The 72,089-nt window shown below is 39.4% G+C and overlaps 1 long non-coding RNA gene across 1 annotated transcript; it reads left to right on the forward strand.

Annotated features, from left to right (window-relative positions):
- Window positions 1-11,830: 11,830 nt before the first annotated feature.
- LOC125615979 lies at window positions 11,831-18,196 on the forward strand. The gene is made up of 3 exons (XR_007346578.1): window positions 11,831-12,031; window positions 14,631-14,642; window positions 18,186-18,196. It is a non-coding gene; the product is annotated as an uncharacterized LOC125615979 (long non-coding RNA).
- Window positions 18,197-72,089: the final 53,893 nt, after the last annotated feature.

Genomic DNA, 72,089 nt, shown 5'->3' on the forward strand with positions numbered 1-72,089 from the left:
CAGCACATCATGGGAGAGAGAGCCAGTGGAGGAAACTGCTCAGCTCATGGTGGGATCAGGAAGAGGGGGAGGGGACACAGGGAAGATGCACCTTTTCAGGGAACACCCCAGTGACCCACCTCCTCCAGTCATGCCCACCTGCCTACAGTTACCATCCATCAGTCTATTCAAACTAGGATGAACTGATTAGGTTACAGTTCTCACCGTCCAATCATTTCATCTCTGAATATCCATGCATTAACAAGAGGTTTGGGGGACATCTCACATCCAAACCATAATAATAACCAGGTTCATACAATCAGTAAGTTACAGAACTAGAATTTGTGACTCTATATCTTATATCCCGCTTAAAGTTCTGGATGTTTTTAAATGGGATTAAATCATGTATATTTGAATCTCTTCCATGAGTTTCTAAGAACCAAATATTAAGTGCTTGTGAAGTTCAGCTGTATCTAATGTCTTATTTTTCCTCACATAAGACAAAAATTTTGCTTCAATGTTATTCATGCATTTTGGTAGAAATCATGGAAAAGAACTTGATGATAATGGTAATGATGACAGCCACAGTGGCAATAATGACAAGAATGACAGATGACCACAGAGGATAAGACAACAACAAATAGCTTGCATTGGAATCTGCAATGGTCAATCCAACAACTTCATCTTGCATTTCCACATGTTAGTACAATAAATCCAAAATCCTTGACAAAAATCAGTATCTGGTGATCAAATTCAGCAGAGACAGTGATGACTAAGATTGTCACCCACTCACAAGGAGAGATAGGGCCTGTGGTACTCTTATGTAAGATAAGTAATTCTCACCAGCTGATAGCCAACTGGAAAGGGCTTGTTTAACTAGGAATATACTCTTCATAGCATGAGTTTCCTGTTACTATTGCTCTCTAGGTCAAGAAATCACTCCAGAGAAGATGATCCTTGACCTTCTCTATAGAGTATCCTTGGACCCGAGGCTACGTATTCCTCTTACAGTTATTATTTCAGAGAGTTTCATGGTATATTAAAAAAGGAAGTGTTCTAAGTTCAGAAAATCTGAGGAATAGCCTGATATTAACATGGTCACCCCTGCTGTGTGTCTTTGAACAAATTATTGGGAGGATGAGGTAAATTAATGCATTTGAAAATAGCTTATTAACTGAAAAAGAGCTATATAATAGCTAATGTACATAAACAGGTTGGGATGTGCAGTAGTAAATCTCCCCTGGACTGCTTTTGTTTTTTGCTCTGTCCTTTTCCCACCAAAGCTTTAGCCATGCTTCTCCAAACACCGAGGAAAACACAGAATGAAGTTTCCTGGATAATTCGGATCTCCCTGTGGTAAATCATATCTGGATAATGGGAATAAAGTTAGTTAAATTTGCTTCAGTAGACACGTTTTTGGAGATGAAAAATGAGAAAGATGTTAGTTGGTTCGGCTGGAAATAAAATCATGACTATGCTGAATGGTGTCACCATTTGGGCTGCTCGGCTTTCTCCTCTTCCTAATGGATCCTCACAATTTCCATGAGATACCCTACAAATCCTCTCTTTTTCCCTCTAAGCTCCTTCCCTACCTCCTCAAATACATTCTCAGCAGATGCCTGGACCTCCTAGCTCTTATTGAAAATAGAAGCCATTGGATAAATGTCCCCTAACTTCCAAACAAACTGTCCTACATCCACCCATCACTTCCTTCTCAAAATAAAGATACAACAAAGAGTCCTTCTTCCTCCAAGTTTCTGGACTCCATCCTTTCACCTCCCCAAAGAACCTCCTTATAGCTGTTATTCTTCTCTCATCTCATCCTCAGCCCTTCACCCTTAACACGTCGTTTCCATCAGCATCTGGTTGTTGGGTGCTAAAAAATGTTATTGAATGGAAATGGGAAGAGTGTGCGTGTGCGTGTGCGTGTGTGTGTGTGTGTGTGTATTATATCTGAAAGGAAAGACAATACAATAAATCGCCCCATCGACAGCGTGATCCCCAGCAGCTGTTGCCTTAGCTCTCTCCCCTCCTTCCAGCCAAATTTCTTGGCAGGGTTGTTCTCTGCTCAGCTCTGCCACCCACACACCACTGTGCTCCGCTCTTTGGCTTCTGTTTCCAACACCCCACTAAAACTGCGCTTGCTTCGGTCACTGATGTTCTTTCTGATAAGTTTCTTAGAGTATGTAAAAATACTTACCTTACTTGAACCCCAGCTACTTTGGGTACCATCAGCTACTGGTGGAAACATATCTGTCCTTGTGTTTTGTGACACTGGACTCTGTGTTTGTCTTCTACTGCTCCAGCTACCCAAGCTCAGGATCCTTTGAGGACTCAGGTCCCTCCCTTAAGCTCTTCATTCCTCACCCCCATCTCACCCAAACCCTTGGCTGCTGTTGTCATTGTCACCTGAATGGCGGTAACTCCCAGATTCTTGTGTCAAGCCCAGCTCTCTTCTGTACACCCCCTGGACCCAGCTGCTGGTGGACACTACTCAACAGGCCTGAAACAAAACTCATTCTTCTTTCCCCCAAACTGCTTCTCTATTCCCGTGACAACCCGAGGTCACTGCAGGAATGCTTCCAGTGCTGTCCTGACACTTTCGAAGTGAAACCCAGGCTCTGGGTGATTTTCCAGGAAGCTGTAGGGCCTGTGGACCTGAAGAGTCAGGTCACCGACCCTGGTGCTCCTTAAGCTGTGGCACTTGGTACTCTAGCCATTTTGACTCATTACAGTGTCCCCAGTACCTCCTTTTCTTCTTCTGTGCCTTTGCACAGGCCAGTTCTGCTGCTGGAACTCTCTTCCCAAACCCAGACTTCTTCTGTCGCATTCTCCTACTCATCCCTGGGTTTCTTCCAAGACCTGCATAGAAACCTCTTCTTGACTCTCTGAACTCTCCCTCATAAACCATCATCAACGGGGGCACTACCCGCAGTTACAGACCAGGTGTTCCCTGGCATCTTCCTCATCCCCCTCCCATTCTCCCATGCTGGACTGGGGTCTCCCCAGGCTTCTGTGGCACTTACCACATTCTACTTCATACATCCTTTGCTACTTGTCTCCATCTAGACCACGAGTGTCTGAATCCATCTTATGTTATAGCAACTGAATAACAGACTGGGAAATTCAAACAGAAAATAAATCTGTTGGATCACGGCTCTGTAGGCCGGAGTCCAAGGGCACGGTGCTGGCGTCCGCTCAACACCTGGCGAGCACCCTCTTGCTGTGTGGTCACACCACGGTGGCCCATCATATGGTGAGCAGACAAGAGGCAGGGAAAGAGTCCACTTTAATAACACGGCTGCTCTGTGAGCACGAGCCCACCCCTGAGTGAGACACAAGGCTGAGGATGTCTCCCTGGGTGAGCTGGTGAAGGGCCTCTGGTGCCTTGGGCACACACACTCATCTGCAGGAAAATCAGGAGTGAGTGAAGGGTGAGCAGCAAGGGGCTCACACCTGGCAGAGACTGGGCTGCAGGGCCTGGCATCAGACCGTGGCGTTGGTGTTCTGGAACTGGTGGGTCCTAGCTCTGTGCTTAGGGTAAGTTCTTAATCTCTGAAAGCCCAAATTTTCAGTTTTATAAAACAATGTAATGAGCATCTGTTAGTCAGCTTTTTGTTAGCATGACAAAAAAACTGAGATAATCAACTGATAAAAGAGAAAAGGTTCATTTTGGCTCACGGTTCCTGTCCAGGATTGGTTAGCCCCAATGCTTTTTGGCCCTGTGATGAGGCGGCTTACCATGACAGGAGCACATGGCAGAGAAGATCCACATATCACACTGTCGGGAAGTGGAAGGAAGAATGGGCAGGGACTGAGTCCCACAGTCCCCCTGGAGGGCCTGCCCCCCATGACCTAAAGAGTTCCCGCTAGGCTCCACCTCTTAAAGGATCCACCGCCTCTTCATAGCCCCACTCTGGGGATCAAGCCTTTAATACATGGGTCTTGGAGACATTTAAGATCCAAACCATAGCCAAGTGTATCTGTTTCACCAATTTATTATAAGTGTTAAATGAGATGGTGACTGAAAACACTGAGTCAGCATTATTATCATCATTTCTTTACTTCCATTGTCATTTAAGGCAGAAGACAGTTTTAAAAGAGAGGTAGGAGAATAAACAACCAGTTAAGGATGTATTGTGATGTCTAGATGAGAGGTGGCCAAGACAATGGCAGGAGAAATGATGAAGAAAAAGCTAATATGAGAAACAGGAAGCAGAGTCAATTTTTCTTAATGACTCTAAAGAGAGAAGATCAGAGGACGACTTTCACTATCTGATTTAGAAGACGGGGAGAGGGGAACCGTGTTACCATGGTAAGTAAATAAGAATGAAGGGAAAATAAATGTTTTTAAAAGGCTTGTCAGAGAAGTAATCATAACAATAACAATAGCTAACATTTTCCGCAGCCCTCACCCCTAGTGGGAGCTCCTTAGGTCACTGGGGGCATGCCCTCCAGGGGGCCATGCACTGGTTTCAGTGCTTCCCGTATAGCAACCCATTTATTGTACCTAAAACCAACTGCAGCAGGAAAGATTTGACTATTCCAATTTCCCAGTTGAGGAAATGGAAGCCCAGAAAGGCTAAGTAACATATTCCACAGCCAGTTGAGGATAGAGTGGTGTTTTGAGCACAGGCAGCTCTTTATGTTTATAATACACTAAAAATGTGGAGGAAAAGTGTTGGGCAGAGGAACTTGAGGACCCAAGAATACAGGAGAGTGCCATCGCACAGCCCAGAGGCCCCAGCCTGGGAACTTTCTTACTACTGACATTGGTAAGGGGGAAGGCAGCCAGATCCTCCATCGCCTATCAATTCTCCATCCACAGAAAGGCCCCGGGCTAGATTTGTATCATTCTCACTGAAGAAATCCACACCCATTGACCTGAGTAGGAAAAGACAATAATAAATCAGGCCAATGAATGTACAAACTTGAACAACTAGATTAAATAGGTCTTGTCAATGTAGAACTAGTGAAAAAGGAATGTTAATAAAAATATAATGAAAAGTCTTAAGGAGATAAAATAAGAGAATATAAAAAGATTTCTGGAATTTTTTTTTTTGAAAGCCAGTCAATTTTGAAGTTTAAAGTTAAGGAAATCAACTTAAAAAGAGAGCTTTCAATTAAAATAAAATTGGTTATCTTAAATTCAAGTAGAGATGATAGCCCACAATGCAGACACAGATATGAAGTAATGGAAGCTATACATGAAAAGAAGATAAAGAAGACATGAAAGACACAGGTAATAAGAAATTCGGAAAAAAGTCAAGACCACATAGAAGACAAGGAGTGATTAAGTAAATCATGATGAAGGTAAAGGGATGCTTTCTTTATTAAAAGAGAACTTCTGAATGCTCACAGGTTCTAGCTATATGTTGCTTTAAAATTCAACTAAAATAAAATAATAAAGAACAATGGAAAGTAATGGAATGATACGAAGATATTTTAAGCAAAATAGAAAAAGAAAGAAAAGGAAGGGCAGCCAGTCAGTATTAAATCAGAATAACACCAGATGAAGGTGCATCTGGGGTGAGAGACAGGAAAGCAACAAAAGTGCACGCTGCAAGGAAGAGATAATAATAATAATAATATTTATATCTCCAAATAACATACAGTTAAATAAGGCACAACAAATAAAAACTGAAAATACAAAGAAAACTTATAAAAGCCCAAATCATAGCAGACTATATAATACTTTTTTCTTTCAAAAAAATCACTGAGCAAGAAGGAAGAATATAGATATTTCAAATAATAACAATCAACAAACCTGTTCTAAACGTAGGTGTGTAGATAATTTTGTGTGCCATGGACAAAAATATGTATTCTTTACTATAACCAGCAGCCACTTGTGGAAATAAATCATTTATCTGCCTACAAAGCAGGAAAAAAAAAAGACTTCAGAAATTCCCGAAGAACATTTTTGGCCATATTTTCTGATGTAAAGCGATAAACTAGAAGTCATTTACAAACAAATAATACTATTAATTGCTTGTAAATTAATGATCAGATTTCTAAATTGGTCCAACTGGGAATAGCACTCCAGGCACCTGGAAAGAGCAAATGCAAATCCTCCGTAGAGAAATGAATCCTTAATGGAGGACCCATGAGATTTTCACACATATGATCCCAGTAAAAATGAGTTCACAACAAAAATTCTTAAAGCACACAAGAAGTTCTGCTTCTGCCAGTGCTGACTCAACAGTTGCCTGATACTGTTATCAAAGCACATGAATTTTTGCATCTGTCTGGGTTCAGATCTTATCCTCCTTTTTAAAATATTTGAGTGGAAGTCTTATGGGGCATCAAGCTGATGCATCAAGAGTCTATAAATATCAGAAGCTAAAAATGTCAAAATGAAAAAGTAAAAGAAAAAAATACATTTCATCCCAAAAGTTAATAGTATTTAGATATGAATGCTGTTTTTGAAAATATTTTATGTCATACTTGGAGATAAAGGAAGATTCTTTTATGAACATACAAAGATCCCTCCTACTCTCTGCAACTCATTTGACAGTGTGACATGTCACAGACTTCAGTGTTTGTTCTGCTTTTCTCAATTTGGTCTCATAGACCTCCAGTCCTAAGGCAAGCTGTGTGTCCTCCACTGCAAAGATGCATTCATTTTAACAAAGATTATCATGCTCAAGTCACCAAAATTAACTTGATCCAAACTTTTATAGACTGTAGGGACACAGAGCTCACGTGAGGGAGTCCGGGATCCATCCTATTGAACATAATTATTGGTCCATGTTTTCAGGTGTCAAATACTGAGATTAGACTCTACTTAATGTCTGTTTCTAAAATTTCCCAAACCTACTCTTATACCAAAAATGAATTCTTTTCAATGAAAGAGTCGGGTTTTTTTCCCCTACCTGGGTTGACTTCAGTCCTATAGTCACAGAGAGCATAAACACATGACATGACAGATGTGACCATAAAAGAAGCTATCTCCCTGCTGGGGACTGAATGTTTGTGTCCTCCTCCCCAAGTCCATGTGTTGAAACCCTAACCCCAAATGTGATGGTATTCAGAGATGAGGCCTTTGGATTTGGTTAGGTGGGGTTCTTAGGATGGAGTCAGTGGCCCAGATCTTCCATGGGTCCAGGAGCCACAGGTTAATAATCCCAAAACACAGAATAGAAAGGCTCAACTAAGGCTCAACGAAGTTAAATGGTTTTCCCAAGGTTGCTTAACTGGCTCATGACAAAATCCAACCATCAACCAAGATTCTCTTTGACTCCCAAGCGTCATGTTGGCATTACCAGAGAAGACTTAATTAGCCTCAGTTTATAATGACGACAGCAAGCAAGCAGTCACCAGAGTGCATGACACTCTGTTGAGAAAACTGTACAACTATAGAACACATATAGTGCAAAAATCCAGACAGGGAAAACTGTTATGTGATCAAACAATCACATAAGCTTGGCCTCTGAGCAGTCAGTAAAACACAGCAAGAAGCTCAAATAGATTCTCCAAGTTGCAACAGAGAAATGTGAAATACACGGGTAAGCTCCGTGAGCTGAAAAGGACCAGATTTTGGGTGAACAGAGTGTACCAAGAAAAAAAAATTCAAACTTTAATTGAAGTCACGATTGTTACTTAAAATACCATGAAACCATTTGAAGCTCATCGAAAGTTCATTGATTTCACCTGAAAATGCATTGAAGCCTAGCAAGAGATTTGGACCCTGAGTGAACACCATGATCCAAACAAGAGGGATTTTACTTTGGGATAAACCCTTGGAACCTAAGTGAAATTTTTTAGAAACAGAAAGAAAGGCCTGAGTAGCACCAGCCAATAAATGCAGCACGTTTGCATGGAAACGGGACGAGGAGATGCGTCAGGGGACAGCGATGCTACAAGGCCAGGTGGTTACAGACTTAAGTCATACAGGCAGAGGCAGGATAACTTGTTGTTACTGTGAAGAACTTTTCTCCAGCTTAAAGGCTAACAAAAAAATTAGGAAGGAAAAGAAAAACAAGAACTTTACGTAATTTTTGAGACAGAGATGTTAGAATCTTCTCAAGGAACAATACTGCCGTGTGAACATGAATGTGAGAATGAAGAAGGAGGTATACAGCAGGCACCCCATGCGATGCCTCCTGCCACCTTTCACTGGGAGAAAGAGGAGGCTCACACTGTATGCTGACGCTCTAATCCATGCCTAGGCCTCACGTCTGTTTTGGCCATATTAAGAAAATTACACCAACTCTCTTTCAGTTTGTGTGTGTATGGCTTCTTTTCTTTTCTTTTTTTTGCGGGGGTGGGGCACCAGGGATTGAACTCGGGGGCACTCGTCCTGAGCCCTATTTTGTATTTTATTTAGAGGCAGGATCTCGCTGAGTTGCTTAGCACCTCACAGTTACTGAGGCTGGCTTTGAACTCGCTATCCTCCTGCCTCAGCCTCCTGAGCCGCTGGGATTACAGGCGTGTGCCACCACATCTGGCTATCTGGTTTATCTCCTTCCTTCCAACCTCAATCTCTGGTGTATTTCAGAGCAACTTTTTTTAAAAAATTTACTTTCTATTAGAACATTATAGTCAAACATGGCAATTTGATAAAATCATACATGCATGAGATTTGATTTCAATTCCTCCCCCTCCCTCCTACCCATTCTCCCTCCTCTACTCTTCTGATCTTCCTTTTGCTCCTTTGTTTTTTAATTTTTGCTTTGTGCTATCTTCATATACACAAAGGTGAAATTCCCATTGGTTCGCTTATATATACCTATAACATGATTTTGTTAAAGTCACTCCATGTTTCTTTCCCTTTCCTGCCCCCCATTCTCCCTCCTCGATCTCCTCCTTCTGCTCCACTGATCTTCCCCATATCTTTGTGCTGATTCTCCTTTCCTTATTTCCCTTATTGCTCCAGCTTCCTTCCACATAGGAGGGAAACATTCGATCATTGACTTTCTGGTCTGGCTTTTTTCACTTAGCATGATGCTCTCCAGTTCCATCCATTCCAGCAAAAGCCACAATGTCATTCTTCCCTGTGGCTAAGTAAACTCCACCGTGTACATAGACCACATTAACTTTGATCCAATCACCTTTTGATGGGCATCTGGGCTGGTTCTATAATTTGACTCTTGTGAATTGTGAGCAGCTCTGCTTTATAAACACATCCTGAGAGTCCTTTGCCTTGTAACTGAAGAATTAAGTCCATTTACATTTGGTCTAGCTCCTGGATTTACAAATTAGATTGATTTTTTTAAAACCAGGCTTTGTGGGTTTTTTTTCTCCCTATTCTATGCTTTATTTCTTCTATCTTCTCATCTTCTTTTAGACTAATTATTATTTTTTCTTCTGTTATGGAAATTATATAAATCAGTATTTTTATCCTTATCTCCTAAAGCACAGGAAACTCAGAATATTACTCACTTCCCACTTATACCCCATTGCCAACTATTTTAGTTCTAGTTTGCTCTTACAACTCCATTAAATATTTTAATTATGCTTCATTCCATCAATATTAACTTTGACTTTTTACCCACATTTGCCCATATCCTTTGTTCTTTATTCCATTGTTCACCTCAGATTTCTATCTTTTCCACTTTATTCTTCCTGAAAAATAGCCTTCCCAATTTTCCTTAATGAATAGCTAAATGTGACAAACTATCTGATTGGGGTTATTTGAAAATACCCTTTTCCTTTTCTCTCTCATTCCTGAGAGATGTTGTGTCTGGGTTTTGACTTCTACATCCAGAATTTCCCCTCAGTCCTTATCTGCTCTTTGCAGGTTTCCATGGTGGCCGTTAGGAGGTGAGCAAACCAGCCCACCATCTTAAGATGTAATGGGCCTTCCCTCCACGGGACCTGGGAATCTTCTCATGGCTCCTAGTTTTCATTTTGCTGTGTTCAACCAAGGGATTTATTTGTACTTTTTCTACAATATATTTATGGTTGGGTTTTCTGAACCTGTAAATGAATGCTCTAAAAACTCAGTTATTCTGTCTTTGAATATTGTCTCTGCCTGGTTCTTCCTCTTTCTGAGCATTTCCCATAGTTCTTTTTCCCCCAAACCTTTTTAAGTTGGTGAATTATAATTGTACATACTGATAGGGTTTGCCGTTACATATTCATACATGTACACAATATAACCACAGAGTTTGGCCAACCCTCCCCAGCACTTCTCCCCTCCCTCCCATCCCTTTCCTCTGCAGACCTCACTTTGATTTTCATTAGATATGCCCCCATCTTTATCTTTTCCTGTGTAACTTCCAGATATGAGAGAAAACATACAAACAACCTTGACCTTCTGAGTTTGACTCATTTTTCTTAACATAATGATCTCTAGCTCCATTCATTTTCCTACAAATGACATAATTTCATTTTTCTTTATGGCTGAATAAAACTCCATTGTGTTTATATGTCACTTTTTCTTTATCCATTCATCCATTGATGGATACCTAGGCTGCTTCCATGGTTTGGCTACTGTGAAGTGCTCTGCTATAAACATGGGTATGCAAGTATTACCCTAGTAAGGTAATTCTTCAGGATAGATACTGAGTGGTGGTAGAGCTGCGTCATCTAGTGGTTTCATGCCTCGGCTTTTGATGAAGTGCCATACTGATTTCCACAGTGATTGCACAAATTGACAACCCCACCAACAGTGTAAAAGTGTTCCTTTTTCTCTACCTCCTCTCCAGCATTTATTATTATTTGTATTCTTGATGACTGCCATTCTGCCTGGTGTGAGATGAAATCTCAGTATAGTTTTAATTTGCGTTTTCCTAATTGCTAATGATGTTGAATGTTTTGTCATGTATTCTTGGCCATTTGTGTCTCTTCTTTTGAGAACTGTCTGTGTAATTCATTTGCTCATTTATTAATTGAGTTATTTGACATTTTAGTGTGAAGTTTTTTGAGTGCGTTGTATATTACAGATATTAATCCTCTGTCAGAAGAATAGCTAGCAAAGATTTTCTCCCATTCTGTTGGTTCTGTCTTCACGTGTTCATTGTTTCCTTTGCTGTGCAGAAGCTCTTTAATTTCATGACAACCATTTATTAATGCTTGTTGTTATTTCCTGAGCTTTAAGGGTCCTGAACCTATTTGCTGGAGCGTTGAACCTATGTTTTATTCTAGGAGTTACATAGTTTCTGGTCTAATTCCAAGGTCTTTGCTTCACTTTCAGTTGATTTTTGTGCTACGTGAGAGATAAGGGTCTAGTTTAATTCTATATTTGGATAATCAGTTTTTCCTGCACCTTTTATTTAAAAAGCTGTATTTTCTCTGATGTATGTTTTTGGCACCTTTGTCAAGGAGTAGATGACTCTAGATGTGTAGGTTAGTCTCTGTATCTTTTATTCTGTTCATTGGTATGTGTGTCTGTTTTTATGAAAGTATCATGCAGGTTTTGGTACTGTAGCTCTGTGGTGTACTTTGAAGTCAGGTATTGTGATGCCTACAGGATTGCTTTCTTGGCTTACAATTGCTTTGGCTATTGTGGGTCTTGTATTATTTCAAATTAATTTTGGGACTGTTTGTTCTAGTTTTGTGAAGAATGTCATTGCTATTGTGATGGGGATTGCATTGAGTCTGCATATTACTTTGGGTAGTATGGCCTTTTAAACAATATTAATTCTGCCTGTCCCTGCACATGGGATGTCTTTTATTTCTTCCTTCAATGTTCTCATTTTTATTATACAGATCTTCCACCTCCTTGATTATATTTATTCCTAGGGGGTAAGTAATTTTCTGAAACTCTTGAATGGAATTGTTTTTCTGATTTATTTTTCAGTAGATTTGTTGTGATAGATAGAAACTTATTGATTTTTTGCATGTTGATTTTTAACCTGCTAATTTGCCAAATTTGTTATTGGTGGAGTTCTTTGGATCTTGCAGGTATAGGATCATATCATATGCAAAAAAATGATCATTTGACTTCTTCCTTTCCTATTTTTATCCATTTTATTTCCTTCTCTTACCTAATTGCTCTGGCCAGAATTTCGAGCACTATATTAAATAGCAGTGGTGAGAGTGCACCTCCTTGTCTTATTCCAGATGTTAAAGGAAATGCTTTAGCTTTTCCCCACTTAGTATGAGGTTGGTTTGGGGTTTTTCATACATAGCCCTTATGCTGTTGAGGTAGGTTCCTTCTATCCCTGGTTTCTTCAGTGTTTTTTATCATGAATGGGTGTTGAATTTTGTGGAAGGCCTTCTCTGCATCTATTGAGATGATTAAGTGATTTTTGTTTTTATTTCTGTTTATGTGATGAATCACTCTTATTGATTTGCATATATTGAACCATCCTTGTATCTCTGGAGTAAAACCAACTTGCTTGTGGTTTATAATATGTTGTTCCTAATATGTTGTTGAACACAATTTGATAATAATTTTTTATGTATTTTTATGTCAAACTTCATCAGGGATATTGGTCTGTAGCTTTCTTTCCTTGATGTGTTCTTATCTGGTTTTGGTATGAGTGTGATACTGGCTTGAAGGAAGGAATTTGGAAATTTTCATTCATTTTTATTTCATGGAATAATTTGAGGAGTATTGACATTAGTTCTTTAAAGGTTTTGTAGAACTCATCTCAGAATCCATCAGGTCCTGAGCTTTTTTTTATTGGAAGCATTTTTATTTCTCTCTCTATCCTATTGGTATTTATTGGTCTCTGAGGTTTTCTATGTTCTCTTGATTCAGTTTTGTCAGATTGTATTTGTCTTGAAATGTATCCATTTCTTCTAGGTTATACAATTCATTGGAGTATAAATTTTCAGAATAGCTCCTAATGATCTGCTGGATGTCTGTGATGATTTCTCTTTTAATTTTATTCATTTGCATTTTCTCTTTTTCTTCTGGTTATTTTGGCTAAGGGCTTATAAGTCTTGTTTATCTTTACAAAGAACTAACTCTTTGTTTCATTGATTCTTTGTATTTTTTTTAATTCTCAATTTTATTGATTTTGGCTCTGATCTTAATTATTTCTTTTTCTCTGTTTGTTTTGGAATTGGTTTGTTCTTTTTCAAGGGCCTTGAGGTACATCATTAATTTGTTTACTTAGGATCTTTCTGATTTTATGGATGCACTCATTGCTATGTTTTCCTTTTAGTACTACCTTCATAGTGTCCCAGATGTTTTGCTTTGCTGTATCACTATGCTCATTGAGTCAAAAATTATTAAAATTTCTTCTTTGATTTCTTTTATTACCCGTTCAGGATTCAAACGTATGTTGTTCAATATCCATGTGTCTATATAGTTTTTGTAGGGTTTTGTTGATTTCTAATTTCATGTGATTATCATCTGATAAGAGGTAAGAAGTTATATAAATTTTTCTTATATTTGCTAAGAGTAGCTTTGTGACCTAAACTTTTATTTTGGAGAAATTTCATGAGCTATTGAGAAGAAAGTATATTTAGCTCTTGTTGGATGAAATATAGATGCCTGTTAAGTCCATTTGATTTATAATATTTTGGGGGTCCAAAGAATCTTTATCAAATATATGTCTGGATGAGACATGGTGAGAGGTGTGTCGAAATCACCCAGTATTATGGTACTTGGGTATATCTGGGTCCTCAATTTTGGTAGTGCCTTTTTTATGTAATTAGTTGCACCCATGTTTGGGGCATAAATATGAATTATTTATTTGCATATATTGAACCATCCTTGTATCTCTTTTCGTGTGGCATATCTTCTTGGATTATTTCCTTTACCAGTATGAAGTTACCTTCTTTGTCTCTTCTGATTAATTTTGGTTTGAAGTCTGCTTTGTCAGCTATGAGAATAGCTACTCCTGCTTGTTTGGGGGTTCCATTTGCATTTTATGTCAATTTCTATCCCTTCACTTTTAGCCTGTAGCTATCTTTGCCTAAAAGGCACATCTCTTGAAAACAACATATAGTTGGATCTTGTTTTTCATCCCTTCTGCCAGCTTACGTTTTTTAATTGGCAAATTGAGATTATTTACATTCAGTGTTATTACAGGTAGATGTTTATTAATTTCTATCATTTCAACTTATTTATAATGCTTAATTTGGCCCTGTTTCTTATTTGCTTAGCTACTCTTCAAATGAGATTTGTTCATTTGTGAACTCTGGGTTTGTTTTTGGTTTCCTCTGTATGGAGTATTTCATTAAGTAAATTCTGTAGTGCCAGTATAGTTGTCATGAATTCTTTTAGTTTCTGCTTATCTTGGAAGGTTTTTTATTTCTCTTTCAACTTTTAATGATAGCTTTACTGGATAAAGTAGTCTTGGTTGACAGTTATTTTCTTTCAGGACTTGAAACACGTCATTCCAATCCCTTTTGGCCTTTAGAGCTTGTGCTGATAAATCAGAAGTTATTCTGATAATCTTGCCTTTAAATATGACCTCATGTTTTTCTGTTGAAGCTTTTAAAATTTCATCCTTGTTTTGAGTGTTAGGCATTTTTAATTATAATATGTCATGGAGAGGTTCTTTTTTGGTGTTGCTTATTTGGGGTTCTGAATGCCTCCTGTATCTAGATGTGTATCTCATTCTCAAGGTTTGTAAATTTTTTTGTTGATGTTGTTATTTCCCTAAAGAGGTTATCAGTTCTCTTATCCTGCTCTCACAACCCTCCTCAATTCCAGTGATTTTAAAATTTGGTCTCTTAATGTTGTCCCAGAGTACATTTCGATCATAGTTATTTATTTTCTTTTCCTTAATGCTGTCTAAATGTTCAAGGCTGTTCACTTTGTCTTCCAGGTCTCGGATTCTCTCTTCAGAATGGTCTACTCTATTAGAGAGACTTTCAACTAAACATTGTATTTTGATTTATTGTCTTTCATCTCCAAGATATCTGTTTAGCTCTTTTTCAATATTTCTATATCCTTATTGAATTTCTCATTCCTATCCTGTACTGACTTCCTTGATTTATTTAGTTGTTTTTCTGTGTTCCCTTGGAATTTATTGATCATTTTTATGATGAATATTTTGAATTCTTTTATCTGATATTTCATCCATTTCAATATCTTTGGGATCAGTTGCTGGTGGACTATGAACTTTATGAGATATTGTGTTACCTTGTTTTTTTCATATTTCTTATATTTCTATGTTGGGTTTTATGCATCTGTTCAGAGATACTTCTCTTTTACTCTTGTGTGGGCCTTTTTAGGGGACAGTCTTTACTTGCCAAGTGTCTTAGGGTGATCTAGATTGAGACACCCTTTTAGTGTGGCATCCACAGCCTTTGTGTTCTCTGTTTTTGCTGGAACAGTGGATGCCCATAAGTGGGACCTGGGGGCCCACCCTTATTCATATACTTGGGGCCTGATCATTAATGTAAGTTTTGTATTTAAGTATTGCTGAAAATTCAGTGTCATTAATTTGTGTGGGGAGCAAGGTGTGCTGTGCTTTGGTTGACTTTAGTTCAACAGCAGAGTCTCCACCCTGTGAGCTGTAGTGTCCCTGTAGTTTCCCAGTTCCTCACAGAGTAGGGCAAAACAAACAATAGAAACAACTGACACAAACTATACATAGCATTAAAAGAAATACCCAGTTCCTATTATGACATCTACAACATTACCACAAAAACCAGGAAGGGTGGGGTCAGCAACTGTCAACAGTAAACAATAACCATGAACTAGATCTAGCTTTAAAGCAAACAGCACATATCAACTGTCCTCCACAGAAGCAATAATTCATCAACATTAATGGTATGGGCAGGAGTTCCATAAATCAATTCTAAAGGTGACAAAAACACAGTTAATTAAGAGTAAAGAAAATATGCTGGGAAGGTAGAAAAGAGTTTACAATTTCAAAAAGTGAACAGAAAGAATGCAGGAGAGATGTAGCAGGTGATGGTTATAAGGAAGAAAGCAAAAATAGGAGAAATGAAATCAAGGGAGAAGAGAGAACAATAGAATTTGACTGTTACTAGGAAAAGAGAGAAAGAAACGAATCAATGAAAACAAAACCAAAATATACAAACCCAAAAAACCTTAACCCTCAAAAGACAAGACAAAAGAAAATGTCTATATTTTTAAAAATGTAAAAATGAGAAAAAAGAAACAAATATGTATATGCATATATGTCCCTGGACCAATCAGCACATCAAGAAAACACACACATACACACACACGAGAGAGAGAGAGAGAGAGAGAGAGAGAGAGAGAGAGAGAGAGAGAGAAGGGTTCTTAATAAAAATGACAGAATTATCTCCACTGAGGTGTTCAAAATAGTTGACAAGAATGAATGGTCACTGACTGTGCCAACTGTCTTTCTTTCCAATTCCTTTTTATTTATTTACTGAGAGCAAGAGCCAGGCCTGGGGGTTGTTAACCCTCTCCTCTTTTTGTGTGGCTCTCTGAGTTGCCAGTTGGAGCTGCCTAACACTGAAGCCAGTTGAAATAATTCTCAGCTTCCGTTCTCACCAGTATGAGGTAGGACGAGGGGGGTCACTGTCAGTTGGGGTTTCATAGGCACAGACCAGATCAGTGCACTTCCAGGGGTGGAGCTGCTACAGAGTTCTATTAGGGGAGTTCCTGTGTGTGGACAGTAGGTCTAATCAGGCCTCCAAGGCTTGGTTGGGCAGTGACTGCTCTGGAGAGATCAGATCAACACACCCCTTGGGCCTGTCAGTTGCTCATCTCTGTCAGGGGTCTGGATGTCACGAACCTCCAAAAAATTCTCGTGGGGTAGGAGAGCCAACCCCCACACCCTCTGCTGCCCAGGAATACAGCCCTCCCAGGCTTTTATTTCACACCTGTCTATTCAGATTCTGGACCCACTTCAGGTGGTCACATGAGCTGCCAGACTCAAAGGAGAAGCAAGTCGTCCTCCCCTTTGCTTTTCCAACTTGAATCCCCCTGGTAAAATCTCCTCTGTGCCCTTTTCACTTATGTTAGGCTTGGTGCACCCCAGGTGCCTGCTGGGATAGAGGATGGCAGTGTTTGCTACAATCCCCTGGCTCCACAGCAGTAGGGGCAGCATGGCTGCCTCAAGATGGCTCCTGTCTCCATGGACAGGTGGGAAACAGCACTTTTCAGGCACCAGTGCACAGCGTAGCCTCTGGATCAGCTAAATTTAAGCCTATTTTTGGATCTCAGGTTTTCCATACCAAATCTGCGTTTCTCCCTGAGCTCTCCCTCCCTCTGTGATGAGCCAGCACATTGCAGCTACTGTAACTGGCTCAGCTCCAGTGTGGCCCAGCTCTTTCTTCTTTGTTTAATACACCAAAAGTTCTCAGTCTCTAAGACACTCTGACTATCCAAAATTGATTTTTAGTGAAATCCCTCTTTCACCCACGTCACTCAGGAGAAGTACTGCCGTTGCTTGAATCCCAGTCTTCCTGTATTTAAACTGCCATCTTGAATCTCCTCTAATTTTCCATGATTCTTGACCTCTCCTATTTCCTGTGTCTTTCTCTCTGTTCTTTTACTCTGAGTAGTTCAGTCAGCTTCATCTTCAAATTCACTATTCTCTTTTTGGTCCACATCTCACCTTCTGCTTCTAAGATGAAGGTAGTTCTTCCAGAAAAGAATTATATTTGGTTTTGACACCTCACCAGTACTACCACCAGTCTGAGATCAATTTTGGGGTTAACTCTTTCTAACAATATAAGTTTGTGAATTTCATTTGCAAACCATACAAAGGTCAGTATGTGGTCACAAATTCTCAGGGAGATTTTTCCCTTTAAACTCAGTGACTCTGGGGAACTCATATCCTTGCTGTCCCCTGTGGGAGGGGCAGAAAGCAGGTTTATTTCTAAGGTCTACCCTAAGAATATAGGTTTTGGGGTTTATGGAGTAACTTTCTATTAAATCACATCTGGATTGAGCCTCGTCCTAGTATCTTCTGAATTCTGCAAGACTTTGGACACTCAGGCTCAGTACATGGCAATTATAAATGTTGTCTCTGCTTTGATTCTGGGTGCCTGTCATGACCAAGCTTTTAATCTGAGTATTCCTTAATTGTCAGTTTATAAATGGATTTAAGACATTTTTTTTTGCTTTCATTTTATCCAACATTTTAAATTAATTCCAATAAAAACTAGCCAAACCATACATATAACCCATTCTATTTCTTTAAATTGACAGGTACGATTTTTTAAAAATTCCAAAAATTTGGGCAGTGGATGAAGCTATGACAGACCCACATGTGCCTCTACTAGGATGTCTGCGGTTGCTGAGAAAGCCAGCTGAATAGCTGGCAGTCACCAAAGGAAGACACCAGGAGGAATGTTGATCAGTCGGTCATCAGGTTATGAAAACACAGGCATCTTGCATTATGATTGGCAAGTGTATATATGATATCTGAAAGACCGACTCTAAATTAGAGCTGTTCAATATTTTATTCAGCATCATTTAGTAGATGTCCACACCACTTGGAGCTCCAGAACCTTGGTAAACATTCAACAAATTCTCTTGAATTTGCAGAGCTATGAGAAAACCAGCCAAGTATATAGGCTTGATTAATTGATCACCCATGTTGTGTATTCCAAAATTTTAAAAAATGCAATAAAGTCTGACACAGCTTTAAATCATTTCTCCACACACAAGGAGAACCAAATTTGTTACAAGTTTCCATCAATCTTTGATCTTCCAAAGATGGAGCTTTTCCACTGACAGGGGATTTTTATTACCCCCGTGATTCAATTTCTTCTCTGCTTTAGCTATAAGCCATTTTACACACTCTCCCAACAAAACATGCCACTGAGTTGTTCTTATCAATGTCAATAGGAAATATTTGGGCAGATTCAATGTCCTCCTAGATCTGAGGCGTCACAGAAGTGGGATTCCTGGTTTTGATGGTGAGCTTGGATGCCTCTGAGGATGATCTGAGTGTTGCTGTGAGTTTCTCCACTAGATCCTGAACCCAGTTGTAGAGTGTACCTGTTCTGGTGGCTTAGGCACTAGCTAGTCTGTAGGAATTGCCACCTTTCTGTTCAGATGTCTCTATACGACATTTCTTCAAGTTATCTGTCTCATGGTTTTCTTTTCAAAAGTGGTGACTGCTTCAACTTTTAGGAATTTCCCTAATGGTTCCTCCAAATGCTGACAGCCTTTGAATTTGTGGATGAGGATTTGTTTACTTCTTTTATGTCTCTTCCTTCCTCTTTCTTCTTTTCTCCTTTCTGACTGATTTCCTCTTCCTTCTGTCTCCCCTCCCCCACCATTTCTTCTTTTTTCCCTGTTACTATTAAAAAAAATAATGACTATTTTGGTCATTCTTTAAGATTTACATCTCTTTTTCTTTGACTGAATTTTGATCTTGTACACTCATCTCAATTGTTTATCTTCTGCGCATAAAATCATCATTCTATATTTAAACTTCTTTAATCCAATATGGTTGTGACCATTGAGTTTACAAAATCAACTATTTTGGCTGATTTGGTTAATGATTATAGAGTATTTTAAAAATCATTATTCATTCGGGTGCTTTTTGGTAAACGTGATGGAAGAAAGGGCAAAGATATATTTATCTGAATGAATTTATTGTTTAGTTGAATTGAACTGTAGTTTTCTGTTAATTTTTCTGGGTTTGATTGAGTTAATTTTTGTGCTTTATTTCATTTGAGGTTCTCTATTTGCCCTCTCCCTGTTGTTGACTGTCTTCTCCTTACCATGAAGTTTGACTCTAGGTCTTCATTGTTTAATGTAAATTTAAGTTATTAAATTTGCAATTCAGTTCATGGATCACACCAGCCACATTTCAAGGGCTCAGTAGCTACCTACCACACACAGTTCCCCAATTCAGAAAGTTCTGTTGGAAAGCACAACTCTATATTCCTCCCAGCTCTTCCTTCTACCAAAGAGGTTAAAGTGTTAAAGCCAGTGGAGACTAAAACTTCCCTGTGTATTTATCTGCACTAGTCTGTTTTTCATTACTGTAATGGAATACTTGAGGCTGGGCAACTTTATTAATAAAACCTCACAGAGAGGATTAAGCTTCAATGCAGGAACCTTTGGAGGCAACCTCATATCACATCCAGAGCATCACACCATCCTATATACTCTTCTGAGATCCAAGGCAGAATGCTCTTCCTCTTGTTTTCTGTCAAAGACAATGACTTTATGCATGGAAATGCCTGCAAGATCAGATCACAGATATTAACACAGATATTAACCCACATGCCATATGATAGTAAAAAGAGCAAGAGGGACAGCACATGATGCCGAAGGCCTGGAGAGGAGCTTTATTCCCAAATCTGTCACTGATGAAAAAGCAGAGGACTGGTTAAACACTTAGGGGTTTGCCTATGGGGAGAGCCCTGGAAGCCACGGGCCAGAGCACCCATTCGCTGCCGCCCAGAGGTAGATTGACCAGTTCCTGTGTTGTGTGACGTGTGCTTCGGGTCCCAGGGACATTTCAAATTTAAGCAAAGTGGTGTATTAGTTTCATAAGGATGCCATAAAAAAATGACACAAATAAGGTGGCTTAAAACAGTAGAAATTCGTCACCTGACCACTCAGTAGGATAGACATCCAAAACGAAGTCTGGAGTCAAGAGCCACGCACCCTCTAACGTCTCTGGGAAGATCCTCCGCCTGTCCTTCCAGCTTCTGGGAGTTACCAGCGTCCTTGGTCTCCCTGGCAGCTGAGTCACTCCAACCCCTGCCTCTGAGGTCACGTAACATGGTCCCTGTGTGTCGAGGAGAGAAGTCATTGGATTAAGGTCCACCCTAACTCGATATGCTTCATCTTAACTAGATTCCGTCCATAAAGATGCTGCTGGTTCTCCGTGACATAGATTGGAAGTGAAAACCACACACACATTTCATATTACACAGGACAGGCCATCAACCCCAATAAACTAAAGGGGTATTAATATAGGGCTCCGGAAGGGAGGCTGCTTCTCCCTTTAACCCACTCTGGATACTAAAATGTTAAGTATAATAAGCAGGTAGGAGCAATTCTATTAAAGCTCCCAATCTCTTTCTCTGTATATTTAGATGATAGATTATAGAGATAGATAGATCTATCTAGATATGATTTATATATTTACATACACAAAGCAGAATTTTTAAACAGTGCTTCATGAAAATATCAAAATAATTATTTGTTTTGGAATGAGAATTACTTTATATTTAACTACGAATACATGCAGACTCACAATATAATATAAACACATATACATTTACACACACACATATAAACATATCTCTGGTTGTCATGTAGAGTTGAATTATTATATAAGCCTTCAGTGTTTATGAAGAACCTATGGAGACCTTTTACCCTGTGTTTCTTTGGGGGAAGCATCTTTATTCTGGTATAGCATGGATTTCTTTCTTTCCTTCTTTTTTTTGGGTGGTTTATATACATGAGAATAGGATCTATTTTGACATAGCATACAGATGCAAGGTGCACTCCATTACAGTTTTGATCCCATTCTTGTGGTTGAAAATGATGTGGAGTAACACTTGTCATGTAATCATACACGAGCATCGGAAAGTTATTTCCAACTCATTCTACTGTTTTTTTTTAATTCCCACCCCCTCTCTTCCCTTCATTCCCCTTTATCTAATCCAATAAACTTCTATACTTCCCCTTCATACCCTCCACTGTTATGGGTTAGCATCCACATATCAGAGAGAACCTTTGATTTTTTGGGATTGGCTTATTTCACTTAGCATGATAGTCTCCAGTTCCACCCATTACCTACAAATTCCATATTTTATTCTTCTTTATAGCTGAGTAATATTCCATTCTGTACATACACCACATTTTCTTTATCCTTTAATCTGTTGAAGAGCACCTGAAGGTTGGTTCCAAAGATTGGCTATTGTAAATTGTGCTGCTATAAATATTGATGTGGCCATGTCACTGTAGTATGCTGATTTTAATTCATTTGGGTATGTGTCAAAGAATGGGTTAACTGGGTCAAATGGTTCTCTGGTAGGGTTTCAAGGACTATGTTGACTAGAAGTGGTGAAAGAGGGCATTCCGAGTTTTCTGAAGAATCTCCATCCTGCTTTCCAGGATGAGTGCACCAGTTTGCAGTACTACCAGCAATGTATGAGTGAAACTTTGTTCCCCATATCTTTGCCAACATTCATCAATAGTTGTATTCTTGATAATTGACATTTTTGACTGGAGTGAGATGGAATCTCAGTGTGGTTTTAATTTATATTTCTCTAATTGCTAGAGATGTTGAATGTTTTTTCATATATTTGCTGACTGATTTTATATCTTTTCCTGTGAGATGCCTGTTCAGTTTCTTTGCCCGTTTATTGATTGGGTTATTTGATTCTTTTGTGTTTGTTTTGTTTTTGAGTTCTTTCTATCCTGGAGATTAATGCTCTATCTGAGGTGTAGGTGGTAAAGGTTTTCTCCCATTCTGTAGGATCTCAGTTCATATTCTTGATGGTTTCCTTTGCTGTAAAGAAGCTGCTTTTTCGTTTGATAATATCCCACTTGTTGATCCTTGATTTTACTTCCTGTGCTTTAGGAGTCTTGTTGAGAAAGTCTATTCCTGAGCTGAAATGATGGAGAGTTGGGCCTACTTTTTCTTCTAGTAGGTGCAGGATCATTGGTCTAATGCCCAGGTCCTTAATTTACTTTGAGTTGAGTTTTGTGAAGGGTGAGTTATGGGGGTTCAATTTCATTCTAGTACATATGGATTTCCAGTTTTACCAGCACCATTTGTTGAAGAGGCTATCTTTTCTCCAATGTATGTTTATGGCACCTGTTTCTAGTATGAGATCAACGTATTTATGTGGTTATGTCTCTGTGTCTTGTGTTCTGTTCCATGGTCTTCAATTCTATTTTTGTGCTGTTTTTGTTACTATAGCCCTGTAGTGTAATTTTAAGTTTTGGTATTACAATGCCTCCTGCTTCACTTTTCTTTCTGAGGATTGCTTTGGGTATTCTGGGCCTCTTATTTTTCCAAATAAATTACATGACAGCTTTTTCTATTCCTGTGAAGAACATCATTGGAATTTTAATGGGAATTGCATTAAATCTGTATAGTGCTTTTGTTAGTATGGCCATTTTGACAATATTCATTCTGCCTATCCAAGAACATGGGAGATCTTTCCATCTTCTAAGGTCTTCTTCAATTTCTTTCTTTAGTGTTCTGTAGCTTTCATTGTAGAGGTCTTTCACCTCTTTTGTTAAATTGATTCCCAAGTATGTTTGTTTGTTTGAGACTATTGTGAATGGAATAGTTTTCCTGATTTCTCTTTCAACTGATTTGTCATTGATGTATAGAAATTCAATTGATTTATGTGTGTTAATTTTATATCCTACTACTTTACTCAATTTGTTTATGAGTACAAGAAGTTTTTTGGTGAAACTTTTTGGGTCTTCTTAATATAGAATCATCTCACTGGCCAATAAGGATAATTTGAGCTCTTCTTTTCCTATTAATATCCCTTTAATTTATTTCTTTTGTATAATTGCTCTGGTAGGGTTTCAAGGACTATGTTGACTAGAAGTGGTGAAAGAGGGCCTCCCTTGTTCTATTCCAGTTTTCAGAGGGAATGCTTCCATTTTTTTTCCATTTAGAATGATATTGACCTTAGGGTTAGTGTGAGACTACTTGGGGTTACTGTTGAGATATGCTTCTATTATTCCTAGATTTTCTAGTTTTGAATATGAATGGATGCTGAATTTTATCAAATGCTTTTTCACATCTGTTGAGAAAATCATGTGGTTCTTGTCTTTAAGTGTGTTGATATAATGAATCACATTTATCAGCTTCCATTTGTTGAACCAACTTTGCTTACCTGGAATGAACTCCCTTGATCATGGTGCACTGTATTTTTAATATGTTTTTGTATGTGATGCGCCAGGATTTTATTAAGAATTTTTGCATCTATGATCATCAGGGATATTGGTCTGAGATTTTCTTTCCTTGATATGCCTTTGCCTGGTTTTAGTGTCAGGGTGATACTAGCTTCATAGAATGGGTTTGGAAGGGTTCCCTCATTTTCTATTTCATGGAATAATTTGAGGAGTATTGGTTTAAGTTCTTTGAAGTTCTGGTTGAACTTGGCTGAGAATCTGTCTTGTCTTGGGCTTTTCTTTGTTGGTAGACTTTTGATAACCTGGATATCTTTTCTTCTCGCACTATTGAAGTTCCACCAATTCTCTTTCATGGGTCTCATGACACCTTGTCTGTGTCCATCTGCACAAGGATGGGACTTTATACATTGTAATTTGTGTGATATCAGCATGTTTAGATTGAGAGCATGCAATATTTTTTTGTGCCTGTTGTGTGCTTATTTCACTTAACATAATGCTCTTCAGGTTAATCCATGTTTCCATAAATTACAGGGTTCCCTTCTTTTTATGGCTAAATAGTATTCCGTTGTTTATGTACTGGGCTTTCTTTACCCACTCATCAGTTGACTGAACACTTGGGTTGATTCCATATCTTGGCTATTATATATAGCCAAGGAGTGTACATAATTTTTTCGATATAGTGATTTTATTTTCTTTGGATATATATGTAGAAGGGTGATCACTGGATCATATGGTAGTTTTTTAAAATATTTATTTATTTTTATTGGTGCCCCACCCACAGTTCTTTCTTCCACACTGCTGGTCTCCCTTCTATTTTTATTATTTTTTATTTGGGTACTAGGGATTGAACTCAGCACCACTGCACCACATCCCCAGCTCTATTTTTTTTTTAATTTTACTTAGAGACAGGGTCTAATTTGAGTTGCTTAGCACCTCACTTTTGCTGAGGCTGGCTTTGAACTTGCAATCCTCCTGCCTCAGCCTCCCAAGATGCTGGGATTATAGGCACTCGGCGATATGGTAGTTCTATTTTTTTTTAAATTTTTTGAGTAATGTCTGTGTTATTTTCTATGATGGCTGTGCTAAGATACATTCCCACCAATGGTACAAAGATTCCCCTTTCTCCACACCCTTCATAACACTTGCTTTCTCCTGTGTTTGTGATAGTAGCCATTCTAACAGTGTTATCTCATTGTGCTTCGACTTGCGTTTCTGGGGACTGCTGACCAAGAAGAGCTCGATGGGTACAAAGGCCAGAAGAGGAAGGGAGGGGAGGAGGGGGAGGTGCTGTATAGTGAGACAGGAGGAATACATTTCAAGAGTCTATCATAGGGAGAGGCCTATAGTCAATGATATATTGTATTCTTGAAAAATGTAAAAGAGAGTGGTTGTTAACTGCTATCATCCTAAAGATGATAATTGAAGTAACGGATTTGTTAATTATTAGATTTAGCCATTTTACAATGTGAATTTATTTCAAAACATTGTACAATGATAAAACGTACGATGTCATCTGTTGATGTTTTCCAAATTAGGATGGTCCCCACCTAAGGAGGTTGTGATGGAGTGCCCATGCCTTCCTCCACCCTCTAAAAGTGCTGTGACTTCTATTCATATTAGTCAAAGGCATGTCACTTGGCTCTTTCCTTCGCTGTAAGTTTCTCTTTCAGGTGAGCATCAAATCTTGATTGCGTTCTCTCTGCCGTCTCTGTCTCAGATCTGCATCCTGTACTGAGCTGGTGATAAGAACCACTTCCTGCTTTGAATGTGAGCTAAAGCATGCAGAGCTCACTTGGACCATTTCATGCTCAATTTCTTCAAGGCTACATGGGAGATATTGTTAAATGCTCTCAGACTGAGAAGGACCATCTTCTGTCACAGAGGCAGTCAGGTATGTGTTTGTCCACAACCATTCTTGTCACCAGATTCATCATTCTGAAGTTCTTTAATTCAAGGATTGTATTTTTCATTCCCATAGAAGAAACCTACTGGAACTCTGTTCCCGAGAAGAATCTCTTACTTAAACCAGCATTCCATTAAGTCCTTTAATATTAGTAGATCAGAAATAAGCTATATGGAACAAATGTTAAGAGAAAAAAAAATCATTCTTGGTGCTTCTTTTTCAGTGTAAGTCGAATTACTTGCATAGACCAGGAGAAACTTGTTTATTTCGTGGTTGCTCCCCACATTCCACTCTGGACTAATCGTCTTTTCAAGGATTTCAAAGGACTGATGTAACCTCTCCCTGAACCAAAAAGAAGTGCCACAAGTTGGTGTCTTAATTGAAGTCACAGTTAAGTTCAAAGGCTAAGGTGATAAGACCATGATCCATAGGTAGGGAATTTATAAATTCAACATTCCCCATTAATAAGAGTTTGCTTTGAATCAATCTTTGGTTTGACAATAGTACCTTCTACGTAAGTGTGGGTTGAGTGCATGTGGTCTGATGGCTAGTTTTCAGTCAATAACATTTTTTGAAATGGTGTTTCAATCAGGTTGATTTTTCTCTCATTTTCACCAATAGGATAGAAATGAGAATGTTATATGTAATTGAGAATTATAGATGCAGCAAAGAATTTCTAAGAATTGCTCATCATTTGACATCCTAGTTCATGGACAGCACGAAAATAAACAGAATGGGAAATAAAATGTACAGTCTTAGTATCTTAGTTAAATAGCTACCTTAGTTTAATATGACTAAATTACTTCACAGAAACATGGCACCCTGAAAGAAGGAGTCTGAACTTACTGATGGAAGACTTAGGCTGCAAATCCAACAGACTCTCCCCATTTGAGATTTGATCACCAAAGTGAAAATTGGAAAATCAGCATTCAATTTTGTCAACATGATTTGACATCTTTACTCATAGAACTTTGAGAGAACTGTGTCAGTGGAGAAATGGGATTGACAGTCCCAGACTTTATGGTATGAACCCTGAGTGACCTAAGAAGCTGGTCCACATATGGGGAAATGAAATAGAGTGACCAGAAGCCTGAAGTTTAGAGTCAGGCAAATCCACCTTCATGCTCTAGCCCTATTACTTCTTGTTAAATGGGAAGTCTTAATATTTTCTTAGTTAAACAAAATCTTCAGGTGATTTGGTTATGAGCTGGTGTCCACATTTTATGAAAGTCTTGCAACAAGGGGAAAACGATCTTACAGGCCAAGTAGGAGTCACTTTGGGTACAGAAGACAAAGTGGAGCTTATCATTGTTAAACTGATTTTCAAAAGAAAAATAAGGCATTAGGAAAGGTCACTAGACTCTGATTGATTCACCAGCATGGGGTGGGAGGTGATTTCCCAGACCAAGTCTTAATCCTGTTCATGTCAATCAGAAAACTGCTTAAAGGGGTTATCAGGAAAATCCTAATGACTTTTCTAAAGCAGGTTATAATTTATAGCACACGGAGCTGGTTCAGGACAATTTTTTCCCATTATGACCCTATCGCCTTGTGAAAACTGAATGAGATGTCACATGAATGGTACCCTTGCCTGGTGCCTGCTCCTTAGTGCTTGGGGAATGTTTTGCTGGTGTTATTGCTTAGGAATACCTTCCCTCACTCCACTCCCATGCCCTGGACAAAGCCACACCCTGATTTTCCAATTCTGATGATTCCAGTGACAGAATCCCCAGTGGGCTCCATTGGTCTGATTTGAAGCCCGCCTCAGAATCTGATGCTGGTTTACTTGATTACTTCCTGTTTGCTACAGAAAGAGACCCTGGATAGAAAGTCTTTTGTTAAGCAGGGTCTCTTCCATGTAACTTCTGACATATTTTTAAAGGTAAGTTCTAAAGCTTACTTTGAGGAGATAGGAAATTTAGCATTAAAGAAGTACAGGGATTTTAGGATTGAAGACTGGTAGCTAGGAAAGAGAAGGGAGAGTGTTGGAGAGGCCAGAGAGGCAGGAAGGAAGGAATCTCAGGCCTGAGGGTCTATGTGGCCCTGAGAAAAGGCCTCTGCTGGAGAATGGCTGCCTAATCCTGGGAACAAATACTTGGCATCAAATATTTTGTTTGTGATTTTTGCCTGTCCTGAGTTTTTCTTGGGCAGTAATCCTCTTTTGTTATCACACAGCATGAGGGAGAGGCTGCCTCATTTACCCCGATTTGTCCGTGCATACCGCTGGACGGTGTGGCCTCTGGAGTGGCCTGGGCTGTGTGAAGCCCCGGAGAGGTGCCCCATAGCAGGACCAACACTCTCTGAGGAAAATCACTGGAGGACATCTTGAAGGACTGTCCTGTTTGGGGAAGTAGGTGTGGGCTCCTGGTACGTATCGGACCTTGAATGAACCAGAGTTTTCCCAGACCCAGTGTGGAAGACATGTGTTTGCTTTTTATTTTTTTAAATAAGAGGATTTGTTTGAAAATAAAATCAATCAGTAAAGGAATGATTAATATTGTAAAAGTCCCTATTCTTCCCAATATACTCAATCCTACTTCCTAGGAAAACAGATGGGTGTCTTTTCAAATGTTTTCTGTGCCTTTGTAAACATGTGTCTATTATACATAATTCATGTGTATTTTGTATACAATGAGATTATTTACGTAGTCTTTTATACTACATTTTTGGACATTTTATTGTCACAACTGCAGCATATTAACAGCTGGAAATCTTGAGATGCACTTTGTTTTATTGGTCAACACGTTTTTGTATTTGCCTTACTTGATTCTGAGTGAAAATCAAAATTAGAGCAGTAGACAATCAAACTTAAAACAAAGGAAACAAAAGCATGAGTGGATGTCCATCAGAGGAACAATTAGTCCCTCTGGAGTGGACCAGGAGGCAGGACTTGAAGGACAAGATAACTTTCTTGGGAAAGGAGCCAGTGGAAGAAGGCTGGAGCCCATGGAGTAGCTCATCACCATCTGGAGGCACAAGCTACGGAGGTGCTGCCCCAGCACCATTCTGAAGGGGATTCACAGTCCACCAGGATAAGCATTTGCTAGGTGACCCATGACGTCCTCACGTGATGCACAGTTTGCTTAAGGTCTCATTTAACATATTGAGTTTTCTCTACTTGTTCCTAAACTTGATCTTCAGCACATGGGACGGTGAAGTGAACATGGGCAGAGAATGAACTCAGGGAAGTTTCCATTGGAGGTGATTTTAATCTCTGCCAATGGTTCTGGGAGAGAGAGAGAGAGAGAGAGAGAGAGAGAGAGAAAGAAGAAGAAGGAGGAGGAGGAGGAGGAGGAAAGGAAGGAAGGAAGGAAGGAAGGCAGGCCCGCCCAAAGGCATGCATATAGGAGGTTCCAAACTGAAGTATTTCAAATTTCCTTCTTTTATTCCAAAGCAATGCTGGGCTGTCAGTGACCCAATCACTTTTCCCTGGAATTTTACCTCCCGCTGAAAGCCGTGGCGATTCTCTGGCAGGAAAATCTTGACAAGCTCATCTGTTCATTCAAACATGCCCCGGCCCACCCCACCACTAAACAAATGACTTCCGTCTCCCTTATGCTGGCGCTTAATTTTTATTTCTTTTAATGTTATTTAGTTAGGCTATATTTTTCTACAACTGTGTATTTAAGGATATCTATTATACAGTAAGTTTGAATTTCATAATGGTTTTAATTGTTAGCTATTTCTTAACCTAAGTATGTGGCAACTTCCTATTGTTCCACCTAACTTATTTAACTGTATTGTTTCTGGTTGATTAAAATTGAGGTTAATCAGCACATTATTTCTTACTGACTTTCTCAGCCTTTCCTTTATGGTTAATTTAAATGAATTTTAAGGAACATCTTCCAAGTCTATTCCAAGTCCCTTCTTTCCACTTTATTGTTATTCAGGATCTGCCCACATCTCTGACACAGATACTGCATGAGTTTACCTGGCTTTCAGTCTCCTGAAAAACATGTTCCAGTTTTTCTTGTGGTCATTTAATCTTCCCAAAGCACCACCCTGGGTGCCCTAAAACTTAGGACCAGGCACGGAGGTTCCAAGGGAATTCTGAGTTCACTTTTGGTCCCTTAGCTACTGAGTGTGTGCTGCCTGCCGTTAGAGTACTTCCAAAAGCCTGTGGCATCTAGCAAAGTGTTCGCCGTACATGACCAGACAAGTTTTGGACTGTACAACTGTGGAATGGCCATTCTTAGGAACTGGCTCATGAACAACCCCACCCGAGAGCCATAGGATGAGATGGCCACGTTTAGCACATACACCCAGCAGGTCCTCCATAGGTAGTCGCAGGACTCGGCTGAAACTCCGATCCAGGCATGAGAATCTTTTGAAGCTCTTAAATCTCTCTAATTTGGAATGTCACTTTGACCTCAAGTTCTGAGGAACAGGTAACACTTACAGTATCGCCACCTAGTTCAGAAAGGGTTTGCATCCTCAAGCAAACGTTGGTCACAGTCTTTCAGAGACTCGAGAATGGCGCCAGCCCTTGGCTCCTCCCGAGGAAGAGGGTTCCCTCGCTCCTCTGCTCTGCACTGGTGATCCCTTTGCTGATGTTCTGTACCATGGGGTGGCTCAAGACCTGCCCAGGGTGCCAAAGGGAAGCTGAGAACTTCAGCAGTTATTTCACTGGTTTATTCTGATGGTTGATGTGGTGATTGTTAATTAGCTAGTTATATCCTCTGACTCTGCTCCTCTTTCTCCTCCAGTAAAGAATAAATGCTATAGAACAGTTCCCTGACTGTGTGTGTGTGTGTGTGTGAACATCAGTGACTTCCTGTAGTATATTGTCCTTTGGTCCCTGTTCCCCTGGTTGTGACACTTCATGAATAACTGGGAAACATGACCTGGAAAGTAATTATTGACTTTGAAAGTGGGATGAGCTTTGTGTTGCATGGCCAGCCCTACAGGGAGCCCTTGGAACTGATGTCCAGAAAATGATTGAGTTTGAACCTAGAAGAGATTAAAACATAACGGGGTCTGATTGGTTTTTGGAGATGTTTCTTATGTGTGAAGAGGAGTCCTGGATAAGGCAATAGCTCAGATTTACTGAGCAAATGAGAAAAGGAGACGCCATTGAGCAAGCCATACAAGGAGGAAGAGGATGTGGGCCCTACTGTTGCAGCCAAGCTGGGAGCAGAGTGCACAGAGCTGCAAACACTGGGGGAGTATCACCAGCTTTTAGGAATGCACACTTAACTGTAAAGTTTCCTGTGGGAAAAATAAGCAAATATGCAAAACATTAGAAAGAAAATGCCATGGGGAATTTCAACCCTTCTTAAATACAGCGTGTCTTGGCGGAAGTACAAGGAGAGGGCTGGAGTTACTTCAGTTCCCAAGCAGGGCAACTAAGGCCCAAATGATCCACTCAGGCAGAGGTCACATCCACACTGCGTAACGGAGGGGGAGCAAGGGGGTGATTTTGTTTGTATATAACGTTAAAAATCCAAAGAGCAATCTGAGGTAGCCTGTATTTAAATCTAGAATGAGAATGAAGAGAAATGAGGAAGAAGCAAAGCTAAGAATGCAAAGACTGAGTGTGTGTGTGTGTGTGTGTGTGTGTGTGTGTGTGTGTGTACAGTGTGGGAAAGGGCAGCAGAGCCCTGAGAGGCAGCAGGAGCGTCAGGCAGTTGGATGGCTCTGAGGGTGTGCTCTGGGACCAGCTCCACCCGGGGATCACCGCGGAGGCTGCAGGAAATTCTGCACTTAACACTTGTCAGGACTGTGGGTCCAGCCTGGGGAGACCCCACTTCCATTCCACTGTATGGAGACTGTGGCTCCCAGGCAAAAGTGGAGGCTGCAAGAAGAGGGCCATCCACTGCAGGGAAGGGGCTGTAGGAAGCACGTCTTCAGCCAGACGTTCCCTCCCCAACACTGTCGGAACCAGTTTAGCTCCATCCTGCAGAGAGTGTCCCCAGGAGCATCAGGGAACTTCCTCTGGCTCTTCCCCAGCTTCACCTCCCTCCTCGCTCAGCACACACCTGGGGAGACTGGAGAGTGGGTCCCCTGGCCCCTTCCCCCTGATGAGGAAAGTTTGGTTTCCTTTCATCAGATACTGAAAGCGCATCTCCTTATTCAGGGGAGGGGCGTTTTGATCCTTACACCGCGTCCTCAGTCTCTGCACAATGCTTCTTAGAAGTGGTTTTGTGAATGATTTTATCTAATTGGCCAAGCCAATTAAATTAAGTGTTCAAGAGGATCACTCTCTGTGTTTTTCAGTGTGTTTAAGGCCTCGTTTCTGAACTTGGCTCGCTGGGGCTGCTGGCGTGCAAGCACATAGGTTCATATGTGACCACCCAAGTGTTCCAAAATGTCTGTTCAGAAAAATGCCTAATGTGGTGAAGACAGTGTGAAGGATAGTTCCTTGACTTGTAGAAGTTTCTAGACCTGATAAGAAACACCAGTTGGCCTCTCTCCAAATGGTCAGCCTTGGTCAACGTTTGTGTTGTGTCCTTGTTTTCTTGGAGGATTGAGGTGCTATTTCTGCTTGGTCAGGTGTGTTGTATCAAAGATGCACACAGGAAGTCAGGGAAGGGGAAGGAATGGCCTCTGTAGCAGGGCTAACAGTTTCAAACCCCAGCAAAATAGAGTGGTTTTGTTGTTGTTGTTTTTGTTTTGGTACAGGGATTGAACCCAGGGGCACCTAACCACAGAAACATTGAGCCACATCCCCAGCCCTTTTTTATTTTTTTATTTGAGACAGGATCTCACTAAGTTGCTTAGGGCCTTGCTTAATTGCTGAGGCTGCCTTTGAACTTGAGATCTTCCTGCCTCAGTCTCCCAAGTCACTGGGATTACATGTATGCACCACGGTGCCTGGCTCCAAAGTGGAGTCTTCAATAAATGACTTTTCTCACTTTCCTCTTGACACAAGAATCAAATTGCCAATGATTTTTCCAGGGCAACGGTGATGTAATGCTGAATCCTAAGCAACCAAAGGCTCCTGTACCCACTACCTTGAGAGCTGACAGGCACTCTAGATTCAGTTATCAATAGACCTTTTCAACACATGGAAGATAATCTACTTAAAATTCCCCACATTTCCAGCCCCACACTTTTCAGCACCTGTCCATCTGACATGCTACAAGTTCAACTTCTTTTAAATAAAAACTTTGCCTTTCTTCCACACACTCACACACACACACATGCACACACACCCCAGAATATAAGTTCACAAGAGCAGGAACTTTATTTTTGTCTCTTTTGCTCACAGCTATATCTCCCACACTTAGAAAAATGCTTGACACAGAATATGCACTTAAATATTTGTTGCATGATAATGCCTGCCTCGATCGGGTTTCCTCTGAAGTCAACATTTGACCTTCTCTCCCACCTTACCCAGCTGGAAGCAGATCACTTGCCTGGCTCGGAGATCTCACACTCTGTCTAACAAAGGCCAGGAAAGATCTGACCAATAGCATGTGCAGGAGTGAGGGCTGGGGACCACTCAACCACCTCTGGGCAACCCCAGGCTTCTCGGAGATAGATTTCACTGGCTTATTTTGATGACTACAGGAAAAAGACAAACTAGTTGGTTATGTTTTCTGACTGGTGCACGCATCTCCCCACAAATAAAGAATAAATGCTGTAAAATGATCCTCTGGCGTGTTCTACCTGGGGTTTTTCTATGTCAGCAACTTCTAGTTATTGTCATTGAGTCCCCATTTCCTCTTGTTGTGATGCCTCGCGTGTACCTGGGAAATGTGATGAGAGAACAGACTGGTCATAAACTTAATTTCCTTCATGCACATTGGACAGTCATCCCTTCCTTTCTCCTTTTTTTCAAACAGTTCAAATCAAAGTTTTCAACTGAAGTGAAGGAGAAAGATAAAGCCTGGAACCCCAAAGAAAGTCAGTCATGGAAAAATGCTATCAGATTCTGTGGTAAGGAAAGTTCCTTTACGGAGACGGCGGCGTTGGGTCTGACTTCCCTAAATGTGTATAGGCTCTGCACAGAAGAACGTTCACTCCTTTATTCAACAAGCACTCAGCGGCACCCATTCTGTGCCAGGCCTGTGCTAGCCACTGGGGACTGAGCTATGAACAAGACAGACCCATTGGCTGCCTTCCTAGTTTGAGCTTAGTGGTCGTTACTAACACAGTCACCTGAAGGTTACTGCACATCTCAATCCACTGTAGACATGTGCAAAGGGCCAGCTAGTAAATAAATGCTGTAGGCTTTGTGGGCCACATGGTCTTGACACCACCCAATTCTGCTGCCTTAGCCAGAGAGAAGCCATAGGCAATTCACTAATGGATGACTGTGACTATATGCCAATTAAAACTTTATTTACAAAAACAGAAGAACAAACAGTCTTCTCTTTGCCCACCATGCTCTGCTTTGACCTGTTACATTCAGATGCTAGGGATGTGACTCAGGCAAAACTTTTTTTTTTTTTTTTTTTGGTCTCAAACTTCCACATAGTTTTTATCTGAAGGTTTATGAAAGTTATACTCTGTTAAGACTCTTTCAGGTAGCATTTCAATCAGGGTAAAGAGTACAGGCTATACTGCAGCTCTGTCTCTCTGATCATAAATGTCGAATCTGCGTGTTGTCCCTGTCCCGACGGAGACAGCTTTGTTCTGACTCCAGATGTTTCCTACACACCATTTAGTACAATGACCCGCTGACCCCAACCACAGACTCTTACGACCTTCGGCTTACAGTTGTGAGATGGAGAGAGAGCAAGGCCACACTGCTGTGGTGTTTGCTCTGATGTCCCCACATCTCACTTTGGATTTCTTCCGAGTACCGCTGATGTGGGCTCTGTCTGAGCTCCATCCTATTCATATTCTTGCCCAGTGTCAGATATTTTTTGGTTTCTCTCTCGGATCCCTCTCCCCCATCCCTCTGCTCTCTCCCCGGGAAGGTCGACTTGTATGGACAACATCAAGGGAATCCCAATCTCCCTTGCTTCCTTTTGGGTCTAGCTGAGGAGGATTCCTGGTAGGAGCATGGCAGGAGGGAGGATTCTGATTCTCCTCCCGTCAGGCCACCTCAGCCGGATGCATCCCCTCTCAGAAGCCTGGTGCTCCTCACAAACACCAGCTGGCTCCCGCCTTCCACACGTGGCAGCCACTCGCTCTCCTTGTTTTCTCAGGTGTAGGGTTGGAAACAGTTCGTTAGCCCCAGTTCATGTTCCCTTTACCCCTTTACTTCTCCTATACCCCATCCACATCTTTGAAATTTAGCCACTTGGTAAGCAAACCCTTCCTGGATTATTTCTGGTTTTTCTTGTGCCCTCTGTTCCTGTGGGGACCCTGACGGATACAGTGGTTTAAGTTCATGGTTGCACTATCACTGTGTCCTCTGACAGAGTACAGAAACTATGGATTGATTTCTAGAAGTTTCTCCCTAAAACTCCCTCCAACATGGCATCTTAATTGTCAGGTTATCCAAACATCGAATCTCCCCAAAGGTAGGATGTTGCTGGTGAGAGAAGAGGAGCAGAGCTTTAACCTAGATATCAGTAGATCCCTGGGGTCGGACTGATACGGCTGCCAGCTGATAGGGCTGTGGGTGGGACTGGACCAACCAGACCCAGAGACTCTGCCCGAGGCAGCCTCCACCAGCTTTGGCAACTCAACCTAGCTGAACCTCAGGGCCATGCACAATCCTTAAGCAACTTTGTAGACCTCAGTCACAGAAGGTAGACTGGAGAGTAGTCTCTGGACACAACAAGCAGAATTTAAAGTAGCTGGAAGAACTCTTTGTCATGCATGCTTTAGAGGTGCCTTGTGAGGTAGTTAGGGACCCTCTGTGGAGCCAGCTGTGTGATCCCACCCAGCTCTGTGTGATGTGACCTTGAAAAAAGTGACTTAACCATCCTGGGTCTCAGCATCCTCATCTCTAAAATAGGGCTAATAATAGGGCCTGCTCTGGAAATTAAATTAGCTCACATTTGCAAATATTTTGAACAGTGCTTTGTATGAAGTAGAAGAAGTATTGGCCATTTTTGAAGGAGATGCTCTACGGTCTGTTGTGCTGGATTCTGCTTGGTTGCTCTTGGAAGACCTTCCACCCAGACAAGTTCTTCTCCTTCTCCCTTTTCTTCTTCCTCTTTTTCGGATAAAAGGACTTATTACAAGGCACAATGCCCTGGTATGCTCTGAGCTGATTTTTATATGGGCCTTAATTTCCAAAGAGGGTTTAGTCCAAGTCCCAGTCAGTAAGTGTAGAATGTGCCCCTCCTCGGTGTGTGTGCCGGGCATACCAGATGCAGGGGACACAGCACTGAGCCAGAAGCCCAATCCTCACCTCTGTGAAAGGGCTACAGAAAGAGACAGCTCAGGCTGGAGACATGTCATCCCAGCCACATTTAATTTAAAATCAATCCACTTGAGGAAATTCAGCTGCAAGCCTGGCCTGCTCCCATCTCCCCGAGTGCAGGCAGCAAGCTGCAGGCTGTCACTAACTCATGCTCTTCCCGTCAAGACCCTCACGTCCCACCCTAAGCTCCTTGACAGGAGCACAGGCCCCTGGCCCCGCTGTTCTAAGGAGTCTTCTGGCAGCATGAACAGATTCCCAGTTTTAAGTAGTTGAAATAAAGAGAAAAAACCTTCTTCTCACATTTTTACAATGAAAATGCTCTGTTTGGGGAGTGTAACTGATAACATTTTTAACTTTAAAGACGTTGACTTGCAATATAGAGTATCTTTGTTAAAGTCTTGACAGGTACATTATAAATAAAATACATCAGACAATAACACTAAGTTCTGAAAACAAGTGGGAGAGCACTGCTGTGTACACCAATTAAAAACATTAAAAATCTCCAAGATAGTGTGTTAAGTGGACGAGGCAAATTACAGGATAGTGTGCACAGCAGGCTATCTTTTCTGTATAAAAAGAGGAAAATTAAAAACACACATCTGTATTTACTTCTAGATGCATTCTTAAGACTCTGAATGCTATACCTAACTCTAATGGCAATATTGTTATCTGGGTGCATGTGCAGTAGGTGAGGGTACTGGGCTGTTTATATATAGGCATACATATGATTTTTGAACAATGAGAATGTATTACCTCTTCAATAAATTTAGTTAAAAAATAAGTCGGAAAATTCTGAAGCATTTGTGTTCCTTTTTTAGCTTTAAGTTAAGAAACAGGGGCCCCATGATGAAGACGTGGACCATCCCAGGCCTAACAGGCAGGTACATGGCCAGCCACACAGTAAGGACACCTTCAAGAGAGTCACATGTACCAGAAAAAAATACATTTACCTGAGAATCAACCAGTAAGACCTGCAGAAAATGCAGCTATAATTGCCTGACAGCATCCCTCTCCCCTTGCATAGAGAAAGTTAACTCAGACACTTACAATCTAGGTAAGCTTGCTTCTTTCTCCTTCAACTTTACTTTGCGGCACGAGAGAGAGTTCCTTCTTCTACTAAAGAGACTGGTGGCTCATGCTTGATTTTTCTGAATCTCCTGGGCCACCTTTTCCCCTCTTGTCCAAGGTTCTTAAAGATCATGAACCAATTAGGAATGGATTTATTTGCTAAAGCAAAACAAACAAACAAACAAAAAATTTCAGGAAAACTTAAAACTCATTTAACCAGTTAGAGCTCTAATTTTCTTGCCAGAAACCTGTGCAATGGTGGTAGGGGTTGGGGAAGCAGTTCGTGAATTTACCTCTGTATTTCAAAGGGAAAAAAACAAAACAAAACAAGAGAGGGGATTTCAGCTGAGTCTGTTCCATTTCTTGAAGGAAACATAATCCCTACCCCTAAGACTTGAAGTTCATGCACCTGGCTGGCTGTAGTTTTCTAACATGGTTACCCCTAGCTACAGTGGAGGTTAGAAAGAGAAGTTGTTGGTGGCAGTTAGATCAGCTAGTATTTATCACTGAGCTGAACAGGATTTTTTTTTGTGGCCCTAGTCTAATCCTTTTGGTTTTAATAAATCAAATATCCAGCCACACCCAGTTCCTCTTACCCTTAGGGTGCTTTGTGATCTTCCTCGTCTTTGCTCCTTTGCACAGGCAATTCCCTCTGTCTGGAATTCTCTGCCATCTAGATCCATGTCTAGGTGTCCTAAAGCTCTCACTTCAGACCTCTTTGGGGAGACTTCTTCACTTTCTAGAGTAGAAAATATTCCCCTGATTTTACAATATCCCATGCTTTTCTTTCATTGAGCTTCTAGCAGTTATTAGGTGTGTAATTGTGTTCATGTTTGTCTCCCCTCTATGCCAGAAGCTCTGAGGGGGAGGTTACCTCATCAGATCATGAATGCAACCCAAGATCTGAGGACAGTTGTAGCCACCTCAGAAGAGCTCCAAAATATTGGCGGAATTAAGGAGGACTAAACTTACAGCAGAAAGTAAACAGTAAACTTAAATGTCTGTTTCATAGTCTATTCTTACTCATCTTAGAACATTTGAGCTGGTTGTAGTTACTTCAATGCCATTAGCTGTGTGTGAATGTGTGCGTGTGTGTGTGTGTGTGTGTGTGCGCGCACACATTTAATGGATATAGGATAAATGAAGTTCTTGGTGGTCAGAAATGAAGTCTCTCTTTTTTAATGTTGAATGAACAGTCCAAGACATTATGATATAGCAGTATAAATGGGAGAGGTTACCACAATTGAGGAAATTAATTTAATGTCAAGTGGAATTAATGAAATAACACTAAATGAAATAATATTGAAGAAATAAAGACTAGAGTGTGGTAGGAGAGCCCTAGAATTGGGTTATATTCAAATGTCACAAACAGTTCATTTTGTTCATGGATTAGGTACTAGCAAGTGCTTTGCACTGGCAGTAAAGCATTTAGCAAGATCCATTTCCTGTCTCTAGGAGGCTTGCTAGCGGAAGAGATGGCTATTACAGTGGAGATAAGTGAGGGCACTGTGAGGACACAGAGGAAAGGCGAGACCCCTCTCTGTGGAGGCTTTGAGTTGAATCATGTGAGGAAGCTGCAAGAGGAACAAGAGGAGGAGGACCCACTTGCGCGCTAGGGAGATGGACGGGGCTATGCAAAGCTATGCAGACTCAAGAGCATTCCATGTTTCCTGAACCTGCAGAGTCAAGAATGACCAGAGGCCAAGTATGCAGGGGAAATTGTGGGAGACAAGAATGGACAACAGAGAGGAGCTAAGCTGAAGAGAGATGTCCTTCCAAACCTAGGAAATATGGGTTCTAGAACAGCACTGAGGACCATCCAGCAATGGAGCAATGCCATCTTGTTTGCATTTTATAAATAGCCTCTGGCACAGTGTGGAGGGCACAGTGGAGCAAGGAGCAGAGTGGAGGATGAAGGAAATGACCTACTGAGCTATGGGACAGCCCCAGCGTGAGGGTGTGCAGAGAAGCACAGCGATTGGAGAACTCAGCTTAGTGGTCTAGCTGTCTCTTTGCCTTTGTGGCGGCTCTCTTTAAGCCAGAGCTATCTTTCTATAACATAGCTCTGCTCAGGCTCTCTCTTACCTACACCCTCAGCATTGACTCATATAGGAAATCTGCATCTGTTAAGAGTTCAGGCACAGGGTAGAAAGCAATCTAGCTTCTCAGGGAGCTTGGGTTTACTAACCGTAACAAGCACCCTTGAGGTAAGCTTCCAGGAAGGACACCCAAACAAGACCAAAATGGACATGCTACCATTTTTGTTATCACCAGGAGTCAGGGATTCATGGCCATGGCGGCAGCCAGGAACAGAGGATTAGGTAGCTGCCACTATGAAGGGGGTCCCAAGCCTATATGCAATGCCAGCAAAATGAGTAGCTTACATACCCTCTCTCAGGGCTTCCTGAAACAGACACAGCAGAATCTGTCTCATTCCATTCAACAGATTCTCTGAGTGTGGTTATTCTGCCAAGTATGACCCCGAGATGTAAAGGGAGTCAGAAAAACAACTTTTGGTTGTCTACCTTTTTGTATGAAATAAAGCAGACTAAGTCATTCAGTGACTTCTGTTTTGGTATCCATATATACCAAAGTATGTTCCAGGGAACTTAATCACAGAGCTACATCCCCAGCCATTTTTAAAATTTGGAGACAAGTTCTCACTAAGTTGCCCAGAGCCTTGATAATTTGCTGAGGCTGGCTTTGAAAAATAGTTCAAATCTGGTGTCAACTACAGATCCATGTATCCAAGAAGCTCAACCAATTTCAAGCACAAAATTCTTGAAGGTGATTATACTAAGGCACATAATTATTGAATTGCACTAAACCAGTTAAAAAGAGAAAAATCTAAAGAAGGCAAAGGGGAATAAAATATGTTAAATATTGCTATGGATTAAATATGGTTTGTCCCCTCCAAAAGTCATCTTTAAATTGAATTCTCATTATGAGATATTAAGAGGTGAGCCCAGGTAAAACTTCAAGGGGCGATTAGGTATCTGCCTTCATGAGCAGATTAAACTATTGATACAATTAATTAATTAATGTGCTAATGGGCCAATGGGTTATCTGGAGAGTGTGTCTGCTATAAAAGCCTGATTTGCTTCAGTCTCTCAAGGGCTCCCTGTCTTTCACCATGTGACACCCTATGATGCCTCCAGATTCTGCCAGCAAGAAGGTCAACAGAAGATGTGGAACCTCAACTTTAGACAAGGACCATGAGCCAAGATAAACCTCTTTATTTCTCCAGACTGTGGCATTGTTAATAGTAACAGAAAACAGTACCAAGTACAGAAGAATAAATATAAGAATTTCAGCAGATGTCTCATCAGAAATAATGTAAGTAAGAAGACAATGGTACATCTGGGGGGAAAGATTGTCAATCTAGAATTCTTTATTCTTCTTATTATTATTTGTTCTACTTAGTTGTACATGACAACAGAATGCATTTCAATTCATCATACACAAATGGAGTGCAACATTTCAATTCTCTGGTTGTACACGGTGTAGAGACACACCATTTGTGCCATCATATGTGTACCTAGGGAAATGATGTCCATCTCATTCCACCATCTTTCCTATCCTCATGACCCTAGAATTCTTTATATAGTGACAACATCATTATTTTTAAATATTTATTTTTAAGCATACAAAAGCTGAAAAAATTTATACTCTGCAGTCCTGCATTATGAGAATGTTAAAGGAAATCCTTCAAGTGGAAGAAAGATGAGACCAGAGGGCAATATGGATCTATACCAGAAATCTGGAGAGCCAGGTAGCACCTATATGAATAACTATAAAAACCTCAAAAATAACCAGTACGATCAAAAATAATAGTGTACTAGGGGTTTATAATAATGGCAAAATAATTAAAAAAATAAAGTGAATGACAACATTTGCAGAAAGGCAGGGAGTGGAGCAAGGTACTGTGGTCAAATCTTATTTATGCTATCCCTAAATAGAGCCAAATCAAGGGCATGTTTCCCTTGGGCACAAAATTTAAGGGTAAATCTCAGTGACAAATACTGATTTGACACAGTATTTTAAAATTAGTGGATAGAATATACAAATATTATTTTAAAAACATTGTGCAGTCATTGGAGCTTGAAGCTGAAGGAAAAAAATCAGTATACACTCCCCTCTGGAGTGATACATTCCAAGGTCTCAGTGGATATCAGAGTCTGCAGAAAGTATCAAATCCTACATACATTATATTTTTTCCTCTACATACATACCTACAATGAAGTTTAATTTATAAATCCGCACAGTAATAGATTTCAACAATAACTAAAATAAAATGGAACAATGAGTGCACACCTGTAATCTCAGTGGCTCAGGAGGATTGCAGGTTCAAAGCCAGCCTCAGCAACAGCAAGGCACTAAGCAACTTAGGGAGACCCTGTCTCTAAATAAAATACAAAATAGAGCTGGTGATGTGGCTCAGTGGTGAATGTCCCTGAGTTCAGTTCCTAGTATCCCCCTGCAAAAATAATGGAACAATTATAATAATATACTCTAATCATAAATTACCAGCATCACTGTTCTTGCACTTTGGGACCATTATTAAATAAAATTACAGTTACTTGAACACAAGCATTATGACATTTTCCCAGTTGATATGATAACTACTAAATGCTACTAAATGATCAATAGGCAGGTAGCGTATATGGATACAATAGACAAAGGGATGAGTCATGTCCTGGGATGACCTAGCAGTACAGCTTATTTTAGTTTACAAAAATGTGCCGTATCAGTTCCTAGTGGCCCTGCATATGCTACCTGGTGCCCAAACAACCTTTCATGAATTAGGAACATGTAATGTCCCCCATGGAATTTGGATAGATGAACAGTATATGCTTATGATAGAGAAACATTGGAGAGTTGTAAGCATTAATAAACTTGTATTTTTGAATGAACATCCTGTTTACCAGTCTGAATCAATCAATCAATCTATCTCTATATCTAGATATCTATATCTATGAATATATTTAGTTTATGTCAAACATTTCAATCTACTGTTATCACTCTAACAAGAAAAATAATGTTTTTGATGAACAAAAAGACAAAGTGACACAAGAAGAAGAATTAAGGAAGGGGGCAGGAGATGGGGCGCCCTGGGAAGTCTGCAAGCAATCTGGTTGTAGTCCAGAGAAGGGGTTTGAGAGGGCAGAGCTGCAGGTGAGAGAGGAGGCTGTGGGCATAACCCAGGTGGGAGGCTGGCCTGCCCACCCCTCTCCCCTGTTCCCTTGGGAAAACTCTACAGACCTTTTGGATCTTAATTGCAAAGGTAGTTCTCCAAAGTATTCTTGACTCCACCCTAAGCTGAATTTGTTGTTCTAAAATTCAATAAAATTATTTCTTTCACTAATCCATGCTTACTAGCATACATTCTTTGTTTCTTCGGTTAGACCCTGAGTCTAGAGAACAGAGAGTATATTCCACTTAGTCTTTATGTACAAAGAATGTAATAAAGTCTTTGCATAGTCAATGCCAAATCAATGGTTTATAGACAAAAGGATGGATGGATGGATGATTGAGATGATATAATTTGAGGTAAGGAAAGAGTATAAAGTATTTGCTAAATTATCAGGGTGGATAAATAGGAGGATTCTACCACTACCAATTAAAGTGGAAGGTGTAAGAAAAGCAAGATTTTGGTGGCCCACAGTTGGCTCAGTTTGGGCTGTGAAGCCCTGGGGAGTGTACAGAACATCTATGAGTCTTGGGCAGTTGTAACATGGGTTTCAGTATCCTCTTTGATAAAACCAAGGGTTTGGATAAATTGATCTCCAGTTTTTCTTCAAGTTCTATGATACTAAGTATAATACTTAAGGATAAATAAGAGTACAATTTATCAAGATTTAACATTGATTTTAAAAGGTGAGAATGCTCTAGTTGATCAAGACCACAATGGGGTGCTTGTCTTTTTTTTTTTTTTTTAAAGTGTTTGGTTTTCTGACAGCTTCCTCCACTTTTCAAAGTGACTCATAACATTTGAATGAAAGTGATTTCAAATAGACTCATGGTTGGCAGACAATTATTGTTTCTGAAAGTTATTCTTTTTATCCCTGCTGATGAAATCTAAGAGAGGTTGGGGGTGGCTTCAGAGACCAGGACAGGCCACAGGGGTGAGTGGCTAATTGTCACTTACCTACTAACAAGGATGAACAAGATGGTTTCTCAGTTCTCTTTCAGTCCTTAGATGCTCTGTTTTCAGTCTCCTGCTCTTTCCTTGAGCCAATATTTTCATGTCCGGGCCTAATAGTTTGCAAACCCTGAAACTCTTTCTGCCAAATCCAAATGCTTCTCTTTCCACCCTTAGTGATGAACTCATACAGCCTTGGACCAAAATACACTCCCATCTGCCAGAAGTCAATATTCTAGCTCCTCCTCTATCAAGATTGTCCCTCTGCCCAGAGCTGAAAGGTCAGGAAGATCAGTGCCAGACTGTATCATACTTTTCATATTGATTCTCCTTCTCAAAATTAAACTCTTTACAGACTCATGAATATTTTATTTGTATCATGTATTTCTTTTTCCTCTTGGGTTCTCACTTCAGCTGCTTTTCAACATTTTTAAATGGTTTAAAGACAATGGATCTGTACATATACAATATGTTCTGCTGTGTTCTATTGCTTTTCCCAGCCCCAGAGATTTTTAATTTCCAAAAGTTGATGTGTGTGTGAACTTACAGCACAAATACCCACAAACAAAAATACCCACAAATAAAAATGCCACGGTACTTAATCTGTATTCACTTTTCAAGGCAACTGCTTTAAACAGAATAGCTTTAAATATTTGAGTCCTCTGTGTATATCCACACAATCACTGGGTTAAGAAACATCTGACCCAATTTGTTTCTGATCCAATATAGGAGATTCCCAATGTATTATGATTTATCTTTTCTCAATAGCTATAATTATAACAATATATTGTCACAAACTCCTATTTAGAAATGACACAGAAACCCATAAATTAACAAGAGCTTTATTTACCAGGTTTTGCAAATGATGCTTCAGTGGACAACTCTGTAAAATCTTGAACTAATATTTTAATCTACAGAGATTTGGATATAATTCGTGATTTGCAATCTATGAATAGGCTTCAGAAGAAGTGCATTTTTATTAAGTTATAGCTATTTGGGAATGGGGAGGCTGTTTTTTGGCATTTATGGTAATATTGGAGAGTCAGAATATTCAGTTTACCAGAAAATTCAATTTCTAACTATCTCAGCTCTACAAGAAGAAAGAGGCAGAGCAGGGTGGGATGACCTGGGGAATCCATTAAGCTTCTGTGTAGTACAAAGACCAGCAGAGGCCAGTCTAGAAAATCTAGCTCCAAACACACTCTCTGGACTTTGAGTCCAATTTTAACCACTTGCTTTTTGTGAGCACTGTTCTGGACTCAGTTTGTCTGTGTTGCTGTAGATTGAATTGTGTTGCTCTCTTTTCAATATAACACATTTTCAAATTGCACATTGTGTTTTAATTCTCTGTTTAAAACGTTATCCCCTAAATTTAGTTTTCTGTGGAAAAGCCTGAATTTTCCAATTCTAGCCACAGCAATGTCAGGAATAATCTTAAAACAACTCAGGATTTCACTATTTCGTAGCTGAGTAATAGCGTGGCAGAGGTAAAATAATGTGACAATATCATACAGTTAGGAAGACAACTGGAATTTCCACCAAGATTTGCATGTCTCAAGGGCAATATTTGTTTCCTCAATAATAAACAAAATTATTCTATGTGCATAGGCACTCTATAATTTTCATTAAAGAGTCTCCATGAATAAGAATTCAAATAACTGTGACCATCAATTATTTTTAATTGAATTTCTTTTTGTAGGAGAAATATAAAAAAAAATTACAAAACAGTTACATTGTTTGCAGCAATTAAAACAAACATTTATAGATTTGATTCCAGGGATAATCCTGTCATTCCCCTAAAAACACATTAGGTCTATTAGTCTATTCTTTAATATTATAAGTACTATAGAATAATTAACATGTTCAAAGAGGACTATAGGTCTTTTAAATAACCCAAATCAATGTCAAAAATATTAGTTTAAGTTGATTAAATCACATTGAGGCAGGAAGTAGACATATATTATATTTTATTTAAAAAAATGTTCATATATATATTTTTTAAATTTCTTGGTTTTTGGCAGTCTGTTTGAGATATGTTATTTTATTTTATTTTAAAATTATTTATATTTTTTTAGTTGTTGATGGACCTTTATTTTATTTATTTATTTATATGCAGTGCTGAGAATCAACCTAGTGCCTTACACATGCTAGGCAAGCACTCTACCAGTGAGCCACAACCACAGCCCAAGATATGATACTTTAAGTAACATGTTTTCTACTATAAAACAAGAAATATCTTATTGTAGAATATTTGAAAATATAGGAAAGCATAAAGAAATTCAATAATCCCCAAATAATATACTATATTTTCTTTTGATCATATATAAATATCTATATGGCTTTAATTTGTAAAACTGGGATATTACAGTACATACATTCTTTATCCTTTTCTAATTATTTTACTATGTCACTTATAATTAGTTGCATAAATATCTATAGCCTAAAATACTCTGATGTGGATAGATCATGTTTTACTTAATGGTTTTCCTGTCAAATATTTGAGTTGTCATACAGCAATTAATACATTTATTCCTATCTCGTTTTTCCTTGTGTTAGATTCTTAGAAATAGGATTACTTTGTTAAGTGATAAAAACTCTTGGCAGGTATTGTTGAATTCTCTCCAGTAATTTTCAGCATTTGACACCCTAGATCATCTCAATACACCATGCCCAGAATGGGTCTTATTGCAGAATGAATTTATTAATAATATGACTTCATTGTAAATTATTTGCTTTATCGGTTTTCAAAAAAAATGTCCCTCTTTTGGCTTACGGAACTATAATTGGCACTGATTTGTGTATATTTATGTGTGTTTCTTTTTAGTTATACTAGTTTTCTAACCAACTTTCTTAGGCTTTCCAAATAATTGTGTATCTGTCTATAATATTTAAAAAATTTTTTTACTATGTCTTATCTCTATTTTGTATCTTTCTCGTTTTATTGAATTGGATAAAATTTTGAGAACAGTGTTGAATATTGACAGCATGGTAATTATAAGGGACATTCTTTTTTGTTGTTTACCATATCAGAATTATCACTAGAATTTTTCCATTAATGTGTGTGTGTGTGTGTGTGTTCACTGTTATAACTATAGGAATAAAGCAATCAGTGTAAATTCCACCTTTGCTCCGTCACTGTCGGTTTCCAGTAATGTCATGAGCATTTTAATGGGGAATTGGAAACAAGTATATGGTCCCTCAAAGTTACAGCTATTTTAACTCTGAAATTGAACACATAAATTTTAAAAAGATTTTCAACAAATGGTGCAATATATTATTGCCCAATTAACTTTAAAATTCAATTCATTTCCCTAAGCATCTCAGTCTTCTGAGATGAGATTATAATTGGCTTTTCCTAATTAGATTTATCCCACACTCCATTATTTTCCATTATACTTGCTATTTCCACCTCCCACTAGAATTTATAACATTCCTGACCAGGACCCGAGAAAGTCAAACTTGGAGTTAAGGAACAAACTCTTGAGCTGAATGCACCACCCCTTTATGCCCTTGGCTTGGAACCCATTGATTGCTACCGTGGAACAGGAGGCCTTGACTCTGACCTTGTGTCCTGAACATGTGCTCCCTGGGTATAGAAACTTCATGCTTAAACCTAGCTAGAGGACTAAAGGGGCTGGGATTTCCTGAGGATAAAAATATATGGGCTTAGAGTGGTAGATACATGTCATTGTAGAGTTGTCAAAACCCCTGGACAACATAATGCCAAGAGCAAACCCTAACGTAAAATATGGACTTTAGGTGACAGTGACATCTACTGTGGGCCATTTGATTGTAGCAAAGGTCTTGCTTGGTGCAGGCTGCAGATAGTGGGAAGTCATGGGTACAGGACAGGGGCATATGAAAACTCATCTATTTTTGTGAACCTAAAGCTGCTCTGAAAAGTTAAGTTGACTTAAACATACATTTAGCATTAGGTTCCCAACTATTACCCTGCTTTCACCCCCAGAGAGGCCTGGGATTTGTCTCTGCTTCTGTTGAATCAGTCTAGCACCTTCCCGTGTGACACCCTTGTGTCATTGTTTAGGACCCTACCTGTTACGGGTCTAATTTCTTAGGACTGCTCTCTGCTCCCCAATCTGGCCCCCTCCCTTCCCATTTCTTTTATCGACTTGTATCCCATGCCTCGTTCCCCGCAGTGAGAGATGGAGGGGTGCCCTGATGTAAAAGAACTCTGAGTCTCTTCCTCATTCTCTACATTGCAAAAAGTTCAATTACCACAGTTGATATCATCACTGGGCCTGCATCAGGAACAAACTAAAATGCTCATCTCCCTGGACTGCTCTGGTTAGCCTAACTCCGCTCCTTTACAGAAAAGTCAGAAAATCATTCTATGAACATTGAACATTGATAAGAACAGTTTAATGAATAAATAAGTAACAGATCACAAGACTAACAACAGCACAGTCCCACTTTGTAGCCGATGGTATCATTTGCTTTGTCACACAGGGTGCCCTGCCCTCTGGGGCATCCAGCAGAACATCTACCTAGAATCTCCAGAATTCTTTATTTTTATCCCAAGAACACCATCTACACATCACTATCATAAACATACAAAGTAATAATTAACAAAAAGACTCGGGTCACAGAGTGAAACGTTAAGAGGTTACTTTGGTGTGATAGGAGGTGTTATTTACTTTCCAAATGTTCTTCAATTAACATATAATTAATAAAAATAAGCCCTTTAAAAAGAAAAAAAAAACACCATCTATAGTATAGTTTTGTTTTCCTCTTGGCTTTGACTGCCAGGAAACTCAAAACCAAACATGAAGAGCTCAGTTTTCAAAAATCAGGACCATTTGGAGTGCTTTCTGTAAAATAACTTTAAGCCCTCCCCCCGCCTTTATTTTCCCACAATATATCGCCTTTGCCCTTATTTGCAAGTCAATTTACACAGAATAAATTTTTGCAAGTTCCACACCCCCCCCTCCATATTGAAACATTAGAATTCTTTTTATATGACATTTCAGTTCTCAGCATGAATGTCTTGGGCTTTGCAAATTTTCAGTGGTCAGTCTAAGCATGTGCTGCCTTCCTCTGCCATTTGAAACATATCTGCATCATATAAACTCAGGAAGTGCAACACTAACGCACGTGTTAGTTTAACTCAAATATAGTTGGGAATTAAAATTTTCAGAAAAGCACATCACACAATGAATTCACAAGACAGATGGAAACAACCTTGGTTATTAATTATAGCATTTTTCTAATATGATTATTATCTGCATTATTATGACTTTCTTTTTCTGATTGGAATATATTTTTGAAATATGTTCTTCTTCATAGTGTAGCCCAGGAATTAGCTGGACTTGTTGCACATATTTCTTGTTCTGTTTGAATGTGATCATGGGATCATGGAGAGTAGCCAATAAATCTTTGACGCTCGGGCGGCCTTTGGTTTAACTGTCCTCCTGTATCTGTTGTTAATGTTGGGTTAATTGCAGCACGGAACTTACCAGATGGTGACAATAGGCGTGTGCCCCATAATTTTTCATTCAGACTTTTAACAGCGTCTTGTCTATAATAACGCTTCAGACCTGTTGAACGAATGGTTGCGAGAATGAAAGAATGGATGAAGAATAAGACAAATCAGATTCAAACTTAAAGATAAGCTCTGGTCAGGCTGCAGAAGGGAGAGGAATTCCACTGTGGACAAGTCAGATCCACATTAGGAAGCATCTGTTAAGAGAACCTGGATCTTGCCTCAATAGAGGAGTGGCCAGGATACTGTTGTGGGCTTTTATCAATCCTGGGAACAGATGTTACTTAAAACTGAATCCCCAGTGAGGCCCTCTGTCAAACTGGCCTGAAGGATTCCAGGCACCTGAACTGCATCCCTGTGCCAACCGTTCCTCCTTATTTTCTAAAGAAAGGGCACTGGGAAAGAAGCGATGGCAGAGAGAATCCAGGAGTTCGACAGCCACATTCCACCCCACGTGTGCAGGACCTGCTACATCAGTCATAATGTAGACCCATATTTGGGGTCCCTTGTTCAGATCTGAATTTCAGCATTGCAACAGTTAAACGGAATACGGCTTCCTTCTAAGCTCAGGGCCACTTCGGACTGCACCTTGGCAGATCTTTAAAGCTAGCTCCAGAGGCAGATGAGTTCTTAGTCTCCTATTGTTTCTGAACAAATAAAGTTGAATAGCTCTGATGCACACCAATTTTTATTAGAACGTGGAATTTTTAATAGAATTTTCTGTCATGATGGAAGCAAGCTAAATCTGTGCTCTCCAATACATAGCCACTGCCTATAGCCATTGAGCTCTGGAAAATGTCTAATGGGACTTGAAATCTGGCTAGTAGTATTGAATAGTTGTATTTTAATTTCATTTTAATTAATATAAATAACTATGTGTGATGCGGCCAATGACTGCCATATTGAACAGAGCCATTTAATACTCCACAAAACTACAGACAATAAAGAAAATAGTTCCATATAGACAGAATCCATAACAAAGAAAAGCAAAAGCAAACAATACCTTTTTTGGGGGGAGAGAGGTACCAGGGATTGAACTCAGGAGCACTCGACCACTAGCCCCATCCCAGACCTATTTTGTATTTTCTTTAGAGACAGGGTCTCACTGAGTTGCTTAGCACCTTGCTTTTGCTGAGGCTGGCTTTGAACTCAGGATCCTTCTCAGCCTCCCGAGCTGCTGTGATTACAGGCTTGTGTCACAGAACCCAACAATGTCTTATGTTAATGGTTTGAGAATTGACAACAGCTAAGTTTGCATGTTCTCCTGGCAGAAAGTAGCAGAGGTGCTGAGAGCCATAGCCAAGTAGGAATGACGCATGGCAATTTCCTTGTCAGCCTACCCCATGTTGCTTAGAGGGAGGACTCTCCATTGTGGAAATGGGCTTGCCTTGGACCCAGGTCATTTGCAGTGACATTGCATGAATGTTTGAGAAAGGTGACCCTGCTCAAGGACCAGGGTGGATCCGGGTTTAGGGTGGATCCTGCTGCCTCAGGCGCCCGCTCCTTGAGTTCCCATTGAGTTCTCGTGGGATTCAGAGAGTATTTGGTATGCAGAGCTCGGTGGAGTGTGTAAATTTTCCCAGAACGTGCATGTAGAGTGCCGGTGAGAGTTCGGGAATAAAGAATTGCTGTTTGAATCTACAAGGCGGTGTGGTGGCCCGATTATTTTGTGCCCAGCCAGACTGCGGCACAGAGCTCCTTCTAAACTCAAACAGAACAAGAAATTTCTTTAAGGCATGAAACTATGAAACTTGGAGGAAATCCCTGCCTCTGAAATTTCCAAAGGATAGAGTTTCCATGGCAATAGACTTTAACTAAATGTAATTACAAGCAACTAACTAGGGTATCTATATTGTTCCCTTCTAGCACATTTTACCTTTAATTATATTTTTCGAAGCCACTGGTGTACTAATATGTCAGACAACATTCGTTCAGGACTGAGGCTGACAAGTCATTGTAAGGAGAAAGAAAAGAGAACGCTATCATTTTCAAGGAACATTAAGAACTTTGCAGATCGAATGGAACAAGAAGAAAAGATGTATTCTTTGACTATTAATTGAAATTCCTATGCATAGTGAGAAAATGAGCTGTTATTTTATGTTTTCCACCTAGGATCACATTTCCTGCCAGGCCTTATCCTCAAAGGACTCTCCCCTCAGGTCCCTTCCAAGAAGTCCCTGCCCTGGCTCCCCAGTCCTTCCTGCCTGCTCTTCCCCCCTCAGCCCTCCGGCCCTAGGCCATAGCCAAGGGCAGCTTTGAGTGGTCCCAACCAGGAGTCCTGACAGACACCATGAAACAGTAACAATCATCCCAATGGTCATCCTGGCTTAAAGTCAATGCCAAGCAATTAATCAGCTTTGTTGAATATGATATTTATGGAGAAGATGGTCATTATTTAAAAAAAGATTTTGTATGATGATTACTGCTGGTATGTGTGAATAAGAATTTGAAAGCATTTTTCCCCCTGCATTTTATTTCATTTTGTTTTAGTTACAAGTCAAATGTCCCTGGGTGTTAGAGAGAAATGCAGGGGCTGGCTGAAGCCAGCTGCTCAAGTGAGCTAATTCCCCTCCCAGAAAATCTTTATTGCAAGACATCCAACCAGAGCGACCACCAGACCAGCGTCATTCTCGGTGGAGACAGAATTAATGACTTAAGGAGCAACTGAGATTAGGATGTGGAGGAAATCCAGCAGCGGGGGGCTACGGAGGGTCCTCATGACAAAGGAGCCGCAGGAAGGAATGAAAAGAGGGAAGGCGTGGGAAGGAAGAGGAAAAGGAAACCAAACTGGTGTCTACCAGTTAAGTCTTGTCTATCTTAATCTTCACTCAAGATGTCTAGGTACATTCTCCAGGTGTTTATTTGAACTTGCCTTTGTCCCAGGGACGCACTACCCTGGGTTTCTTTAGTTGGTATGGGCCACCTACAGGCCACAAAAAATCAGAAATCCTGCTAGGTGGGCAGTGAGTATCCCGAGCATCACTTGTGTTCAAGGAAAGCCCTAACTTTCCTCAGCAGGAACGAGGACAGCAGGCAGAGTCCTGGAGCAGAGAAAGATGAGCCACACAGATTTGGATGCATTCCCCTAGGAGCGGGACCCCGTTTTCTCTTTTGAGAGTCTAATATGACAGAGGTCTACCTATAATGCACGTGTGAAAGACTGGGGAGCAGGAAAAACGTTAAGAGGCATTGTTTCCATTGTTTTATTTGTTTTTTAAATAGTTGTTTAATTTGATGATACCTAGAATAGTTCCTTTTGCACCGACCATTTTGTCTTTGAACACACTGACTTTTTGAAGTATCCAAAGCTATCATGTGCATTTGTCCAATTTCATCCCCATGTCTACGTTCAGGTTAAGAATGCCACACAGATGACATGGGTGCTTCCCTTTATGTCACAGAGGTGGGTTTTGTCCTGTTGTTGGTGGAGCTGGGTTGTTCACTAGGTTCAGCCAGGTCTTGCCGCTCTTTCCCTTAGCAAATAAAAAGAAGCATATGTGAAGAGACACTGAGACCATGTGACTCTTCTTTCCGCCCAGTGGTCTCAGCATTGCTGACTCCTGTCTGAAGCATTTTTGTGGGGGATGTGAAACGATGGCTTCTTGATTCTATCCGTCCTTCTAACCTATTAGCTAATATTCTTCTGTAAATGGCTAATCCTCAGTATGTTTTAATATCATTATGAATTCGTGGATTCAGATTTTTCTTAACCTTTTTTCTGCCAGACATTATACCTTTTTTCTTGAGATATTTACCAAACTGTGAAACAATAATCCTCTGAGGAGCCAGACAGATAATTCGGGGTACGTAATGTTTCTATCATCTCTCTTGAGATTACCTGATCTATAAGAGGCCATGGAAGACTCCAAGAACCTACTTGACTTTGTTTAGCTGGGTGTCTCTCAGATTTATTTGACTGTGGAATCTTTTTTCCTATTCAACACAGACTTAGTATTTAATGAAATGCATGTGGGGAACTCTGGCCCAGAGCAACACCTGTCAGTTAAATGTTTAAATACTTCATCAATAATATGAAACAAAGACTGTTTAATGATGATAGGTGTGTCACTGTTCAACAAATTCTATGATTAAATGAGTTATTCTACCATTATTCTCCTCACAAAGTCAACTCAGCATACCACTGGGGTCAGGAACAATCCTAAAGTAGGTATGATTTCTTAAAAAGAACACAAAAACAACTAACCATCAAAGAAAATATGAATCCATTAAAATTAAGAACTTCTTTTGATCAGAATACACTAATAGGAGCAGGAAAAGGCAAACTTCAGTCTAGCATGGTATATTTAAAAACATGCATCCAGAAGATAAATTTAAATAACTGCTGGGAGCCATTAGCCAAGTAGGTATGACAATTTCCTTGCCAGCGTACCCCATGTTGCAGTGACATTGAATGTAGGTGACCTTGCTCAAGGACCAAGGCGGATTAGGGCGTTCCCGGTTTAGGTTCCAGGTTTAAGGTTTAAGATTATTCCTGCTGGGAATAGGGCGTATCCTGCTGCCTGAGTTCCCCTTGAGTTCTCATGGGATTCAGACAGTATATTTTGGAGATAGAAGCCCAGTGGAGGTGGATTTGGGCAGAGAACGTGGATTTCCCCAGAACGTGATTGTAGATGGCTGGTGTGAGTTCGGGAATAAAGAGTTGCTTTTTGAATCTACAAGCTGTGTGGTGGCTCGTGATTGTGTGCCCAGCCAGACTGTGGCAAATAACTCCTACAAATATACAAGAAAAAGACCAAATAAATCTTCTTGAGTTTTTAAACTCAACTAAAAGGGCAAAAAACACAAACAGGTGCTTCACAAAAGGGGATAACCAATAACCATCAAGCAGATGAATGTTAATGACCTTAGAAAAATACAAAGTAAAATTCAATAACATGCCACTAGACAACCCCCAGCATGACTAACTTGATTGACAGCCCTAGGTGAGGGTGGGAGGTGGGGGTTCTGTGAGGCACCACCTAGAGCTCCCTCAAAGGGCGATTGTTGGCCCAGCTCCAGAGAGTGCTGGAGGATCACTCTGATCCTTTAGAGACTGCCTTGGCTACATCTTGTCCAGGTCACAGTGACAGATGGAGGAAGAGTACAAGGTCTAGCCATCTGGGCCCAACTCAGGATAATTCTGAGAGGCCATCCTAGTTCCCCCTCCCCCACTGCCCCAATTGTCATTGGCCCTACCACGGCTCAGCTTCTCCATCTGCCCAATCTCCTCTTACCACTCGCCCCAGGAGTCAGTCACAGGACTCTGTAGTGAACATTCTGCAGAGTAAGCTCCACATCAGCAGGACTGGAATTCTCACGTCTTGGAGGGTGGTTAACAACCACTCAGAGAAAACTATCCAAGTCTACTAAAACCCAACAAGCATACCTGACCCAGAAGTCTCACTCCTCAATCGATATTGACCTAGAAGAGGGCAATGTCTCCACCAAATGTCACGTTTGAGAATGGTCATAGCAGCTTTCTTCATAGCGGACCTAATTGAAAACAACTCAAATGTCCACCAACTGTAGGTTGCCCCCTCCCCCCCTTCCATTCTCTCTCCCTCCCCCCTCATCCTTCACCTCCCTCTTGAGACCAGAGGGGCAGCCCTAGGCTTATTGACCCAGGTCAGCTGGACAGAGTTTCCACAGCAGGGTTTGGAGGCCAAATACCGAACAGCAGCATTTTCCAAATTTTGCTTCACAGCACATCCCTATGTCTTATCTGAAGACAACACCCTGAGGTCAGGTTAGTTTTGGAAGATCACTGGAATTTATCTCATTTTTTTTTTTCAAGATGTGAGATGTACTAGACAGGGTTTCCCAAACTGACTTGATTCTAGAATCATTTTTCTGCAAAACGTCTCAAGGCATAAGGCCTCTTTAGTGCACACTTGGGATAATAACTGAGATAAACAATGTTCGCTGGCTGGAACATCTTGTTGGCAGATCTTCCCCTGGAAGCCAGATTCACAGATTCTGAGTCAAGGCTATTTCACTTTCTCACCCTGTGGGGATGACCAACAAAGGACTTTTACATGAATCCCCTAGTAGCTTTTGTTCACAGAAGTGTCATGTCTTACCTAGCCTTACTCATATTTTGGGACTCTCCATAAAAATGCCATTGTTCTTCCATTAGTAGTATTTAATTTCTTGGGTTTAGTTCTCCACCAAACAATAATTTATCTAAATTGCTGTAAGTATCTGTGAAACACTCACCCCTCATTCATAAGAGGAAGTTAGAAAGCTTTCTCATCTTGACATTTTGAATTAAAATTTTCACTAAAATCTAGTGGCAAAATTTAACTGTAGACATGGATCTAGCATTTTTCTTGAAGGCAGGGTCTGACACACAGATTCCTTGTCCTTCTTCAGCTTTGCTGCTGTTCCCAAAGTGGCTCGGGGCCTTTCTCATAGATCCTATTAGCCTAAATTCTTCCTCAGGAAGTAGACCTGTAGCCCTGCCCACCACTAGACACCCCAAGCTCTCAGCATGGACTAGCTCAGGTTGTGACATGATCCTTGGAAAGAAAGGGGGTATAGCAGCAGTCTTTCTATAATTAAGAAAGGTACAAGCCATTTCTTGCCAGTAGGCTAAATTTGTATCTGCCTCGAGAGACAAAGGAGAGACAGATAAGACTAGGATGTTCTTGCTCTCAGGGGTTGTATGTGCCCATGTCTGCTGCACAGGGTGGATGCAGGGGTAACCCTCCAGTAACGAGAGCTGGATGAACCTGGAAAGAGCAAATTCCATCTGCTCTAAGAATCAGCAGTGGGGAAAGGTGGTTCAGAAGCTTGGCTCTGCGCCTCACCTTCACTATGCTGACAGCTGTATCACCTCTGGATCTTAGTACTCACGGCCACTGTTTCTCCTGCGTTATCAGCAGTCCCTCTGTCCTTCTAGCCAGGTGTGTGCATCTGCACTTGCATATGTACCTATGCGCAGAAACATGCCGAGAGGGATTTGCATCCAAGGCTCAGGTGGTTGTTCTGGGGCTTTGGAAATGGGGGTGATATTTCCCTTTTTTCTGTGAGCTTTTCACTGTCTTTTTTTAAGGCTAAAAAATAATAAAATTTGGTCATTATAAGATCATCAATGTAGAACATAATGTAGAACATAATTTTTGATACTTTTTTGAAATAAGAGGGTCTTGTAAGAAAATCCCCATCAACCAGACCAAGAATCATTGCTTCAATTCCTTTTCCTAATCCACTGACGCCGAATAGTCTCTTTGTATTTAATCTTTCACGGCAGACTGACCTCTACCATTTCCTCTGCTGAAGAGGTCTGGAGAAGTCCTTAGACAGTAAAATGGAGACTATTTATTCTAAAAAAAAAACATAGAAAGAAGTAATACATCACTATACCTAGAAGAGAGGTAAATCTTTTGAAACAATACTTCACATGTGTGCAGGTGAGAACAAAAACCCTTCAGCTAATACTGAAAAAACACCATGCTCTGTATCATTAGTATTTACATGGCAATAGAGCTATCTTAAATTAAGAAATGAGGTCAAGAGCCTTTCAAGTGCTTCTGTGACAATATCTTTTGCTTCACAGGTCCTAGAGGTCAGCTGAGTTCCTAACAGGGTGACACTTCATTCTGTCAGCTATTTAGATTTTCATTCATGGAAATCTAACAAACTATAAATGTAAAACTTGAGAGAATTTCAAAATATTATTTCTCAGGCTGAGCACAGAGGCACATGCCTGTGATCCCAGGCAACTAGGAACCTGTCTCAATATAAAATGAAAAGGGTTGGGGATGTAGTTCAGTGGTAAAGTACCACTGGGTTCAATCTCTAGTATTGAAAACAAAACAAAATACTATTTTTCAGCTTTAAAGACATTTTCTCAATTGAAATTATAATTAGATAAGTTTAAAATATTATTCTTTGATAGTTATAAATACTTTATGAAAACTTCAAATGAGATTATGAAGCTAACCAGCAGATATTAAGTACTAAAATAGAGGCACATTTTCTTTTAAATATCTGAGATTCTGTCTACAGTGCCTCTGTTATATTCATTCAGATTATTCTTATATTCTAAAACAATGAAGCTTCTCAACTGGTGGAATGTTGCCAGGGCATTTGACAGAGTCTGAAGGCAACATAACCAAAAGGCATCATTTAAATTGGCTGAGGGAATGAATGGGAGCCTTATCGCAGCAGCTGAAGGCCGCATACAATTAACATCTGTCAACTTTCACAGGGCCCCATATAGAACAGGCGGCCTACAGCCCTACAGAGCCAGCAGCCCCAGCCTCTGGCCCTGCAGACCCACATGACCTGTTACAGCCTCTGGTTGTCACTAGAACACTGAAACATTTTGGTGATGTAGGCATGATCATAAACCAACTGCTAATTAATGTTAATTATCTAGAAAAATTCTGTTAACTTTAGCATTAGGCAATCATAAAAAAATCACTTATAAAGATACATTTATATTCATTCAAAATGACTCATTTAAAAATTTTCCTCCTGTTACTTTAATTTTTCAAGGTTATAGAAATGGCCAACCATTATTTGATGAATTCTCAACTTAATTCAGCTTAAATATTTCCGTAGGAAGAGTACTAAATTCATTACATGACAAATTCGTAGTTGTTTCTGTATGAAATAAATAATTTCACTCATGAGCATGTTCAAAACAAAAAACAAAACCAAGAGTTTCATTAAATAAATTTATTTGTTAAAATAATTTAACTCCAAATACAACTGTTGAATTTGCATTGAGTTATAACTACAATTCGTGTTTTAATTGAAATGTCAAGGTTTAACAACTGACATTGTTACAAAACAATAAACTGTTGTTCAATTTTAAATGGTCAGTTGTATTAGAGTTGAACAATTAACTGTGAACTATATCTCTGGGAAACCCCAAATCAATAATGACAAGTCTGTTTTCAAAACCTACTGCAGTCATTCTTGAAACCCTGATCAAGATTTAATAGATGCACAATGACAAGTTAAAAAAAGAACAAAGAAAAAGACCCCCATAGTCTTTAACATCTGATTGGCTAAAGAGACAATTAAAGCTTAACCAGCGCTAACACAGGACTGTTGATAAGAATAAAATCCAAAAAAATAAAAAATAAAAACCCAACAGCAACAGACAAAACAAAACACTTTCACATTCAGATACTGACAACATTCACACTGGAAAATCCACCCTTGAAAACAAACACCAGACATTCTTAGGCAACATTCTTTTATACCGAAAAGCAAATATCAGTAGTTTTACCACAGAAAAAATGATGGCAACTGCAAAAGTTCAGTCCTAATCTACAAACCGAAGGGGAAAATCATCAAAGCACCTTTCAATAGTTTAAGGGAAGATTTTTATGTAATACTTCTGATCAGATGCTGGCTTGTTTTGTGTAAGCTGAACAAAATGAAAGGCATCAGTTACCATCACTATCACAGCTTAAAGGAACCCAAAAGTTGCAACATTAAAAGAAAAAGAACTTAAAAATATGCTGCCTTTGAATCAAAGTCAAAAACAAAAGAAAACCTTATCACAAGAGCTAAAGAAAAAGTGGGTCTTTGGATCAAACCATAATATTTTTAAGGCATGTTAGAAAAACTTCCACTTAAGTAGTCGCTAGTCTGATCAGGGCATAAAATAAATAGTGACCCACAGTCACCAACTCTCCTCTGTAGCCACTATTTTTTTTTCATGTGCCAACAAATGTAATCTTTCTGTTCTTGAGCTTTTTATTCCCATCTCAGCAAACACATTCATTCAGGCCGAGCTGGATTCCTGCCAGAGGAAGGCTGACAGGGTAGAGGAGGGACTCCCGCTCAGGGACCACTTATGCTCTGTCACTCCCACAGAGGGCTGCGTGGCAACACTGGTCAGGGAGCTGAATCAGCTTTTAGTAATATCCTTATGGTAAAAGTCCACCTGGTCTGACAAACCCTTCTCAGGAAGCCCCAAATTTTCACCTTTTCCACCTAACATGTTGCCAGACCTCTCATTTTCTCACCTATTTTTCACATCTGCATAGCAATCCATGATAGAAAACGTGGAATCTGTACAGCTGATTCTAATATGTAGTCTTAGTTATCATAAATTGCTATGAATTATGAAATTCTAAGAAAATGATCATTACTAGAAGTTAGAGGCTTCAAAACTCAACCAATTCATTAATAAATATTTCTACTTCAGTAGATAAACCATCCTTGTTGAATCTTTGATTTCTCTNGCACTTTCTCATACCTACAAAACAAACAAAACACACATAAGGTAGCAGTTAGCATGAAGTTACACAGGTAGAATGAATTTTCTCTTTTCCCACCAAATTCCACCATGGTCTCTTCAGTTGCATGAAAAAGTATTTGCACTACTTGGCTTGACACCTACCTGAGGGCATTTTGAAGATGCTCTCAGAATGGATCATAAAATGAGTTTTTCAAAATGATGTTTTTAATTAATCAATTAAACATCCTTTAAAAGTCAAGTTACCTTTCCAGATATAGTTGGGAAATCATTCTCAGAATCTCAGACTAATTCCTCTTAGATTAATCTGAAATATTTTCTGTTCTAAGAGATGCTTACTCAAAATTTCAGTGATCATGTAATAATTAGCTTTAGTGAGTAAACAAACAATTTATAACTGTCAGCATTTTACTATATTCTGTAAGTATTCAAAACCAATAATGTTCTAAGAGTCCCTAAATAATAAACCAAAATAAATGGAAATCATTAAGATGAAAACCACCAAATATGACAATATCTCATCTCTTTATTAAAAGACTGTTACAAATTAGTTAATTGAAAGAGAAACAATTATGGTTCTTTTTAGACTGATAAGTATTAAACATTTCAATCATTAGCCTTATTCAATGTTATTTATCTCTTTCCTTTTTAACTAGAGTGTCTCTGAGTAAATATGTTTGGAAAAAGTTAAATTGATAAAGCTGGTGATAAGAACAAAGAAAAGAGGTCCTAAATTATTTTGAGACATAAAGATGATTATCTTTACAATGGCTGCTCCAGATGTCATAGTGTGGAAAATACCTGGTGCTGATCTGCACATTTACTGTGCATCATCTAAGAAATGCAGCTAATGTATTTTCGTAAGACCACTGTTTTCACCTTAAAGGTCATTTCAAAAGGGTTTTCTGTGTGTGTGTGCTTTTTGTGATTTCTAGTACAAATGGGGGGGGGGGGCACTGGGGAGGGCACGCACCCATGTGTGTTCCCCTAAGCAGAATGCATCTCTGATTTATAGGGGAATAGCAAAACTGCACACTAGTGATACCAAATGTGACCAGACACAGTTCATCTGTAAGAAGAGGAAACCACCACATAGTCAAGACTTTACTGAGGCAGGATTCATCAGTTTTCATTGTTCAGGAAACTGAATAATAGGCAGATAGTTACTGTTTCCTATAGTACTTGAACAATTTTATCATCCTATCAAGATGGTTCTGTACTCACTCTAATTTGCTAAACCAAACATATTCCCAACAGAATCTCACTTTCTCTTTGGCACTAGATCAGACTAAGAATGGCCTCAACAAGAGGGCATACTGCAGGCAGTGTGCCATTTAGCAATTTAAAACAACAACAGCTTAAAAATGAGTGGGAGTAACATCAAGGGTAAATCTCGAATTTGGATATGATCATTTTGTAGGAAATAGATCTGGACAACTCCAATTTCTATCAAAGGACTCTGAATTTACAGTCTATCAACTGTACCTTGTGATTTCTGGTCTTAGATCATGCTGAGAGCTCTGAACACATGACACAAGGACATTGAACATCTTCTAGGACTCTTACATATAAATGATTGTGTGGACCTCTTGGCCTCTGGAAGGACAATTGGCAGAGAGAATGAAGCTGCGCTACAGAGCACCACCCATCAGCTACTCTGCAAATAAGCCCTCTTGACTGACCTGTGCTGCAGAGAAGCTGGAGGAGCTCTGCTGCAGCCCCGTCACAATGTCAGTTCTCATCTGTTTACTTGCAAAGATATAACTGCATGTCCTTCTCCTATGGAAGCTCACATGGCTCAGCATGCTTTACACGCTTTCCTCATCAGTGAAGTAACTTATAAACATTAATACAATTAAGGAAAATGTATTGGTTGAATTTAAGTTAAAAAATAATTTCAATTTCTGTTAATAATAATTAATAATAAAGAGGAAGGAGATATGATATTACTTTCTATTATAGTTAAGAAACATACTTTAAGAAATACTTCTGGGTTGAAATGCAGTATTAGACCATGTTTTATACTGAAAGAGAAAATATTTCTTATACTCTTAGTTTAAATGCACAGGATTCATTACAATATGCAGATTGTCAAAACTTGCAAAAATATCAAATTATTAAGTTGTATGATACAACTTTAATATACAAACGTGTGTAAACACCAAGTTTTAAACCAAGATACAACTTTTTTAAACCAAGAATTTGAGTAAATTTTACCAGTAGTCTTATTCTCAAAAGGACCACCACAACATTGCAAACACAGGTCCACATAATAACATTTAATAATGTAGATGAAAACCCAGTCAGTATCAGAGAACCTGTCTATTCTATATACAACTTAGCTGTCAATGGTCTTTTCTAAAATCAAGATGCTAAAGACACTATAAAAATGCAGATTAATATCCTCAGAAGATTTTTAAAACTGAGTACAATCTTTAGGGGAAAAATTATGTAGATTTCAGAATACCAGATGGTGATAAATTTTGTCTCTCTTTCTATTAACATTAAAATTTGGGACAGCAGAAAATATTTTAAACTATGATTTGAAGGCTCTGCTCCCAGCCCTGCCAATGAGAGGTGGCAAGACTAAGCAAATCATTTCCTCCACTTATCTGTATTCCATTTCTTCATCAATGAAAAAGGAAGGAGAGTATCTGTTCCCACTTAACACACAAGGTTACTATGAAGGTCAAATGAGATGATGCTAAGAAATGAAGTACTAGACAAAAGCAGGGTGGTGTTTCTTTCTTTCTTTTTTTTTTTTTCAGGGGATGTTTCTTTACTCTCAAGAAATGAGAAACGGCAAAGGGTTAGGAAGCCAGCGAAACTGATCAAAGGTGGTAAAGTTCCTGAGGAGGAGCTAAGCAAGTCAGGGAACTGGAATGAGGTAAACTAGGCAAGAGAGACGGTGTTCAAAGCAATACCAAAGCACCTGACACTGGCCGGTCCCTTCTCTCTCACACCTGTTGAGCCTCATGGTAATGAGGAAAAAGAAGAGCAGAGAAGCATTCTCAAAACACTGGGGACTTAGGAAAGACAACACTGACACTTACGGGGAGGGAGCTCAGAAGTCTTCGGGTTGGCATGACAGATAAGGTCTGGTTGGGATGTAAGATCTGGAAGAACCTGGATCCTCCCTAAGAAAGGGGGTGAGAAGAGGCAAAGCCACCTGCTGAAACAACAGAGGAAACTGGTGTTGCTGCAGCAACATGGTGTTTCCTTAAAACCCCCAAATAAGACCAGGACTTCAGTCTCAGAACTGTCTCTAGCTAGCGCTGTGAATTTAGATTAACTTAATCTCTTGGTGCCTCCGTGTCTTACAGTCTAAAAGGAGCTGGACTAGATCCTTTCCAAGATGGGCTGAAACTCTGAGGTTAAAAATCACTACAGACATGGGGGCCACACCTACAATCAACACCTATCATTTACCAGCTTAATGGCTGAGGGCTGGGTCCTGTTCTAAGAACAACATCCAACAGGCTCATCTTTAGAAGAGATAAGTGCACAGGAGCGAAGCCAAAATTTAGGGAACCCTCCTGAGCTCTTGTGGGGCCAAAGCGTTTTCGATTCTACCAGTAAAGCAGCTGCTGCCAGGGCACTCCAACTCACAGGCAGGAGTCAGAGATGTACCAGCACCTGAGCCGCCATGCTTCCCTGACAAGGTCGCTCTAACACAATTATGGGAGATGTTTATAATTAAGTGAATACCCAAGGCCACACTGAAAACTGACTGATGTGACATACCTAACTGGCGGTAAGCACTCAATGAATCATACACTTATTCTTCTATTTAACACATACCTATTTGTTAAGAGCCTACTATGTGCTAGTACCATTGTCCCCACTTACAACATGTCACACTGATTATAGTCTAGCAGAGGACACAGACACCAACAATAAACGTAAGTAAATTACGGGTTTACTAAAAGGTAAAAGGAAAAAGAAAACAGAAATGCAGATCAGGGAGCATGCTGGGGGCACAGGCCCCACTGGGAATGTGGCATGTGAGTTAGGAAATGAAGGGTGTGAGAAGTAGGGACCAGGGAGAACACTCCAAGTGGGCTGTGGCTCCGACTCTGTGCGAGCTGGTGCTCATGCCTGGTGATTCAAGGAAGGGCAAACCAGCCTGTGAGATGATGTGAAGAGCCCCTCACAACTCCTGCAGGGCTCCTGTGGTATGGGAAACATGTTCAGGATGGAGGATCTGGGCACTAAAAGTGGCCTCAGAAGACAAATATGACATAGACGGCAGGGCCTGCTCTTATTATTTAGGAAGACTGGGCACTTAGCAGCGATGGCAGTTCTTTGCACTTCATGTTCTACTTTCATTAACAAGTTTGTGGGCTGTTTTTATTTCCCTGCTCTTTCTAAACTTTCTGGAGATGAAACCGAAAATGTAAAATTCCCAAACTACTCAAATCAATGTCTTATCGATAACCTGGTCGTGAGAAGGATCCATCTTGCCTGCATATTGAGCATTAGCACGTGTCTCAACAATGGCATATTGTCCTTGGTGGTGCCCTCAAGAGCAAGACCAGGGTCAGACAGTGGCTGTCCAAATCATGAACAAATAATTCTGTTCATGGTCTGTGGACAAACATTTGTTTTATTGACATGAATCTCTATACTGTTTATTGTATTCATGAGCATGAATAAATAAAAACAGTTCTTTTAATGGGTGCTTAACGGGTTGAATGAAACCCCACTTAGTTGTAGAACTGATGGTCCTCTCCGTGCACAGCTTTGTAAATATCAATACCTCAAAAGCATCTGATGTGTCATCAATGGACTTGATTTTCTCACATCTCATTCCTGTCCTGATGTGTGTGTGCATATGTATACTGGTAGTATCTAAACCTGGCTGATCATCAAAACAACCTAAAATTAAAGAATAATACTGATTCCTGGGCCCCACTCTGGAGTTACTAAATCTGAAGGATCAAGAAATATAATACACACATGCTCTGAAGACTGATTCTGAGCTTCAGAAAGTTTAGGAATCACTGGTCCCATCTATGACCTTGTGACCTCAAACATTGCATGTGTAAAGCTTATGGCTTTAAATTGTGGCAACTGCAGAATGGATCCCTCCTCATTCATTCACCAGTGATCAACTGTAGTCAGATGCCACCACTGTCAGCTCTCCCTTTAAAGGCATGAGACATGTTAAAAGGCTGAGGCAGAAAGCCAGCCTCAGCGAGGTGCTAAGCAACTCAGTGAGACCCTGTCTCTAAATAAAATTTAAAAAGGGCTGGGGATGAGGCTCAGTGCTTAAGTGCCCCTGGGTTCAATCCCCGGTACCAAAAAACGAAACAAAACAAAAAAAGAATGCTATCCTTCGTGAGAATTGCGTCCTGCTGCTGTATTCTTTGTCATATGCAGGCTGAAGTACAATTCTCTTTGAATTGAGAAATGAGAATCAGAAAGGCTTTTCCAAGTCCTCTTGTTCAACTTTCCACCCAGTGTTAAAACCTCAGACTAGGAGAAAAGTCAAAACGCCTGATGCTTCAATCACTTTCATGACAACCTTGCCTAAAGGCAACCTGCTTTGTCCTTTCTTCCAGTTTTGTTAAATGTTAGTAATAAAAGTCAGAGTTTCAACTTTGCCCCTGAGTAAGGAGATGTGGTCTGTGACACCCTGTCCCTGCTCATGCGTCCTAGTTCTTTTGCCCTCTAGTAGAAAACTTTTCTTTTTTTGTGCAAGATTAAAAAAAATAATAATAAGAATGGTTAGAGAAGAGCCACCTGCATGGTCAGGTTTGGCCTAGACCACAGTTGAAACCTTTTCTTTACCCCAAAATAAAAACAGGTTTTCTTCTCTCTTTTCTCTGCACAAATTAAACAACATTATCATGATTAAAAAAAAATCCTAGCAATATTTACATAGGAAAACAATCTCAATTTCACTTTTGTGAGAATGATTGCTATAAATTTTTTGTTGTATATCCTTTCAGACTATTTTCCTACACACATTTATATAAATTCAGATATGCATTTTATAAAAAAAATATTGCAATTACTTTGATAACTTCAATTTTTACTCAATATTATGGAGTTTTCCATTTCAATAAATGGCATATACTATCTTAATGGCTGAATAGTATTCCAATTTATAGAATCCATAACTGTACCATAATTTAGTTATTCTTTCTCTTTTAGTGTCATATAAAGCTTCTCTAACCACTTTTTGTCTAATATAAACAGCAATCTGATGAACTTACCTAAAAGTATGACTTCTATCTCAAAGACATGAAAAATGTATGTGTATATATACATATATATGTAACTTCTGCATACTCTGTGAACCAGAAAAACCACATTTCTAGGTGAGTGCATCAAATTGTCCACACACACAGCTTCAGTGGACATCCAGAAATGTATACTACAACCAAGAGTGCTTAAGTTTTCAGAGCTGTTTCTCCACCTTCAGGATTGATATTTTTCAATCTTCCCAGAAAGCATTATGGGAGATCTGAAGAGAGGACTGCTTCTGGCTAGCACTCGAATGCTTCTACCACAGCTTGCTAGCAGAAACATCAATACTCTTTTTAAGAGTAGAAAACATGCACTAAATAAGGCTGGCCTCTTCTTCCAAACTTGTTTTGAAGTGACTACATACTCCACTGAAATAGGGCTGTTTGAGTAACTGAATAATGGAAAGAGTCTTTTGCTCTTTCTCTTTGTTCCAGAATGCATGCTGAAGAGGAACCAAGAGAAATTTGTAAATGTTATGTAAAAATTATGTACCAGGAGTAATAATACCAAGAAAATATTCAAAGATATTAGAGATATCACACCAGTGTAAAATAATCTGCTTTCATAGAAATTACTACAGTTGATATTGTACCAAAGCAGATTCCTACCAGTTTGATTGACATGGACCAACTGATGATAGAAATGCATCTCACAGGCACATTAAATGCTGCATTAAAAAGCTGCTTGAGGTCTATGGCCAAAATGGCAGAAGTCCACTAAAGTCTTTATCTCTGGCTGATTTCAAATAAAAATTCAGAACAAAATACTAAAATCAAATAAAAAAGAAATCTGTTTTTCTGACAAATGAAACTGGGAAAGGGCTCCCTAAATTTCATAGGGTATTTTCCCCCTTCTCTTTCTCCTTCCCCTCCCCCCCATTTTGCCTAGAAGATGAGCCCACTTGTGGGACCATATGGCAGTGCAGAAAGCTAAAACTCTGAAAGAAACACCACATTTTTGGCTAGAAGGGCAGGAAAATGAGCCTCTGCGGTCTGAAGCATGTGGGAGGAATCTAAGAGAGGACAGTGGTAGAGAAAGAGATTCTTAATTCTGTGTTAATCAACATGAGCTCAAATGATTTCTGTATGAGTGGGATAGACTAAAGGGAGTATAATAAAGGTTTTGAGGACTGAACCGCAATTTAAACCACTGCTTGAGTCTCAAATTAGCCCCAGAGTGGTGCATGCACAAGACACAACAGTGAAGGTTTTGAAAACAAGACTGACACGAGAATATTCTCCTGAAGGAGAGCTTGAGTTTGCACTCTGAACTGAAGTGTGTTGGTTATCTGCTAAAAAACCCAAAATTTTCCAGAAGACTGCCACAGGACCAAGAGTCTAAGCAACATAATACTAAAAAATGTCTAATAGGATCTAAAATCACCAAACATACAAAGAACCAGGAAAACATCACTAATTCTCAAAGGTAAAGACAATCAATAGATGTGACATAACATAGAGGTTTACATCCTAGATCTTAAAGAAGCCAGTACAGTTTGAGCATCCCTAATCCAAAAATATGAAATCCAAAATTCTCTAACATTTAAAAATCTTTGGACAACAGTGGAGTATTTTTTATTTTGGGTTAGGAATGTTCAACCAGTAAAGCCTATGCAAATATTCCAAAACCAACAACAAAAACACCCTCTGAAGTGTGAAATATTTCTGGTTCCCATCATTCAGATAAGGGACACTCAACTGGAATAACTATGTTCCTTGAGGTAAAGGCAAACACTCTTGAAAGGAACAGAAAGATAAGATGTTCTCAGCAGAAAGTGTAAACAAGAACCAAATGACAATTATAAAACTGAAAATTATAGTATTTGAAATAAATCATTACTGGACGGGAGGAATGGGGTAGACAGAAAGAGCTGGTGAACTTAAAAATAGAGAATAAAAATTATCCGATTGAAAAATAGAGACAAAAGATTGAAAAATAGACAAAATGGGCAGAACATCAGGAATCTGTGGGAAAATATAAAACATTTAATACGCATGCCATTGAAGACGATAGAAAGAAATAGACTGGTTCAGGAAAAAGAAAAAAAACAATGAAAAGAAATAATGGCTGGAAACTTTTCAAACTTAGTGAAAAGGATAATTTTACAAATTATTGAAGATCAGTGAGTCCCAAACAAGATTAATTAAAAGAAAACCACTGTGAGGCACAGCATAATCAAACTACTAAAACCAAAGATAAGATAAAATCTTGAAAGCAGCCAAAGAAAAGAAATGTATTGCTTATGGAAGAACAAACAAAATAATCAAAGAGTTCTTATCAGAAACCACAGATGCCAGAAGACAGTGGAACAATACCTTTAAAATACCAAAAGAATAAACAAAAACCTTATCAACAGAATATTGTATCAGTAAAAATATTCTTCAAAACTCAAGGGAAAATAAGAACATTCTCAGATAAAGGAAAAATAAGAGAATTTATCACTAGCAAATCTGTTCTAAAATAAATGCTAAAGAAAGCTATTCAGGCTAAAAAAAAGTGATATCAAAGGAAAAATGAACTTTCTGAAAAAAATTAACATCATTCAGGAATGGTAAATATCTGGGTAAGTATAACATTTTTCTCCTCTTAAGTTTCTTTAAAATATGCATAAATGCTTAAAGCAAAAATGATAACATAGTCTTTTGGTGGGGGTTGATGTAGGCAGATATAAATGAAAACTACCATTCAGGGCTTTGGTCAGATTTTGTCTTTAAAATCATCCCTTATTCTCCATACTTGGTTCATTTGTCTGAGCTTAGATATATATGAGATAATTCACACATATATATTCATATACACACACATGCACACACACACACATACATACATACACACACACATATACACCTATCTTTTGTGGGGGCGGTGTACTGGGCACTGAACCCAAGGGCACTTTACCACTGAGCTATATCCCTAGCCAATTTTTTTTTGGTACTCCCCAGTACCAATATTGAACCCAGGGGTGCTTTATCACTGAGCCACATCCTCAGCCTTTTTTAAAAATATGTATTTCTATTTGTTGATGGGCTTTATTTCATCTGTTTATTTATATGCAGTGCTGAGACTTGAACCTGGTGCCTTACATATGCTGGGCAAACGCTTTACTACTGAGCCACAACTCTAGTCCAGAAATTATTATTTTTTTTTGGTACTGTGGATTGAACTCAGGGGTACTTCATCACTGAGCCACATCCCCAGCCCTATTTTGTATTTTATTTAGAGACAGAGTCTCACTCAGTTGCTTAGCACCTCGTCATTGCTGAGTCTGGATTTGAACTCGCAATTCTTCTGTCTCAGCCTCCTGAGCCACTGGGATTACAGTGTGCGCATGCGCACAGTGCCCAGCCCAGTCCTTTTTAATTTTTTATTTTGAATAGAATCTTGCTAAGTTGCTTAGGGCCTCACTAAGTTGCTGAGGCTGGCTTTGAGCTTGCTATCCTCCTGCCTTAGTCTTCTAAGCTGCTGGGATCACAGGCATGCACTGCCATGCCCAGCTTATTCATATTTTATGGTACAAATTTGGTGTTCACGGGTTTTCATGAATTAATTTCCTAGTTCTCCATTAATCTACCAGGCAAATAATATAACTAAAGATATGGTAGTCCTTACCAAGAAAATAATGATTAATATATAGTAACATGGATAGGCCAATATTTCATGAAGTGAGCAAAAATGATTTTTAAAGGAAGTAAATTCTAAGCAGAAACTTGAAGGTTGAGAGTTGAGTTAGCCATAAGAAAAAACTAGGGATGGAATATTTTAGACAAAAGGAAAAGCAAATGTAAAAGGAAAGGAAAGTGCTAGGTTTATTCAATAAGAAAAAGGAGAACAGCTGGGAGACAGCATGAAGAGCAAGAGAAACAGAAAGGATAATGGAAGAAAGAATGTGTAGTCTCACTGACTAAAGTAAGGCACAGATTCTGAGAACAGGAGAAAGCTACTGCAGGTCTTTAAGCATGGAAGATACATGGCATGTGTGACAAGAGGTCACTGTGGTTAATGAGAAAAAATGGATTTTAGATGCACAAGAGTAGAAGCAGTAAGACAGGCAATGATGCAGTGTTCTAGGTAAGAGATGATGGGGACTGGAATTGGCATGATGACCAATGACTGTGGAAAGAAGTACAATAGAGTCACATGTCTCTCAGTGATGGGGACTTGTTCAGAGAAATGAGTTGCTGGGTGATTTCATCACCAAATGCACCTAGATGGTACAGCTAGCTACTCACTTGCGCTTTATGGTATACTCCATCCTCTATGTGGTTTATCACTGACCAAAACGTTGTTATGGGATGTGTGACCACAGATTTTGGAGGCAGCACAAAGATATGATAATGGACTGGTTAAGGGATACAGAGTAGGGAGTGGTTTAGACCACACACACACACATACACACACACAGAATAAAAAATGATTCATAGGTAATTATCAATTTTACAAGTATAGCTTTATCTCAGGACTAAAAATGTTAGACTACCAAGGGGAAATACTACATGCCTCTTATTACCTGCTGTTTCAAATGCACTGTGATCGTATTTGAAAACTGTATTTGTTATACAAATCACAACTTACAAAGAAATAGTGTATCATGGAGTTCTTAATAAGTACGCTAAAAATAACCTGTACTAGCTTAAACTTCACAAAATAATTACTTTCTTATAGAAGTGGCTATTTCCTTTCTTGGGTGAATAATCTATAAAAGTTTAATTTTTCACTTGTGCTAATAAATTGGTCAACTTACTTCATATAGACCTTAAGACTATTTCTGGATTTCTCCAGCTGTCTGTACTGATTATCTGGGAGTCTTTTTAAAGATGTCTGCTGTTTCAAGATAGAAACTTTTTATTGTGTAAGATAAAATTCATTTGCCGGTACAGTGGCTCACACATGTAGCTCGGCAGGTTGAGGCAGGAGGATTCCAGTAGAAGCAGTAAGACAGGCTTTTTTTTTGAAAAAAAGTCAAAGTCAGCCTCAGCAACTTAGTGAGACATCACATGAGCGGTCCCCAAAGGAGATCCTTGGGCTACAGTTTCCCATCAGGGACTGGCAAGCGCTATACCCCACTTCCAGGAGCTCGGCCCCTAAGACCAATCCTCCCACCCGATAACCTTCACCATCCTGAGGGTGGAGATATCAACAAACAACAGACAACCCACCTATTAGATAATAAAAGTAAATAATACAATAAAAAGTAAAAACGGTTCGGGATATGGCTTAGTAGTTAAGCGCTTCGGGTTCAATCCCTGATACCAAAAAAAAAAAAAAAAAAAAAAAAAAAAAAAANGCTTTTCCTTTTGTCTAAAATATTCCATCCCTAGTTTTTTCTTATGGCTAACTCAACTCTCAACCTTCAAGTTTCTGCTTAGAATTTACTTCCTTTAAAAATCATTTACTTCTCAAATTTTGTCTTGTTGAAAGCTTTTTTTTTCCCCCACAAATTTCTACTAATAGAAAGAGAACAGGATTTTAACCTTCAACTTTTACCAAACATTTGGGCATTTCTTTCATTTCTAAAAGTTAGTTTAAAAAAATAATTAATTAATTAATTAATAGTAAAATTAATAATAAAAAATAAAGTATCTTTTTAATGTTATTTCAGAATTATTATTTTGATTAAGTCTTCAGAAATCTTGGGAAAATATTATATTGATCAACAAAGAGCCTCAAATCTTTTTTAATAGAAGGGATAATATAAGAAAATAAAAACTTCAACACTTTCTTTTTAGGCCCTCTTAAGAAAGAAAAAGTAATTATTGTGGTATATTTCACTATGGGCCCTTTCAAAATTATGTTCTCCTCAGGCCAAGCATTCAAATTTAAAAAGGAGAGTTTAGAAAATTTGGGTGTTTGAGAAGCAGGGTTCGGAAGAGGAGAGGGCAGTGAATTGGTAAGTGCAATATCATCATCCTGGTGTGAGCTAGAGAACAGGTGTTCAGTACCCTACCTAACCAAGTAGGGTTTATTTTAGGGATGCAAATCTGGTTTAAAAGAAACAAAATCAAAGAATCTACCAGATGAACAGGCTAAAGAAGAAAACTCACGATTATATTGATTGACACTGAAAAACATGATAAAACACCATACCTGTTCACAAAGCTCTTCGAGAAATAGAATAGCAGGGAACTTCCCCAGTTTGATAAGAACATCTACTATCATTTTAGTGGTGAAAGACCATTTTCCCCTTAAGACCAGGGACAGGGAAAGGACATGCACTAGCATCACTCTTACTCTCCACAGCATGGGGAGCCCTAGCCAATTCCACAAGCAGAAACTCAAGGAAAGAAAATAAAGACATATGAGCCAGATAAAAAAAAGTGAAACTGTATTTCCAGATGACATTGACTATCTATTTGGAAAACCCCAAGGAATCTACCACAAAACAAAAATAAAACCTCTCCTAGAACTAACATGTGAGTTCAGATTGAAATGAACACACAAAAATCAAAAATATTCTTGCAGAGTAGCAATATAAACATGTACAATGAAATTAAAAATGATACCACTGACAACAACTCCAAAATCATACAGGCATAACTCTAAACACCATGTGCTGATCTTGTATGCCAAAACTATACAATTCCTGAGAAAAGAAATTAAAGACCTAAATAAATGGAAAGACATATTATGCTCACGGACTGGAAGATCTGACATAGGAAATAAGTCAATTCTCCCACAAACTGATATATAAGCTTAACACAATTCCAACAAGGTTTTATTTTTTTTTAGATAAAAGCAAGAATTTTCTTAAATTTACATGAAAGGCAATTTTGAAAAGGAAGAATAAAATGGGTAAAATCACTACACCACTTTCAACACATTTTATATACTGCTCAGTAATCAAGACTGTGAGGTATTGGCTGAAGGACAGACATTGATCTATGAAACAGAAAAGAACCGAGAAATAAACCTATGCAAATATGAAAATTAACATTCAATAAAATTGCAAAAATAATTAAATGAAGGAAGAATAGCCTTTTCAACAAATGCATGGAACAATTAGTCGAGTTAAACTAACTATACAAATGTCAACTCAAAATGGATCATGACTGAAACATAAAATGTAAGATGATGATACTTTTGGAGAAAAACAAGAGAAAATT

Source organism: Marmota marmota, unplaced genomic scaffold (assembly GCF_001458135.2).
Source record: "Marmota marmota marmota unplaced genomic scaffold, marMar, whole genome shotgun sequence".
Classification (NCBI taxonomy): domain Eukaryota; kingdom Metazoa; phylum Chordata; class Mammalia; order Rodentia; family Sciuridae; genus Marmota; species Marmota marmota.